Source organism: Archocentrus centrarchus, unplaced genomic scaffold, assembly GCF_007364275.1.
Source record: "Archocentrus centrarchus isolate MPI-CPG fArcCen1 unplaced genomic scaffold, fArcCen1 scaffold_42_ctg1, whole genome shotgun sequence".
In the NCBI taxonomy this organism is placed as follows: Eukaryota; Metazoa; Chordata; class Actinopteri; order Cichliformes; family Cichlidae; genus Archocentrus; species Archocentrus centrarchus.
Window position 1 is genome coordinate 2122373 of NW_022060268.1, and position 58108 is coordinate 2180480.

The 58108-nt window shown below is 46.1% G+C and overlaps 1 pseudogene; it reads left to right on the forward strand.

Annotated features, from left to right (window-relative positions):
- The first annotated feature begins 43470 nt into the window (after positions 1–43470).
- Positions 43471–55856, forward strand: LOC115777046 (uncharacterized; annotated as a pseudogene).
- The last annotated feature ends 2252 nt before the right edge of the window (positions 55857–58108 follow it).

Sequence of the window (58108 nt, forward strand, 5' to 3'; positions counted from 1 at the left end):
GCCATCACTGCCTCTGCCTGTAGCCGGGTCAGACCTGCAGCTGCAGGGTTTTGATGCTGATCTGAGAACAGTTCAATGATGCGGTCATCCCTCGTGGTGCTCGCAGCTTCACTTTCATCGGCCCTAAAGGGAAATTAGCCGTGCGGCCGAGCCAGAACAAAAACATGTAGAAAACAGAGACGCAGACGCTCAGAGGAAGACAGGAAATAACCTCTGACCCCCCTCCTCCTTTCAGGGCGGAGCCTGCTGGAGTGCGATGGCTGAGCCCAGGTCTGAGGAAGTGTAAGTGTGTTTTTAATGTGATTGATGAAAACAAAGCAGCACACATTCAACCATCTTCAAACTGTCACATCACTCATTCACATCTCTGATGTCAGGAGTCATCATCAAAGTGTCAATCAATGAACAGATGATGGATCAATAACTGCAGCTGGATTGTGTTTGTTCTCTCCATCAGATTCCTGTCAACTCACAATCGACACAAACACAGTGAACAAATGGCTACAACTGTCTGACAACAACAGGAAGGTGACACATGTGGAGGAGGATCAGTCATATCCTGATCATCCAGACAGGTTTGATGGTTTTTATCATCAGCTGCTGTGTAGAAATGGTCTGACTGGTCGCTGTTACTGGGAGGTCGAGTGGAGAGGAGACGTTTCTATATCAGTGAGTTACAGAAGAATCAGAAGGAAAGGAGACAGTAAAGACTGTGTGTTTGGATGGAATGATCAGTCCTGGAGTCTGAGCTGCTATGATGGTCGTCCTCAGTCTGTCATTCACAATAAGAGAGAAACATCCTTCTCCTCCTCCTCCTCCTCCTCCTCCTCCTCCTCCTCCTCCTCCTCCTCTGGCTCTAACAGAGTAGCAGTGTATGTGGACTGTCCTGCTGGCACTCTGTCCTTCTACAGAGTTTCCTCTGACACTCTGATCCACCTCCACACCTTCAACACCACATTCACTGAACCTCTTTATCCTGGGTTTAGGTTCTGGTCTCCTGGTTCCTCAGTGTGTGTGTGCTGAGCTGAGTGTAAAGAGCGTCCTCCTGTTAGAGAAACACTCTGACTGTTGAACAGATAGTTCAGTCTGTACATGTCTGTCTCTTTCACTCACAAACACGTTTTCACATTCATGGATTAAATCAGTTGATGTTTGAAACTGTTCTCAATGATTCCTTGTAAACTTCTTCCTCTTCAGTCCTTTAAAGATGGAAGCTGCCATTATTCCAGGATCCACATGTTGTTTTTCTGTCTTTTTCCACTCAAAGCTTCACAGTGAATATCAGGATGTTGTGTTTCTCTGAAGCTCACTTCACAACCAGCTCCTCTGCATTTTCAACAAGTCTGAGCTCATTCAAATCCATCCAAATCTTTGATTTCTCTTTCTTAATGCCATTTTTCCAACCTCTCCACATGCTCTTACTGTTGGACCCATTTTTGGAAGCTGTGATGGAAGCAGGACAGGAAGGAAGCTCTCAGCAGGAGCACCTTTTCACAATAAGAGCACATTTGCATGCTTTGTGCTTTTGAACTGATCCAATGACAGAAACATGAACTTCCATATTGATCAGATGTTGATGTGCAGCTCTGATGTCACTAACATCTCCTTGAAGTCTTCATTGATGGTGATTTGTGGCCCTCTGCTGGTGAGAAGATGAACTGCATGAAGTGTTTGAAATGAGCTTTTTCTAATTGGACTGCTGACTGCTGTTAACCACACTGAGACCAACACTGATGTCTTCAACACAAACACTGATGTGGATGAACAGTCACTAAAGACTATTAATGTCTATTTGTGTCTTTAACATGTTTGTGTTTGTCACAGAGAAACTCTGGATTGGATTTCTGGATCTTTGCTCTTTTCCCTGCAGTTCGTTCCCACAATGACTCCATGATGGAAATCTCTAATAAACTCATCAAATGAACAGCATGTCTCCCAGTGTTTGTGTGTCCTTTGTGCTCTTCTCCTTGTATCCAGTCTCTGCTGCTGTGTGCTGTGCTGCACTCACTCACAGATCAGAGTACATGTACAGTTATCCCAGCGACACCAGGAGGAGACAAATGTTTGGCTTCATTTACAAACAACAATCTCAGCTATGGATTCAAACAGCAGCAAATATGCAAATGAATCCTATTCAGGCTCCACCTTTGACCTTTTCTTTTCCTTCCAAAGGTCAGAGCACTGGGAAGCGTCATGTTGGCTTTCTTCCAAATCAGAAGCTTGAAGCTGTCAGGGGGAGTCTCAGGGTCAGGGTGCTGTCTCACTGCAGAGTCTTCAGGCTCAATCCTCCTGAGCTCACACACACAATTATTTCTAGATTAGATTTAGCTGATATTTCACAAACAAAGCTCCATTGGAGTGAACAGAGATGAGGCCACTCTGACTGTTGGAGCTCTCTGCAGGTTATTCTAGTGAACCAAAACCAAGCAAAGAACAAAGAGTCCAAAACATTTTGCTTCACTGAAATCAATCAAAATGAGCAAAGGAAAAAAGTGGAACTAACTCAAACTCTATAGTTGGTTTACAAACTAAGTTCAAGTCAAACTGTGGATAAAATGAGCTTCGTTTTCCTGTTTGTCACTTCAGCTGGATGGATGTTAGGAACACAGGATATTTGAGCTGCACAAATCATTTGGAAGAACTCAGAGACGTGAAAGCTTCCTGTTACCTGTGGCTTCTTCTGAGTCAAAGCTACATGTCCCAGATGTCTCACACACACTTTTATTAACATTCAGCTGTAGATGTACAGGAGAAATTGCTCAAAAATAAACCACTGGCATATTTAAATAATAATGCTTTTTAAATAAATTAATGCTTTTTTTCTCCATAACAAAAGACTCACGGCCATGTGAAGGAAGGGGTGTAAATATGCTGCAACGTAGACATACCATTAATATAACAATCTAAATAGAAATACAGCTTCAAGTAGCATATCACAGCATTAATCTTCACAACAACGTGAAGGCCTCCTGTAGACCCACACCCGCAGGAGGTGTCGTAAAGGTCGGGTGCAGTGTGTGTCGGGCGGTGGCCGAGGGCGGAGGCCCTGGCGGACCGATCCCCGGCTATCAAGACTGGCTATTGGGACATGTAATGTCACCTCTCTGGTGGGGAAGGAGCCTGAGCTAGTGCGTGAGGTTGAGAGATACCAGCTAGATATAGTTGGGCTCACCTCAACGCATGGCCTGGGCTCTGGAACCAGTCTCCTGGAGAAGGGCTGGACTCTGTTCCAGTCTGGAGTTGCCCTCGGTGAGAGGCGGCGAGCTGGGGTGGGTATTCTTGTATCCCCCCGGCTTGCTGCCTGTACGTCGGAGTTTACACCAGTGGGCGAGAGGGTAGTTTCCCTGCGCCTTCGGGCTGGGGAACGGGTCCTGACTGTTGTTTGCGCTTATGCGCCGAATGACAGTTCAGAGTACCCACCCTTTTTGGAGTCGCTGGGCGGGGTGCTGGAGAGTACTCCATCTGGGGACTCCATAGTCTTGCTGGAGACTTCAACGCTCACGTGGGCAATGATAGTGAGACCTGGAGGGGCGTGATTGGGAGGAACGGCCTGCCCGATCTGAACCCGAATGGTGTTTTGCTATTGGACTTCTGTGCAAACCACAGTTTGTCCATAACGAACACCATGTTCGAACATAAGGATGTCCATAAGTGCACATGGCACCAGGACACCCTAGGTCGCAGGTTGATGATCGATTTTGTAATCGTATCATCAGATCTGTGGCCGTATGTTCTGCACACTCGGGTGAAGAGAGGAGCTGAGCTGTCAACTGATCACCACCTGGTGGTGAGTTGGATCAGGTGGCGGGGGAAGATGCTGGACAGACCTGGCACACCTAAACGTATTGTGAGGGTGTGCTGGGAACGCCTGGCAGAAGCCCCAGTCCGGGAGATCTTCAACTCCCACCTCCGGCAGAACTTCGACAGCATTCCGAAGGAGGCTGAGGACATTGAGTCCGAATGGACCATGTTCCGCACCTCCACTGTTGAGGCTGCTGCTCAGAGCTGTGGCTGCAAGGTGGTTGGTGCCTGTCGTGGTGGTAACCCCCGAACCAGATGGTGGTCACCGGAGGTGAAGGGAGCCATCAAGCTGAAGAAAGAGTCCTATCGGGCTTGGTTAGCCTGTGGGACTCCGGAGGCAGCTGACAGCTGGCAGGCCAAGCGGAATGCAGCTCGGGCAGTGGCCGAAGCAAAAACTTGGGTGTGGGTAGAGTTCGGTGAGGCTATAGAAAAAGACTTTCGGACGGCATCGAAGCGATTCTGGCTAACCGTCAGGCGACTCAGGAGGGGAAAGCAGTGCTCCACTCACACGGTTTATAGTGCGGGTGGGGTGCTGCTGACTTCAACTGAGGCTATAGTCAGACGGTGGAAGGAATACTTCGAGGACCTCCTGAATCCCACTGACGCCCCTTATGTAGTGGAAGCAGAGTCTGGGGACGAGGGAGATGACTTGACCATCACTGGGGGTGAGGTCACTGAGGCAGTTAACAACTCCTTGGTGGCAAGGCCCCTGGGGTGGACGAGGTTCGCCCTGAGTTCCTGAAGGCTCTGGATGTTGTAGGGCTGTCTTGGTTGACACGCCTCTGCAACATCGCGTGGAGTTCTGGGGCAGTGCCAGTGGATTGGCAGACCGGGGTGGTGGTCCCCATCTTTAAGAAGGGAGACCGGAGGGTGTGCTCCAACTTTCGGGGGATTACACTCCTCAGCCTCCCCGGTAAGGTCTATGCCAGGGTGCTGGAAAGGAGGGTCCGTCTGTTAGTCGAACCTCGGATCCAGGAGGAACAATGCGGTTTTCATCCAGGTCGCGGAACGCTGGACCAGCTCTTTATCCTCTCAAGGATATTCGAGTGTGCGTGGGAGTTTGCCCAACCAGTCTACATGTGCTTTGTGGACTTGGAGAAGGCATTCAACCGTGTCCCTCGGGGTGTCCTTTGGGAGGTCCTGTGGGAGTATGGGGTGTCTGGCCCGTTATTGCGAGCCATTCAGTCTTTGTACAACGCAGTGAGAGCTTAGTCCGTATAGCCGGTAATAAGTCGGATTTGTTTCCTGTGGGTGTTGGACTCCGTCAGGGCTGCCCTTTGTCACCGATTCTGTTCATAATTTTTATGGACAGAATTTCTAGGCGTAGCCAGGTGGCGGAAGGCTTCTTCCTTGGTGGCCTCAGAGTCTCATCTCTGCTTTTTGCAGATGATGCGGTTCTGTTGGCTTCATCAGGGGGTGGCCTCCAGCTCGCAGCGGAACGGTTCGCAGCCGAGTGTGAAGTGGCTGGCATGAGAATCAGCACCTCTAAGTCTGAGGCCATGGTCCTCAGCCGGTAAAGGGTGGAGTGTCCCCTCCGTCTCAGGAACAAGTTCTTGCCCCAAGTGGAGGAGTTCAAGTATCTCGGGGTCTTGTTCACGAGTGATGGGAGAAGGGAGCGGGAGATCGACAGACGGATCGGGGCTGCTTCTGCAGTGATGCGGACGCTGTACCGGTCTGTCGTGGTGAAGAGAGAGCTTAGTGTAAAAGCGAGGCTCTCGATTTACCGGTCGATCTACGTTCCTACCCTCACCTATGGTCACGAGCTTTGGGTAGTGACCGAAAGAATAAGATCGCGAATACAAGAGGCAGAAATGAGTTTCCTTCGAAGGGTGGCTGGCCTCTCCCTTAGAGATAAGGTGAGGAGTGCGGCCATCCGGCAGGGGCTCAGAGTAAAGCCTCTGCTCCTCCACATCGAAAGGAGCCAGTTGAGGTGGCTCGGGCATCTGATTAGGATGCCTCCTGGCCACCTCTTGGGTGAGGTGTTCCGGGCATGTCCCACCGGAAGGAGGCCCCGTGGTAGACCCAGGACACGCTGGAGGGATTATATCTCTCGGCTGGCCTGGGAACGCCTTGGGGTCCCTCCAGATGAGCTGGAGGAGGTGGCTGGGGAGAGGGAAGCCTGGGCTTCTTTACTTAGGCTCCTGCCCCCGCGACCCGGCCCCGGATAAGCGGAAGAGGATGGATGGATGGATGGAACAACGTGAAGGTGTTGAAATAACTGCACAGCAGACAGAAATAAGACTGCATAGCAGAGAAACAACAAATCACATGCTGATGATTTACTGGAAAAGAATGTGTTCTGGTTTGATTTTTTTGTGTCTACAGGACCCAGATGAGGCCATTAACAGGCGACAGTGAAGGGCACAGAAGAAGGAACTGATAAGCTGCTACATGCTTGCATATTTCAATAACTGTGTAATTGTGTCTAAGTCTGTGTATAAAAGTTGAACTAAGATAGACAGCGGTGTCAGACTTGTGTGAAGCTGCACTGGCTGACTGCATCAGGCAGCTCGAACAATTCTGAACCAGATTAATCTGTAACACTGTTTGAAATGGCCAGAGGTGGCAAAAGTACTGACATTCTGTACTTAAGTAGAAGTACAAGTACTTATGTTAAAAAATACTTTAGTAAAAGTCAAAGTACTGGTTCAACTTCTCTACTTAAGTAAAAGTAAAAAAGTACAGGCTCTGAAATGTACTCAAAGTAAGAAAGTAAAAGTAGTTCTTTGGAGGACGTTTCTACCTGCTATTTTTGTGTAAAACTAACCGAACCTCATTATATATTATTGTAATAATATAAAATTATATTACATGAGAATACAAACGTTATTCCAATCTAAATTTTAATCCTAATGAGTGCACTCAGCTTGAAACTGTTATGTAGGACACAAACTGTGAAAGGGAATTTAAACACAGCTCTATTCTCTGTGTCCTCCATAGTAGAGGGTGACTGTGCCTCCACCTAAACACCAACATGAGGATACTCAGGGGTTACAGTGGGATTCAGAAGCTGGAGGAACCCTAAGATCAGCTGTAGTGGCTCTGCATGGGGAGAAGAATCACAGCTTTCTATTGTGAGCTGCAGTAAATGATGTTGGTGTGCAGGCTGTGATCAGCTGACCTGCTGCTGCTGCTCTGAGGTTTACTGCTCTGTGTGGATGAAGTGAACTCACAAAGATGTAACCCAGTATTTCACAGCCATCCCCTACACTGACAGCATACAGGCTGCATAAATGTTGGACTCAGTGAATGAATCTCAGCATCAGCAGCTTTGATTCAAACTCATCTCTGCTGCACTGATGTAACCTATAACTCTGACCATGAACACAAACACTGTGCTCCAGTCCAACACAGAGCTTTACTGTAAATACAGTACAACAAGCTAACCTAAACTGCAGTATTTTCATAGAATCTTTGAATTACACAAAGTCAGCATACTTCAGTTTATTTTCCAGTCCTTACCTTTAATTCTAACCTCTCTTCTTCCTCTCCTGTCCTCTTTCTCCATCTCTGAGTGAACTTCTCTCTCTTTGCTCTCCCTGAAATACAGCAGCTCTTCTTTTAGCTAGCTGTGTAACAAACTGCACACACTTTGTGTGTTTGCTGATATTTGTTGAGCATTTAGAAACGCTGCATTTACCTGCCACACGTTACTCCCTTCATGCTCGCTCCTCTTCAGTAGCGCTAGCTAAGCTGCTTATGTGCCGCAGCGCAACTTACGGACTCGGTCCGGCCCGATTATAGCGCTATAAATGATACATTAATTATATGGGTTTGCGTATTTAATCCCTTTGTATGAGATAAGCCCCGATGATGGAGGATACGCCAGTACGATTGTCTCTAATGTGTTATTATTCCTCCGTTTAGGCTCAGATCGTTTGATGTTTGACGGCGCACTTACCGGAAATGCAAACTTCTCTCTGACGTGTTAAAAAGTAACGAGTCTGTTTGAAAATGTAAGAAGTAGAAAGTACAGATACTTGTGTAAAAATGTAGGGAGTAAAAGTAAAAAGTAGTCAGAAAAATAAATACTCAAGTAAAGTACAGATACCTGAAAAATCTACTTAAGTATAGTAACGAAGTATTTGTACTTCGTTACTTCCCACCTCTGGAAATGGCTTTATTAAATTTAATAATTGGACTCCTTATTCCTATTTTGTGTCATTCCTGTTCGATAAACGAACACGCAGAAACCTAAAAGGCTCAAGCAGCAACTCTTATTTTTAAATTTCTTCACGTGCTATTAAAATGTAAACAGAAGAGATCCAGAGCAAAAATAGCAAAAGGCTGAGTGAAAAAAAGCCAGTCTGCATGAAGCAGACTTCACCACAGAGCTTCCTCCTGTGGAAGAGAACAAACATGGAAATAGAATAGAATAGAATGCCTGTTCTGTGGGACATTCACTAACTGACTGAGTTCAGCTGTAGAGGTGGCCACTGAGGGGCATCGATTAGAATGCACAGTCCAGAGCTTTGTCACTGAAGATTTATTGTGGGATTGATGGAATGATACAACAGGATAATATCGCTATGAGTGTGTGGGTATGTGTGTGGTTCTGAAAGAAACAGAAATATAAACATAACTAGCCATGGACTGATAAGTTCTCGTCACCACAATACATAAGCTCACACATGCAGCTTAGCTTGCAGCATAATTCAGCCTAGTCATGGTTAGCATGGTGTAGCTTAAATGATTTAACAGCTTTAGCCTCCATACATGTAACTAGAACAGCTGGAACAAGGCCATCTCTATACATTCCAACAAACAAAGACACAGGAATAATAATAATAGTACTGACAAATATACAAATATTCACATGACTTGTGATCACTATCTGGACAGCTAGGTCCGCCATTACACAAACTACGTTGCACTCGTGGTAAAAAATGCAGCCGCGATAAGGCGATTATTAACTAATTACCAATGCGAACACTTACTACAGCTACACAGAGTACTTGGACGAATACTCACTTGTTATTGAACGCACACAGGGATTAATGTCAAGCCAGAAACTACCTACAATCACACAGGTCCAAACAATAGCGATCACAATACTAGCACTCTCCAGCCACTCTTCTTCTCCTCCCGACAATGCTACAGCTCACACAATGCTGCGCAGCGCAGCGCTCCCTCATCAGCTGGGTTCCGGTGCAATTGAAGGCTGATCTAGGGTCAGCCCTTTGTTACAGCTGCCCCAAATTTGTACTATCAAATTTGTCACTTGACAAAGGGCTGATCGGGTCCATGTCTGGGATGTCTGGGAGGGCGATGAGGCGTGCCACAGGCCTCGTATAGGTCTTGTCCTTGACCTGGACCACAGCTGTCCTGACTCTTCCATCTCTCCCTGGGATGACCTCTGTGACCCGGCCAAGTGGCCACAGGGCCCGAGGGAGCTGGGGATCGACTACCATCACGATGGTTCCTAGTTTCAGTTGGGAGGTATCTTTGTTCCACTTGGAGCGTGGCTGAAGAGTAGAAAGGTAGTGGCGGATGAAGTGGGTCCAGAAGTAGTCTGCCAACACCTGGGTGTGTCTCCAGCGGCGGCGGCTAAGCATTTCTGTGTCAGTGTAGACTGCCTGTGGCAGTGATGGGTCCGGCCGCCCCATGAGGAGGAGATTGGGGGTCACAGGATCCACTTCAGCCACATCTGTGGAGACATAGCCGAGAGGTTTGGAGTTTAAAATCCCCTCAATCTCAATTAGCACTGTCCGGAGGACTTCCTCTGGGATAGGCTGAGGCCGGATGGTGGCGTACAAGGCAGCCTTCACCGACCTTACTTCTCTTTCCCATATGCCCCCGAAGTGTGGTGCATTTGGTGGGTTGAACTGGAACTGGATCTGGTATTTGGCCAGATGATCCTGGAGGGTGGGGTGCATTGCCTTGAAATCATCTTTCAGCTCTCGTTCCCCTCCGCGAAAATTTGTCCCCTGGTCCGACAAGAGCTCAGCCGGTTTTCCTCTTCGGGCAATGAATCTGCGAAGAGCCATAAGGAAGGAGTCGGTGTCGAGTCCAGACAGGACATCTAAGTGCACGGCTCATGTTGTTAGGCACTTAAACAGAATGCCCCATCTTTTCTCATGACGACGGCCCACCTGCACTGTCAAGGGCCCAAAACAGTCCACACCTGTGGAGAAGAAGGGGGGTTTCATTAGCCGCAGTCTCGCCGGTGGCAGGTCGGCCATTCTTGGCACAGATGGATTAGCTCTCCACCTCTGACAGTCAGGGCAGGAACGCTGATGCCGCTTGACTGCTTCGCGACCCTGCAGAATCCAATATTTGCGACGTAGCTCTGCAAACAACCGTTCTGCTCCAGGATGGTGCAGGCTCCTGTCGGTATCATGGATGAGGAGCTGGGACACTCTGTGCCGGGGGTCTAGGACCACTGGGTGGATGGCATCTAGGTCCAGCTGGTCACTGCGGCGAAGACGCCCTCCAACACGAATCAGCTGCACTGTCTCATCATACTCTGGGGCAAGACAGCGGAGCCTACTGGTGGCTGGCACTGGCTTGCCAGCCCTCAGTAGGTCCAGTTCCTCAGGGAAACTGTCCTGCTGGGCCCTTCTAAGCACCTCTCTGTCAGCTTCCCTGTAGTCTTCGGCAGACAGACATGCCTGGTCTGCAGCTGCCCCATGCAGGGCTCGAGCTACAGCCTCAGTCAATTCCCCAAAGGAGGAGCACTGATCAGTATCAGGCCCCAGTGAGGTTGTTACTGATGTAGTGAGGCAGCAGACAGTTGGCCTTCGCAGCTCCGCCACATCCTCGGCCTCTCCTACTACAGCCGCAGGCTGTGCCAGCCAAAGGTTTGTTACCTGTTGCAGGAAGGCTGGCCCATGCCTCCACCTGCTGTCACTGGCCAACTCTAGCAGCGTCTTCCCCCGAGTGATGTCGTCAGCTGGGTTGTTGGCTGAGTCCACATACCTCCAGGCCTGGGCATCAGTAAGCTCCTGGATTTCGGCAACTCGGGTGCCGATAAATACCTTGTATCGACAGGAGTCAGACTTGAGCCATGTGAGGACTGTAGTGGAGTCAGTCCATAGAATGATGTTGCGGATGGGCCCAGTCAGCTCTCTCTACAGCAGTGAGGCTAACTGAGCAGCAGTTAGTGTGGCACACAGTTCAAGTCTCGGCATTGACAGCTGTTTCTTTGGCGCAACTCTAGACCTCGCTGACAGGAAAGCCACTTCCACATAGCCATCTAGGCTCTCTGCTCGCAAATAAGCTACTGAGCCATAGGCTTTCTCTGAAGCATCTGCGAAGATGTGCAGGTCTCGATGACAGCGGGGGCTGTCCATTCCTGGGCTGACGTAACAGTGGGGCAGTGAAATCTGGGAGAGATCCTGCAATTCCTCCTCCCATGCCAACCAGGGTTGCAGCACATCATCAGGTAGGGAGGGGTCATCCCAGTCTCTGTGTTTGTCCCACAACCGCTGTACTAAGACTTTGGCCCGTGTCGTGAAAGGGACAATAAAGCCCAGAGGGTCATACAGACGGGCGAGAACTCTATAGATGTTCCGCAGAGTAGGTGTGGGGTGATCCGGTATCCGGTACTTGTACCCCATGGTGTCCGAGCTACAGAGCCAGCGAAGCCCCAGGGCCAGTTCTTGAGGGTCGGTGTCGGACTCCGTGAGCCACAGCTCATTGCTCTCCGATCTGGCTTCCTTTGGGAGGTGACTGATGACCGCAGGCATGTTGCTGGCCCACTGGCGCAGCACAAATCCACCCATCGCTAGCAATGCCTTGAGCTTGTCAACCAGGTGTTGGGCTTCTTCAACAGAGCAGAAGCTCTGCAGGCAGTTGTCTACATAGAATGACCGCTCTATGGATATGCGGACATCCTCGCCTGGCTGGCTGTGGTCGAACACGTGCTTCTGCAGTGCAAATGTGGCACAACAGGGGCTGCAGGTTGTGCCAAATGGAAGGACTTGCCATACATACATGCTGGGTGGTTCCTCTGTCTTCAGGTTTCGCCACAGGAAGCGGAGCAATGGCTTGTCCTCAGGGAGCAACCTCACCTGATGAAACATACCTTGGATATCGCTGCTGACCGCGACTGTGTGTTCCCTGAAGCGCAGGAGGACTCCTAATAAGCTTGCACTCAGCGGGGGGCCTGGCAACAGCAGCTCATTAAGATTGTCTCCCTTGTACACATAGGAGCAGTTAAACACGATCCGGTTCTTCCCGTTATGGGTTACCATGTGGTGTGGGATGAACCAGGATTCAGCTGCCCCTTCCAGCTCCTCTTCTGGCACCTTCACGGCATAACCGGCTTTCTCCAGCTTGTCTATCTCCGCACAATATGCCGCGGCTTTGTCAGGGTCTCTCCGCAGGCGTCTCTCTGTGCTGCGGAGACTGGCTAGTACTGCCTCCTTAGGTGCTTTAAGTTGTGGCATGTCCTTCACTCTGAGAAGGGGAGTGGCGTAGCGCTGGATACCGTCGGCATTGACGCGAACAGTCTTTGTCTCTAGCAAGTGGACAGCGTCCTGGTCCTGCCTGGAACGTGTGACTAGCCGCTCATTCTTGTAGGGAAGGACATCTAATTGCCACAGTCTCTCCACACTGTGAAGGAGCTCAGCCGTCGGGGAGAGAGTGGAGAGATGCAGACACTGCTGTGTGATGGACTGCTGCTTGATGTGCTTGGTTGGCCCCTGCAGGGTCCAGCCAAGCCGTGTCTTCACTGCAGCTGGAGCTCCTGGAGGACCCAGGCGCACCTGCTCCACAGGTGTGATGAGATGAGTGTAGTCAGATCCGATTAGCAGTAGAGGGCGCACCCTGTTCAATGCTTGGAGGGGAAGGCCTCGTAAGTGTTTATGCCTTCTCTGAAGGGCTTTCACAGGGTGGGTGTGCTCCGCCAGTCCCAGTTGGTCCGCTGTGAATGCTCTGTTTATCTTAAAGGACCTTTTTGGCTGATCAGTGGGTGAGAGGGAGAACGACACTGCGGCGCCGTGTATCACTTGAAGGTCCTGCCGCACGGTCCGAAGAGCCAGGTCTTCGGCTTCACCTCTCAGTTTGAGCCTTTGTGTTGCCTCCGGGAGGATTATGGTCCGCTCGGATCCATCGTCAAGGATGGCATAGGTCTCAATGGCCAGGGGACCGTTGCGTAGCAGCACCTTGCTGACCTTCAGCAGTACTTGGCTGCATCCTGATCGCCGATCAAGGTATAGGATTTCATTGGTTGTGCTAACAAGGCACGCAGTGTTCTCCGTTTGAGGCTTGGCATTCACCTCATGCAATGCTTGCAGGTGTCTCCCTTTGCATTTCTCATACAGCATCTTCAGACGGCACTGAGCAGCTTGGTGCAGGCGACCGCATCGCCAGCATCTCCTGTTCGTCTTGATCCACGCTGTTCTCTGGTCCACTGTGAGCTGTGAAAAGTTAGCACATTGGTCAAGAAAGTGCTGATTATTGTTGCAATAGGGGCAGTACGCCGTTCTATTGGCTCGCTGGGCTCCAGCAGGTAGCTTTGCTGCCGTGAGGGTACTCTCGGGCTGATCAGCAGCAAGCAGAACACTGATGCTCTTTCCCCCTTTGCTATCATGACGTCGCTCGGGCTTGGACCCCGCGCTGTTCTTGTCCTCGCGATGCAGGGACTCATACACTGTCTCCTGGATCTTCAGCTCGTAGTTGAGCCAGTCAGAGAAGTGCAGGAGGCTGGGGATGGTGATGCGCATGGGATACAAGAACCTCTTGAATTCTGCCCGCATGTCTGGAGACAGCTTGGAGAGGAGTCGGGTGACGTGGGATCCGCAGCGGAGCTCTGTCTGTCCACTGTCCCCCAGCTGATCCAGCATGCCCACTAATGCTCTGACTTTCAGTGCAAACCGCTTGAAGCCACTGACATCACCCCGTGCCACACTTGGGGCTTCCATCAGGTCTGCAATCCTTTTGAGAGCAAGTTGGTGTGGCTGCCCGTAATGCTCAATAAGGCTTGCCATTGTCTCTGTGTAAGGATAGAAGGAGCTTGTGTACGAATCTGCGATGAGAAGGGCCTCCTCATACTTCAAGTGGTCGACAAGAATCTGGTACTTGAAGCGCTCTGTGGCGTCCTCTGGCAACAGATTCTCCAAGGCAACCTTGAACCTGGCAAATTCCCTCGGGTCCCCTTTAGTAAATAGAGGGATAGTGGGTTTTGGACCACGCTAGACTAACTCACGCTGATGGATGCCGAAGTCTGACTCCCTCTCTGCTGGTATGTGAGGCTGGCAGTAGTCGGGGGTTCGTGGCTTTGGTACGGGGTGTGGCTCTGGTTGTGGCCCCTGTTGCTTTGTCTTTAAGTCCCTCAGCAGCTCTGTGAGTTCTGTAATCACATCTGGCCCCAGAGGTGGCAGTGGGTCATCTGTTACTGGAGGTGGTGGCTTTGGCCAGATGCCGTCACCTCCCGGAGGTGGCATATCTCCAGCTGTTGCTGGTGGAGGTGGAGGCAGTGGTGGGATCTGGTCCATGCCATCATGCTGCTGCAATGGGTGTAGCAGGTAAGCTGCCTGCTCTATTTGCTGAGAATGGGTAAGCGAGACCATGTGTGGTTGCGGGACCGGTGATGCTCTCTCGTCAAGTCGCCGCTGCAGTTGCAGCATCTGCCTTTGCATTCTCTGATTCTCCTCCATCAGTTGGTGAAGAGCATTAAGGACTTCTGGTGTAGCTCCTGAATCCTGCTTTGGCCGTGGTGTAATAGGCGTGCTCTGGAAAAGGGGGTCTGCCTCATCCGACACATGCCAATGGTTTGTGCCTGCTCCAAGCTGAGCATCCGAATCAGCATACTCGACTGGTAAAGAGGCGAGAGGCGTCATCCTGGCGGGTCTCTCCGGTGTTCCTTTCAGGCTACGACAGGGTGGCTGACGCGGGGACAGGTAAGCTGCATCCGGGGGGGCTGAAGGCCACTTGTTGTTCTGGGAGGGAGACTACATATTCTTCCATCCAGGCTGGTTGCCGCGTCATGTGTCGTGGGCGGGCACCCGCTGCATAATAATGTGTTTGCTGGTCTTGGGACATCTCTGGCAATCCTCAGTAACCACAATAAAGGATCTCGCTGGGGCCTCCAAATGTTCTGTGGGACATTCGCTAACTGACTGAGTTCAGCTGTAGAGGTGGCCACTGAGGGGCATCGATTAGAATGCACAGTCCAGAGCTTTGTCACTGAAGATTTATTGTGGGATTGATGGAATGATACAACAGGATAATATCGCTATGAGTGTGTGGGTATGTGTGTGGTTCTGAAAGAAACAGAAATATAAACATAACTAGCCATGGACTGATAAGTTCTCATCACCACAATACATAAGCTCACACATGCAGCTTAGCTTGCAGCATAATTCAGCCTAGTCATGGTTAGCATGGTGTAGCTTAAATGAATTAACAGCTTTAGCCTCCATACATGTAACTAGAACAGCTGGAACAAGGCCATCTCTATACATTCCAACAAACAAAGACACAGGAATAATAATAATAGTACTGACAAATATACAAATATTCACATGACTTGTGATCGCTATCTGGACAGCTAGGTCCGCCATTACACAAACTACGTTGCACTCGTAAAAAATGCAGCCGCGATAAGGCGATTATTAACTAATTACCAATGCGAACACTTACTACAGCTACACAGAGTACTTGGACGAATACTCACTTGTTATTGAACGCACACAGGGATTAATGTCAAGCCAGAAACTACCTACAATCACACAGGTCCAAACAATAGCGATCACAATACTAGCACTCTCCAGCCACTCTTCTTCTCCTCCCGACAATGCTACAGCTCACACAATGCTGCGCAGCGCAGCGCTCCCTCATCAGCTGGGTTCCGGTGCAATTGAAGGCTGATCTAGGGTCAGCCCTTTGTTACAATGCCTTTATTGTCATTATACAGGATGTACAATGAGAAACAGACTGAATGAACAAACTTCATCCTTCAGTCAGCAGGATTTCAGCCAGCTCAGTAAATCTATACGCTGACGTATCACAGCAACGACAATGTGGCGTCGTATCCACCGGCTGCATCACGAGGAAACAAACAGACTCACTTCAGCTATTAAGGTCAGCGTGACCCACGGTACAAACCAACAGCCAAGTATTCTTGGGGGTCCGGGCGATGCCAAAGCATCTGAACGGATGCAGTATGAAGGCTGTATGTACACAACACACGGCGATAGCGGAGGATTTGAGATTAACAAAAAACTCTCCAAAAGTCGCCGACATCATGGGAAAACTCGATAAATTTATAGCTAGTCGCTTTTTGGAAAAAAAAACTCGCTAGCAGGGTCTGAAAAGCTGCTAAATCTAGCGACAAAGTCGCTAAGTTGGCAACACTGCGTATTTGCAGCACAGAAAGGGGAGCGTGTTCTCCCACGTTTGTGCGCTTTGGCTTCCGTGTCCAGACGAGGACCCGCCCACATTTATACGTAAAGGAGCAGTTCACATGTAGCGCTCCCCGTAAATAGAAATATTAATAGGGGTAGGGCTTTTGGGTTCTTATGATATATTCTCTTTGTTTTAACCCTGATTAATTCAGTGTCAATTTAAGCCTTGGATTTAGGTTACACTGTACCACTAAAACCTTTCGAAACACACTTTTTAGAACTCACCTTAAGAGGGTTTCTGTCTCTCCAAGAGTTTTAATCAAAACAACCTGTAAACACACCTTCCAGATGAAATGCTTTCTACTTATTTATAAGCTATAAACAAACTCACAACACTCAAGTTTTAAGAAACAATTTGAACTGATATACTTAAAATTATTAGTTTTGATTAACAAGGGGTTAGCATTAGCCATTTGTGGCTAGAACCCTGAGAGGACGTGCTTTCTTTTTATTTTCTTTATAGGAACAGATCAGAGACACAGGGGGCTTACTACTGCTTAAAAACTGTGTTTGGCAGCCATAATAATGTCAAGAAAGCAGCTTCAGCTGGACTGCTGTAGCATTAATAATATAGCAAAGTCTAACAGGTCGTGCAACAAGAATATTTAAATATATACTTTCCACTCAGGAAAAGTGTGCACACTGACACAGTTTGTTAGACCCACTGTGTGTAAATAATGATCACTGTAAATGGACAGGCATATGATAGCTAAACTATATGGAGAACAGTACTGGGCCATGTACACAATACAGGTACATGAGCTGCTCAGCCATGGAAACCCATCTGCAGGTATCAGCACAGTTTTGGTGCTTTTGTTGATGCCAGGGGAGATTTGAAGCTCTGCAGTCACTGAGTCAGCACAGCGTTGGCAACTTTATTGCACTATGCGCCTCAGCAACTGACGCCTCACTTTGTAACTTCATATGGTCTGCCAAACAGCCATTTGAATCTTTTTCACACATATTTGTAAAGGGATACTGCGTGACTAGGTGCTTGATTTTATTCAGCTGTGGGACTGAAAACACCTCAATTCAAAGATGAAATCCTGTAGCCCAATAAAATAGATTTACAGATTCTTAACAGATTTAAGAATTAAGCCAAATTCACAGTTAGACATAAACAGCCAATTTATGGCACCCACAAACAAAAATAAATAAATAAAAACAACATAAATAAAGATAAAAGATAAGATAGATAAGATAAGATAGTGTTTATTTGTCACATGCACAGTTATACACAGTACAATGCACAGTGAAATGTATTTTGTACCTGCAACCATATATACACACACATATAAATAAGAAGAATAAAAATAAAAAAAGTAATTCACACTATACACTATACTCTATATACTATACACTATACACACTTTTATAAATTATAATATTTACATTGTGCAATAATGGTCCAGTTAGGGCTCAGAGTTGAGCAGACGGATGGCTTGTGGGTAAAAACTCTTCTTCAACCTTTCAGTCTTAGCCCTCAGGCAGCGGTAACGCCGGCCTGATGGGAGCAGGGAGAAGAGAGAGTGTCCGGGGTGGCTGGGCTGTTTTAGGATCTTCATGGCCCTCAGCCTGCACTGCTTGGTGTAAATGTCCTGCAGGTTGGGGAGGGTGGTTCTGATGGTCCGTTCAGTTGAACGAACCACCCTTTTTAGGGCCATGAAGTCCTGCTTGGTGCAGTTTCCCATCCAGGTGGTGATGCTCCCACGCATGATGCTCTCGATGGTGCAGGTGTAAAAGTTCCTGAGCACCTTGAGTGGGAGCTTGAAGTCTCTCAGCCGCCTGAGGAGGTAGAGACGCTGTCTGGCCTTCTTCACAGTGATGTTTATGTGATGAGTCCAGGACAGGTCCTGTGAGATGGTCACTCCCAGGTATTTGAAAGTGTCCACTCTTTCCACCTCAGCACCACTGATGACAAGTGGATGGTAGTCCCTCTGCTGCTTCCTGCTGAAGTCCACGATCAGTTCCTTCGTTTTGCTGACGTTGAGCAGGAGGTGGTTCTCCTGGCACCAGTTCTCCAGGCGGGAGACCTCTCTCCTGTAGGCTGTCTCCTCATTGTGAGAGATTAGTCCCACAACAGCAGTGTCGTCAGCAAACTTGATGATGACGTTGGACTCTGACGTGGCCTCGCAGTCATGGGTGTACAGTGAGTACAGCAGAGGGCTGAGCACACAGCCTTGGGGGGATCCAGTGTTGAGGGTGAGGGAGGATGAGGTGAGGTGACCCACTCGTACCACCTGTGGTCTGCTGGTCAGGAAGCTGTGAACCCACCTGCACAGGGATGGGCCCAGGCCCAGGTCCAGCAGCTTAGAGACCAGCCTGGAGGGAACTATGGTGTTGAATGCTGAGCTGTAATCTACAAACAGCACTCTCACATAGTTCCCCTTACCAGTGTCTATGTGTGAAAGGGTCTTGTGGAGGAGGAAGGATATGGCGTCATCTGTGGATCTGTCTGGCCGGTATGCAAACTGTAGTGGGTCGAGGGTGGTGGGCAGTGAGGAGGTGATGAATGTCTTGATGAGTCTCTCAAAACACTTCATCACCACAGAGGTGAGTGCTATGGGCCTGAAGTCATTGGGGCTGCTGGGGTGTGGTTTCTTTGGGACAGGGACTATGATGGACTTTTTAAAGCAGGTGGGAATCACACACAGTTTCAGTGAGAGGTTGAATATCAGTGTAAACACAGGTGCCAGCTGGTCAGCGCAGGTCTTAAGGACACGTCCACTAATACCGTCTGGTCCAGCCGCTTTCCTGGTGTTTACACGTCTAAACGCCCTCCTCACGTCGCGCTCCGTCACAGTGAGTGTCTCCGCCCCTCCGGCCGGGAGCGCAGCGGGCTGTCGGCTTCCCGACTCAAAGTGCGCAAAGAAGCTTCTATGAAGCCTTATATTCACCACAGATTAACCCATCTGATACTGAAATTGAAGAATTTCTTAATAATATAAATCTACCAAAACTAAATGACAGCCAGGCTGCAGCTCTGGATTTACCTCTTTCATTGTCTGAACTTAGTGAAGCCCTACAGCATCTCCCAAATAATAAAGCCCCAGGCCCAGATGGTTTTCCAGCCGAGTTTTATAAAGAATTTTGGTCTGAGCTAGCTCCCATTTTTTTCAGAATGGTAACTCAGATTCAGAATGACCACATCTTATCCCCAACCTTAAACTCTGCTAACATTAGCCTGCTTCTTAAACCAGGCAAAGACCCCACACTCCCATCCAGCTACAGGCCAATCTCTCTCATTAATGTAGATCTTAAAATAATTTGCAAAGCCCTTGCCAAAAGATTAGAAAATATTACTCCATTTATTGTACATCCAGATCAAACAGGCTTTATCAAGGGTCGGCACTCAGCCAATAATACACGTCGACTGATAAATATAATAGACTATTGTTCTATTAACAAATTAGAGACGACAATCGTGTCTTTAGATGCAGAGAAGGCATTTGATCGGGTAAATTGGAAATTCTTACTAGCAGTTCTGCAAAAATTTGGATTCGGTTCATCCTTTATAAACTGGATCAGAACGCTACACAGCTCTCCGAATGCGCGTGTTAGGACAAATGATCTCATTTCACAAAGTTTCAGTCTGCAGAGGGGCACTAGGCAGGGCTGCCCACTCTCTCCCTCTCTTTTTGTAATTTTCATTGAGCCGCTAGCAGCAGCAATCCGTCAAAATGCAAATATTAAAGGGATTCAAACTGAAAATATAGACCATAAACTTAGCCTTTATGCTGATGATGTATTACTTTTCCTTGGGAATTCACAAGGCTCTCTTTTGAAGACTATCACACTGATAGATAAGTTCTCATCTATATCTGATTACTCTATCAATTGGAGTAAATCAACAGTTTTGCCTCTGAATTGTAATTTCCAGAGAACCTCTAGGACCCCACTAAAGTCAGGAAATATTAGATATTTAGGCATAAATTTTTCCGCCAGGCTCTCAGACTTGGTACGATTAAATCATATCCCCTTATTAAAAACAATAGAGGATGATCTCACACGTTGGAACAGTTTACCTATATCACTCATGGGGAGAGTTGCTGCCATTAAAATGATGGTTTTACCAAAAATTAATTATCTATTTTCATTGATCCCTAATAAACCTTCTATTCCTTGGTTCAAGTCACTAGATTCAAACATCTCAAAATTTTTATGGAAAAACAAACCGTCAAGAATAAGCTTAAAAACTTTACAAAAGCCAAAACACAGTGGAGGTCTAGAATTACCAAACTTTTATTACTATTTCTTAAGCAGTAGATTGCAGTATATTTCAAAGTGGATCAAATCCAATTCATTAGACAACCCATGGCTGGATCTAGAACAGGCGTTTTGTGGAAAAATAAAAATCTCAGATTTACCTTTCATTAGTTCCAGTATTAAACATCATAACTGCTATAAAGTCCTTAGTATAAATACCTCTCTGACAGCCTGGTGGGAATTTTTAAAAATAACTAAGTCTTCACTCATCCCCTGTAAACTAACACCCATTTGGAACAATCCAGATATTTGTCAGAAAAAGAAAATGCTGAATTTTCCGTTATGGCGTGATAAGGGTATAAATAACTTAGAACATATTATCCAAGATGGAAATTTTATCACGTTCCAAGAACTTATATCAAAATATAGAATTGGCAACGGTAGATTTCTGGAATATCAACAAGTTAAGTCCGTCCTACAGGGAAGATTTAACCTTAATCAATTGAATCTAGAAATGCCTACTTGGGTAACAGAATTTCTTAACCTCTGTACCCCAAAATTGTTATCAAAATTATATAAATTATTAATAAAAACTGATGATTCAGTTTCCCTCCCAATTACAAAATGGGAGCGTGATCTTTCTGTCAACCTGGATCAAAATTTATGGACAGAAATATGTTTAAATATCTTCAAAATGACTAAAAGACCCCAAATACAACTTGTACAATATAAGATTCTCCATAGAACATACTACACTGGACAAAGGATGTTCCAAATGGGCCTTACACACTCAAACATATGCACCCACTGTACAAGCAATTCAGAGGATAATCATCTACACGCTCTGTGGTCTTGTGTACCAGTTCAGAGATTTTGGCAGAGGATTTGTGAAGATCTATCCACATGGTTTAGCTGTCATATCCCAACTTCCCCCAGACTATGCATCTTAGGTGATGTCAGTGAATTAATTATGGAGTTAAATATATCACACATAGTTCTTACTGCCTTGTGCATCGCTAAGAAGATGATCCTCATGAACTGGAAGACAAAAAATAAACTATGTATTACTCAGTACAGAAATTTATTAGTAGATCATGTTAGTTTAGAGAGAATGTCTGCTTCTTCTAAAAACAAATTGGAGGAATTTGACTCTCTTTGGTTCCCACTGATCAGCTCCATTACTTAGTGGGGGTGGTGGGCTGCGGGCTCTGCTCCTGATGTGCTTTGTGGGGGGGTGGGGGAGGACTCCGGGGGCCTGGGTAGCTGGTAGCCTCCTGAGGCTGGGGTCCTGGGGCGACCTTCTGGTGATGTCTGTGTGCCTGTCCTGGTTGATGGTGGTGGGGGCTTGGATGGTGCTGCCTTCGGTCCTGGGGTGTGGGCGGGGTGCTTGGGGGGGTGGTGCCGGCCCTCGGTCGGTTGGCTGGTCTTCCCTGTGTGGCTTGGGGGCTGGGGTCTGGGGCCCCGGCACTGGGGCCGCGCCGGCTCCCGGTGGGCCCCCCCTGGCGCGGGGGGGGCCTCTGCTGTCCCGGCCGCGCCGCCGGGTGGGGTGGGTTGGCCTGACGTCGGGATGTCCGGTCTGCGCTTTTGGGGCCCTGGGATGCCTGCATTGCAGGGGGGTGGGGTGGGGGATGGGGCCGCGGTGGGGTGGTTGGGGGGGACTAGGCACTGCATTTCCATGCCCAGGCCAGTATGTCCTGTCGCCTGTTTGTGTCTATTGTTGAGTGAATGGGCATCTAGGAGGAGCGGGCCGCCCTCTGCGGTGGGGGCGAGGGCGCCAACCTCGGGTGCTGCAGTGCTCCGGGATGCTGTCACCGCGGCCCCGGGCTCACCTCCCCCTGCCCTGTGCTGGGGTGTGGGAGGTCGGGGTGCCTATTGAGCCAGCGGCCAGCTGGCTCTCTTCTTCCAGGATTTTTCCTGGTCATATGCCCCCCCCCCCCCTCCCCCTCCCCATACACAAACACACACACACACACACACAGAATACACATCACTCACAGATGTAGGATGGAGAGGCCACGTGGAGAGCTGCACCACCACTTGCCTCTCCGTTTTAATTGCACTTTAGTCATTATAACTCACAACACATACACACTTACACCCTGATACACATAGGACCTTTGGGGCAGGCATGTTACTCAGAGGTTGATGAGATGGGCCGCTGAGGTGGCCCCACTCGGATCCTCGTCACTGTCTGTCTCCAAATTTTATTTGCACTTTAGACATGGAGGGTTTTGGGGGGGCAGTGTGGGCAAGCGCTGACGACCAACAGTTGGCGCTTGTGGCATAACTGTCCCCTCAATTTTAACTGCACCCTATACACCTCATTCACTCACAAACATTAACACATAGACCTACAAGTTGGGGAGGAGGAGGGGTGGATGGGTCATCTTACACCCCGATTTCTTGCGTCTCGCCCGGGGTAGGGGTCGGGTGGTTCCTTGGGGACCGGGCTGGTGGCGTCCTGGGGTCGCTGTTGGCCCTGGGGTGGTTTCCACTTGCCCCGCCTTCAGAGGGTGGGTAGCTATGGATGAATGTGTGTCTTGGTGTATTTGTCACCGTCTCCGTGAGTATGGGTGGGTGAGTGAATGTGTATGTATGGCATATCTGTGTGTGGGTAAGTATGTATGGGCATGTATGAGTATCTGTGTATAAATGTGTACACGGGTGTCTGGGTGTGTTTGTATGTATGGCTGGACCTGGGTCTGGGCCTTGTGCCTTGCCTCCTGGCCACTCCTTGCTGGTTGCCTCCTCCCCCCTACCCCCCTGGGATGGGGGTGCCTCGGGGTTCCTGGGTGGGGCTGGGTGTTCTGGCGTGGGTACTGGCCTGCCCCCCTTGGGGGTGCGGTGCGGGGCTGCGTTGGCTTCTTCGGCGTGGGGGGGGCTCTGTGGAGGGTCGGGCGGTCCTTGGGTGCCGTGGGCCCGGGAGCCCTGCCGCCGGCCAGTGCAGGGGGCTGGCCGCTGGGGGGGGGCTGGCTTCTCATCGCCTTGGGTTCCCTGGAGCCCTCGCTCCTCGACTGGGGGGGCTCCGTCTGAGACCACCCTCTCCCGTCTGCTGGGGTAGGTGTGCGGTTGTCTTTGGACTGAGTGGCCGGGGGTCTTCCTGGCTCTTGGTGGGCTGCTGGTGGCCTGGGGTTCCGGGGGCTTTCCGTACCTGCCTCTGGCTTCTGATGGGTGGAGCTGCAGCGTTTTGCCCTCATTGGTAAGTACGTTCCATGACACAGACACAAACATGACACAGACACAAACGCCCACTCAATCACAACTCAACAAAATTGTTGGTGTGCGTAACATGCTTTGTTAGTTTTGTTTTTCACACACAAATTTATTTTTGCAAGTATTGATAGTATTTTTTTATATGTTAAAGTGATGAAATATCTGATTAATAGACTTGTGCTCTTTCCCCCTTTTTTTTTTTTTTTTTTTTTTTTGCTCCCTTTCTCTCTCCCTTTTTCTTCTCTTTATTTTCCTCTTCTTCAGCCTGTCAGCTCTGGCTGTTACATAGTATGTGGAAAAATAACTCAGATAAATAAAATAAAGGGTTAAAACAACAACAAGAAGAGCCTATTGAGAACCTATAGAGCTCATCTTGAAATAGCAAATATGTTTGGCACAACAACGCATTCAGATCACAGTTCTGCTTGCAAGATCTACCAGACATGACAGGCTTGAAAAAAAAAAAAAAAAAAAAAAAAAAAAAAAAAAAAGTGCGCAAAGAAGATGTTGAGTTCATCAGCCAGAGAAGCGTCGGCACTCACCGGGTGTGTGTGTGGTGCTTTGTAGTCCGTGATGGTGCGTAGTCCCTGCCACAGTCCCCTGGGGTCAGACTGTTGTAGTTGCTGTTCCAGTCTGCGGCCGTAGCGATGTTTAGCCTCTTTCACCGCTCTGCGGACGTTGTATGATGCAACCTTGTAGTCCTCCATGTTCCCAGAGGCGAGGCCGGAGTTGTAGGCAACGGTGCGGGACCTCAGGGCGTCGCGGACAGATTTATCCACCCACGGCTTCTGGTTGGGAAAAGCCCTGATGGTCCTCCTAAGTGAAGTGTCTTCAACAACTTTCCCAATAAATCCCACAACAGTTTCCGTAAACTCCTCGATGTCTCCGCCCGCGCTGCTGCGAAACATGTCCCAGTCGGTTGAATCCAACGCACCCTGCAGAGCGGCCTCTGTTTGATCAGACCACCGTGTCACTTCTCTCACAGCAGGGGGTTCCTGCCTGAGCCGTTGTTTGTATTTCGGCATGAGAAGGACAGAGGTGTGGTCAGACTTCCCAAAAGGCGGAAGAGGCTTTGCTTTGTAGCCATCTTTGAATGGAGAATAGCAGTGGTCTAGGGTCCTCTCTCCTCTGGTGGGGGCAGTCGATGTGTTGAATCAATTCCGGTATCAGCTTTTTCAAGTTTGCACTGTTAAAGTCCCCGGCTACGATGAGAGCCGCATCACGCTGGTTAGCCTGATAGGTGGAAATAGCCTCATGTAGCTCGGATAGTGCAGTGTTTGTGTCCGCCTGAGGTGGAATATAGACGGCACTGAAGATGACCGAAGTGAACTCGCGGGGCAGGTAGTGGGGACGGCATTTCAGGGTTAGGAGCTCCAGGTTAGGTGAACATGATTGTATCAGAGGGACAACATTCCTACTGTCACACCAGTTGTTATTAATCATTAGGCACACACCTCCTCCTCTTGATTTTCCAGACTCACTCGTTCTGTCCGTGCGATGAACACTGAAGAACTCCGACGGCTGTACGGCGTGGTCCGGTATGAGGGGAGTCAGCCATGTCTCCGTGAGACAGATGATGTTGCAGTCCCTTATGTCCCTCTGAAACTGTATCCTGGCCCTGAGTTCGTCCAGCTTGTTATCCAGTGACTGGACATTAGCCAACAGGATGCTCGGCAGTGGCGTTTGGTGCGCTCTGCGCCTCAGCCTCTCTCTTATGCCGGCTCTTTTCCCTCGGGGCCTTGTCCGTGACCTGGTCTGTCCTTTGTTTGAGCTGGCCCACTGGAAACGCAGTATCTCCTGAGGCCAAGTCGGGTCGGGAGAAAAAGGTGTCAGAATACAGCCAGAGTGCTGTATTCTGATATTAAAAAGAGTCTGTCTGTCATACGTGATATGACACAGAGCAGCCGGAATTATAAAGTCCAAAATTAGAGCTAAACCTAATATATACAAACAAAGCGTAGGAGCAGGTACGACGGCTGCTGAGCTCACCGGCGCCATCTTGAAAACAATGGAAAGCAACACGTTTGTGGTTAAAACTAGAGATGGGCAAAAGTTACAATCCTAATGTGAGTGACCTAAAATGACATATTTTGATAGCTGTAGTTATTTTGATAAATAAATGACTTCTTTTCTTTCTTTGTTTTGGTCTTTGCCATCAGCGAGCACTGTGTCATATGACAAACAAAGAGTTTTCATTCTTTGTGCGCCTGTGTGCTCTCAGAGGATGAACACATTCAGCTGAGGAATATCTGGATTTGCACTCTTTGTGAGTTCAGTCAGTTTTTGGATCATTACCAAAGGAACAAAGCTGAATCGCTTTGACTTAACTGTGTTGCAGTGCTTACAGCAGATTCAAACATCATTCAAAAATAGTTTGCCTGAGTCTGAGGAGCCTGTCAGACATAATGAAAACATTACAAAAATCACTGCAGACTTTTCTTTTTCTTTTCTGCAACGCAGACCAGCTTTGGATCCACTAAAAATTGACATGACGCTCACCTCTGTAGAAAGGTTAAAGGTTACTGTCCACACAAGTGCTCTTGGTTATCATTTTGTAGTATAATCAGCTAACATGCATGTTCTTTGTTAGCATCTTATTAGAGTAGGCGTTCATTGCATTCCTTATTTTTTCTACGCATTTATTACGTCCAGTGCTGCAGTGGATTTGATCTGAAAATCAGCGGAGATAAAGTGAGAGATATGAAGACTAAAGGAGTTTTATATGTTTTGATGAAATCTGCACTCATTCCTACACAACTGTCACTGCTGTCAGAAAAGTGCAAATGTTGGTGTTTGATCTTGGATTTTCATCTTCCTCATGGCTCCATGACTGCTCTCAGCATTCACCAAAGTAGGTAAAGTGAGACAAAGTAACTGCAAACTGAGACAATCATTGACAGGTTTCTAAAAGAACAGTTTGTTCCACCGTGGTTGATGAGAACAAAAACATGATGAAGGTTGTAGAACCCATATGCTGCATGTTTGTTTGCTTCTAAGAGAGTTTGTTTGTGAAGCTAACACTGTGAATGAAGCACACGTTGTTCATGATGTTTAACACACACACAGAGACCGAAGCTAAAACCTAAAATGCAGCAAAGTATTGAGTCAGAGGTTAGGATTTATTTGGACCTTGGGCAATCTCACCTTCAACTTCTCCTTCCTCCAATGTCTTTCTGCACGCTCATATAATCACATATTCAATATACTGCCAAAAGTATTCACTCACCCATCCAAATCATTGAATTCAGGTGTTCCAATCATGTCCATGGCCATAAGTGGATAAAATCAAGCACCTATGCATGCAAACATTTGAGAAAGAACAGGTTGCTCCTCGGAGCTCAGTGAATTCTAGCGTGGTACCACCTGTCGTCTTCATTGGACCCGCTGCAGTTCGCCTACCGGCCTGGCATCGGGGTGGATGACGCCATCATCTACCTCCTGCACCGAGCTCTGACCCACCTGGAGAAGCCTGGAAGCACTGTGAGGATCATGTTCTTTGATTTCTCCAGTGCTTTTAACACCATCCAGCCAGGACTTCTGAGAGACAAGCTGGAACTGTCAGGAGTGGACCACCACATCTCCGAGTGGATACTGGACTACCTCACTGACCGCCCACAGTACGTGAGGACACAGGGCTGTGTCTCTGACAGGCTGGTCTGCAGTACGGGGGCCCCACAGGGAACTGTGCTGGCACCGTTCCTCTTCACCCTCTACACTGCAGACTTCTCCATCAACTCCCCACGCTGCCATCTGCAGAAGTTCTCTGACGACTCTGCCATAGTTGGCCTCATCACAGGTGAGGATGACTCAGAGTACAGACAGTGGACTCAGGACTTTGTGGACTGGTGCCAGCGGAACCACCTCCTGATCAACGCCGCTAAAACCAAGGAGCTGGTGGTGGATTTCCGCAGGCGCAGACCCACCACACGGACACCGGTGAACATCCAGGGAGTGGACATTGAGATAGTGGACTCTTATAAGTACCTGGGTGTTCACCTAAACAATAAACTGGACTGGACTCATAACACTGATGCGCTCTACAGGAAGGGTCAGAGCAGACTCTACCTGCTGAGAAGGCTGAGGTCTTTTGGAGTGCAGGGGACACTCCTGAAGACCTTCTATGACTCTGTGGTGGCATCAGCCATCTTCTATGCAGCAGTATGTTGGAGCAGCAGCTTGTCTACAGCTGAGAGGAAGAGGATAGACAAGCTCATCAGGAAAGCCAGCTCTGTCCTAGGATGTCCTCTCGACTCAGTGCAGGTGGTGGGAGACAGAAGGACTCTGACCAAAATAACATCACTGATGGACAAGGTCTCCCATCCCATGCATGAAACTGTTGCTGAGCTGGAGAGCTCCTTCAGTGACAGACTGCTGCATCCTAAATGCACAAAGGAGCGTTACCGCAGATCCTTCCTCCCAGCAGCTGTAAGACTTTATAACCATCACTGCTCCCAACAAAAACCACAATAGCCTACACAATGTAGGATAATATATAATATACTGTAAATAGTCCGGCCTGTTAAGGTTCAACACACAGGCACATCATGTACATTGTATATAGTGTTATTATTATTATTAGTAGTATTAAGGTTAATCTTGTTTGTTGATTTTATATATATTCTTTTCTTAATAGTGGGAATTATTATATTTTTATTTATATTTATAATAACTGCGGCTGCTGTTACACCCAAATTTCCCCTCTGTGGGACAATAAAGGCTGTTTCTTCTTCTTCTTCTTCTTCTTCTTCTTCTTCTTCTTCTTCTTCTTCTTCTTCTTCTTCTTCTTCTTCTGTGCAACAAGTCCAATCATGAAATTTCCTGTTAGGGGTATTATAACAAAATGGAAGTGATTGGAAATGACACCAAGCCAGCCACAAAATGGGAGGCCACGTAAAATGACAGAGTGGGGTCAGCGGATGCTGAGGCACATAGTGTGCAGGGGTCACCAACTTTCTGTCAATCACTACAGACTTGTGTGGCCTTCAGATTAGCTTAAGAACAGTGTGTAGAGCTTCATGGCTTTGCATGGCTGAGCAGCTGCATCCAAGCCTTACATTACCAAGCACAATGCAAAGTTCTGTATATGGTGATGTGAAGCAGGAGAGATGTTCTCTGGAGTGACAAATCTCTGCCAATCAGATGGATAAGTCTGGGTTTGGCCAGGAGAACAGTACCTGCATTGTGCCAAGTGTAACGTTTGGTGGGGGGGGGGTATACTGTAGTGTGGGGGTGTTTTTCAGGAGTTGGGCTCGGCCCCTTAGTTCCAGTCAAAGGAACTCTGAATGCTTCAACATACCAAGGCATTTTGGACCATTTCCTGCTCCTAACTCTGTGGGGACAGTTTGGGGATGGCCCCAACATGACTGCACACCAGAGCACAAAGCAGCTCCATAAAGACATGGATGAGCCAGTTTGGTGTGGAAGAACTTGATTGGCCTGCACAGAGTCCTGACCTCAACCCATTAGAAGACTTAGTAAATGGTAATGGACTAGTTCTTATATAGTGCTTTTCTACTCAGTATGAGCACTCAAAGAGCTTACACAACACATTTACCACACACACACACACGATTAATTAAGCACTTTAATTACCTAACACTCACACATTCATACTCCAACAGTTGCATCGGAGAGCAACTTGGGGTTAAGCACGTAGCCTGGAGTAGCCAGGAATCGAACCGCTGACCTTCCGATCAGTAGGTGACCTGCTCTACCTACTGAGCTACAGCCACCCCGATCAACTTTACTTTTCCATAAGTTGATCAGTTAAACTGAAATTATAAAGGTTTGTACAAAGTTGTGTATTGTTGTAGCATTTACTCTGTCTCTTTGGTACTGCTGACATTACATATGTTTCTGTTTTAACATCATTATTTCATGTCAGTCACAAGCACAACCAGTGTTGAGATCTTTCTGACACTGATCAGTTAAAATGGGTTCAAATCTACAGTAACAACAGAAGGTTCAACACTCTGTTTTTACTCATGAAGTAAAGGCAGGGTGTAAATGATGTGTAGAAAGTCATCTAAAAGCTGATCTACACACAGTCATTATCCTTTTCTGGGATTCTGGGGACATTTTGTTCAAACATTTTAAGCAGCACCATAAAATCTTGGCATAGTTGTTAGTATATCTCAACTTATACCAGCTGCTAGTCAACTGGCAGAATGTAACCTTTAACCTTCAAAATAAAGAGTAACCCCAGCTCTGCCAATATTTTATAGTGTCCAGGCACAGTGCCTTAATAAAGTGGAAATGAAAAAAACAAATATAGTTCAGGGAGCTGAGAGGCACATAATATATTTAAAAATCAACTTTAATGTTAAGTCAGTATTGTCTCTCTTTTCTTTCCTTTTTTACCTGAATGGCTACAAAGTAAATCCTAATACATTAGAAAACAGAAATATTAACTCTGAAATGTTACAGTATGCTAAATAGATGGTGAACAATTGTTCACCTTTTATGATAATTTTAGATCATTCATGCGCACTCATTTCATAATTAGCAGAGCTTGAGTCTTATCTTTCACTATAATTATTCATCTTTATGTGAAGTGTCCAGCAGCTCGACTCTTCTACAGATCGAGTGTGGAACACATTTCCATTCACTGTCTGTTGCATTAGCCTGAAGGATCGTGATAAAAAGACCTCCAGGGGAGCCAGTTTAGCGCACTGGCTTGTGTGTCTGCCACAAGGCTATTGCAGAGGCCTGGATTCAAATGTACCCCAGAGCCATTAGTACATGTCTTCCCTTGTTCTCTCTCCTCAGCTTTGCTATCTTCTCTCCACTGTGCTAACAGAATAAAGGCTAAAATAGGCCAAAAACAAAAAAGATAGTGGGAATGATCTGAAGGACTTGGCTTCATGTTAGGGGATGAAATTTAAAACAGATTTGTTGGTGCAGACACGAAGCATCATAAAGGGGTTGTACTATGAAATGTAATGTAATGGGTTAGCAAGCTATGCTGCTAAGTCTGAGTGCTCAGTGTCATTATGGTAACTTGTGCTGCCTCACAGCAAGGAGGTCCCCGGTTCAAATCCAAGCGAAGTCTGCATGTTCTCACTGTGTTTGCCTGAGTTTTCTCCGTGGACTCCGGTTTCCTCCCACAGCCCACAGACAGGTACTTAGTGGGGTTGGCTTGATTTTCCCTGTTGGCCCTGTTGGAGTTATGGTATAAATTCCATTCTGTTTATTATAACTTATCATATCTTCTGTTTGTATATTTTCTATAAGTTGTTTTATGTGCATATGATACTGTTGTTTTTATGTTTGAAATGGAAACACGTGGTGACATTTCTTACAAAGGAAGTTGTAGTTACCTGCAGGCTGCTCTCAGCCTGCAGGTAACACATATAGGATACGTGTCTCGTATACGCCATGTTACATGTGCACATGTCACAGTATGCTTACGACCATATATGGTAAGGAAAAAGCCAAGAATGTTGTTTATTACATGCTGTAAACTGCGTTTGGTGTAACCCACGTGATCTTATTGTGAAAGTCCGAATAAAAGTGCTGCGCAGGAAGCGGTCCTTCAGGACAGATAACTTCCGCTCAGCCGCGAGCTGAGTTCAAGGAACGGATCTCTCCTCCTTGCGCAAGTTCAAAAGAGTTGTGTGTTTGTTCTCTGAGTTATTAAAATGATCTGAACCTATCATTTTTTGGTCCTTCGAGAGCCGGAGCGGGACAGTTTGCTGACTGACGCTGGAGGAGAGGAACACCGCAGACTGTCGGCAGCCAGGATCATTAGCTGACCTGAAGAAAGCCCTGAAGTGTGAATTTGTGACCAGGCCGGTGATTAGGTTCGCTCCTCCAGCGCCGTTCATCACTCTCCCGGAGTCCGAGGGGACATAACACCAACTGTAACACAGGTATGTGAAAGCCGCGCGTTATAAATTAGGTAGATTCGCCGAAAGGAGTCCGTTTTACCAGCAGTTACCGCTGTGGTCTTAGGTTCGGGGACGCACAGGCCTGCTCGGGCTGGAAAACGTAAAAACTCCAGCGGTTACCGCTGTCTCTGGACAGAGTTGTGATTGTTCTGTGGGACACTCAGACTCTTTAGGGCCGCCCGTAAATACCTTTGCTATGTGGAAGTAGCTAATCCACATAGGGGTGTTGGCAATGATAAAGCACAATCTTAGTTTTTAGACCGTAGACAAATGTAGAAATGTTAGAAGCAGTTAAAGGTGTATCATCTCACAAAATCAACGTAGGTTGTAAAAAGTGTCCAGATGACCATTCCCTTATCTGTAACCTACACACACCCTTCCTCCCCCAGGATCTCATGTGTTAATGGGGTCACATTAGTTAGTTTTATTGTCCTTTTGGTTAGTCTCTTTTAGGCAGGAACATGTAACTGGGGGAGGATCTCCTCTTCTTTATGGTAGGTTAAGGAGGGGGAGAACAGGGGGGTGTAAAAAGGTATAAGGACATTGTGTTTCTGTGTAGAATGCAGAATTCATTCATACCCCTCTGGGGTACGGGTGACTTCTCCATATGAGTAATAAACCAAGTAAAGGAATCTTCTCTCTCTCATTTGATAAATTTCCATAACAATTTTGGTGATTGTTGGTAAGATCCAGTGAGTATTTCCACAAAGATTGACGAGTCTCTGGCCCAGCTGAAGAAAAAAAGCTTCAGTCCTCCTGCATTTGCATATTACGGAGGAACTCGAATTTTCACTCTTTGCTGGACAGCTGCCTGGATTCAAGGACCCTGCCTTAGAGGCACGGCCGTAACACATCGAGTGAGAAGGATTCCAAATAATTTAAAAATAAGAAAAAAAATAAATAAATAATTTAAAAAGTAAATTTAAAAATTGCATCTGTCACTGTCGGGGTTGAATAGACATTGGGAGTCTGCCTATAGGGTAACACCCATCGCTGAGTGGGTGACACACAGACTGGGTCACATGTAAAAGAGGTCAAAGACAAATTGTGTTTAACCTAAGGTGATTAGGCTCCTCGAACGTGTCCTTTTTCTCTGTTTTCTTACACGTAGAAAGAAGAAAACCTGTGAGAGACGTCTCACTAGGAAAAATGGGATCTTAGAGCAGTGATGTTAATCCTTCCCCTGACAGTGCCACATGCAAATGATATAAAGAAGAGATATGGATCCAAATAATTTGAATGAGTAAATTATTGGGTTAGAGTGTGCATAGGAAAAAAGTGAAAATCTGTAAAATGGCTGAATATGAAAGATAAATGAAATGTTTGAGTGTTTGGGAAAATGGAAATGGGAACGTAGGAATAGAAAATTAATAGTTAAAAAACTCGGCGGAGAGCGAGATCTTAGCGGAGTTTTGAGCAGCAGAACAGCTGATGCCCTAATTAATGGAGTGGCGGTTTTGGGGCCACCTCCATTTGTTGTTACTTGTGATACCTCATCTCTCTGTGCCCTTTTTGCAGGCAAATTTATAAGCGCTGAAAATCTCTGACCCAGATCTGGACTCCTGCCCTCCGATCAGACATCGTCTGGACCAGAATGATTGTCGGTAAAAACGAGACCCACCACCTCCACATCTTCATTGAGTCGCTGCTGCACCACAACCTGCAGACAAGCAGTACAGCTCCACCTCAGAAGAGCCCTCAATACTGCTCTCTCCTGTATGGAGACAGAACAGATCAGCTGCTCAGAGCAGAGACCTGAAGTGTGACAGCCGTCACACTGAACTGAGCAGCATGTGCAGGAGATGGTTAATGAGAAGAAGAACCACCAGAAGAAAAAAGGACAAATAAGATGCTGACAGAGAACAGCAACATTGACTCTGTACTGAATCGTTGTCACTAGGTAAAGTGTTGCCCGTGGAAGAAGATGGGATGATTTTTCCAGGTGTATCGAGATGACAGATGTTACAACTGCAGCCTGATGGGTCATTGGTGAACTGAATGTCCACAACTGGTGAATGGAACGTGGACTAACCAGACTGTGTCACACTGATCGGAGAGGAGGACTTCAGACAAGTCAGATGAAGGCGAGTTGCCGGATTAGCAGAAAAGGGAAGTGAGATATCACACACACACACACACACACACACACACACACACACACACACACACACACACACACACACACACACTCATTACTGGCGTCTAACACACAGCCTAGCACACGTGCAGCAACCTGCTCAGCAGGTTTCCTGTAACATATTATTTTAATGCATCCATGTACAGTTGCATTGGAATTGCATAGGAAAATGCTTATGCTAAATTTAATTGTAAATGGGAAAATTTTTCTTTTTTGGTTGATTCGGGAGCAACAAATTCTACTGTCCGTGAATATGCATTATTTGTTTCATTTAAGTTAAGTGGGCGCCACATCTATTCAATATCCGCATTTGGGAATACAGTTAAATAAGTTTTGCAGTTCCAAGCTCAGGTAAAACAGTCAGGACAACTGTACACTCATTCTTTTAGTGTCTAAAATGTTTTAGCTTCCAGGAGTAAAATTTAGTCCAACTTTGTCTGATTATATCTACCAGTGGAAACTGAGCCAGAGCTCATTTTTCTGTCCAAGCAGCGGAACTTATAGCTCTCATAGAAGCCTGCTTATTTTATAAGGATAAGACTGTGACAATTTATACAGATAGCCAATATGCATTTTCAACAGTACATCTTTTTGCAGCCCAGTGAGCAAGAAGGGGAATGCAGATGCCTACAGGTCAGCCAGTGAAACATGCTACATTATTAAAACAGTTACTCTTGGCCATTATGAAACCCAAAAACATAGCTATTTGTAAATGTGCAGCCCACACTGTGGGTAAAGATCCTGTTACCTTAGGAAATGCCTTTGCAGATAAGATAGCTAAGGAAGCGGCACAGGGCCTTTATGGCCACAGCGACACTGAAGGATAATATTTATCATATTAATGATAAACCGGTACTCCCTAAAGCCCTTTTTAAAACTGCAGCATTATTGAGTCATGGGCCTTACCATGCCTCAACAGGAGGGATGGTACAGACAATAAGTAAATACTTTTATGCAAAAGGCTTTAATAACTATTCAAAAAATTTTTGTAGAGCATGTTTAACTTGCTGTAAAAATAATCCACAGGGTAATCTGAGACCAAGAAGGGGTAGATTTCAAACACCATGTTATCCTTTTCAGTTCCTCCACATGGATTTTACAGAACTGAATCAATGTAGGACGATAAAAACAGGTTGAGGAAGAGACCTTGGGTGGACTGTATAGACCTAGTGAAAATGTACATGCGCATAACACCATCAGAAATAGGACTTACTCCGTATGAAATATTATACGGCAGACCATTCAGGCTGCCTGTATATACGGAGGAAGAGAAGGCAGAAGAGAGCTGTGATTTGAGTGACTGGATGAGGAAATTTTTACAAAGCAAACAAGTAATTGATGCTAGTAAACTGCCAGAAGCATCTTCTCTCTCTCCACAGGTGCCACTGATACAGCCAGGAGACTGGGTGCTGGTCAAGGTCATCAAACGGAAGTGCTGGTCAAACCCGAGGTGGGACGGTCCATATCAAGTTCTACTGACCACACCAACAGCAGTGAAAATCGCTGAAAGATCTACATGGATTCATCTGAGTCACTGCAAGAAGGTGGAGCCACTTACTTCGGAGTAAAGGTGGAAGTCTGGTTACAAAGGGGGAAATTCCTTATAGTGGTTTTTTCGTCTCAACCCAGTGAAGACAACAACTGATCCCTACTCCTTTAGAATGGCGCCCTTCTGCAGCTTCATAATTATTCTCAGCGTGAGCACACTGCTAGTTTTAGGAGGAACATCTTCATTAAATTACACCCAGTACCCACATGAATATGCAACCAATGAGTGGTGGCAGTTAATGAATGTCACAGCTCATGTTAGTAATTGGACAAATTGTTATGTGTGTGCACATATGCCAGTGGCAGGACACAATACTGGACTGAGGCCTTACAATGTTAGCTGGGAGCACTCATGGTGCCTCTATGGGTTGGCTACACATCCAGGGAGAAGAGCTAAATGGAGTGAAGCAAATTTTACCTCAATTCTTAATGTAAAGCGGATAAGTTCTCCCATTAATAGAAACTGTTCTATGTTAACAGATTTGCTCACTTGGCCCCAGTTAGCTAACCCCCTTCCTGAGGTGCTGATGTTGACTCATTTGCCAGAGAAAGCTTTTCCAGCATGTGTTATAGCAAATGGAACCATCAAGGTGGGGAAATTACCAGCCACTCTCTGTAATGCTACCTATTCCTACTGTCCACCAACAGATGAGAGACAATGCCTGACCTGCCTCAAAAATATTGCTTGTTATAATAATATAACTGTACGGCGAAGGAATGTCAGTCTGACCTGGCCTACAGAATACAGATGGACACTGGGGAGCTGAGTCAGTGCTCACGAGTAGCACCAGGACCCAAGGGAACAAGAGTGTTAGTGGATTGGTATTTCATCTGTGGTCACAAAGCGTACGTGTCCCTTCCCCCAGATTGGGGAGGCCTGTGTAGTGTTGCATATGTGTCAGATCATGTCTTTTTCATGCAGTACCAGGCCAGTCATCCACATCACAAGACGAAGCGACAGGTTGGAGAGTGGCTCACGAGCCATTCAGAAGTCCCAGAGGAGCTCCGGATCTGGGCAGTCGGAGCGAAGATTGCCCAGTCTATCTTTCCAGGAATTGGACTGGGATTTGTGCGTGACCAAGTGGAAATAAATCGCTATGCACTATTACGTCTGGTAAATACAACCATAGCTCTAGGACAAGGAACTTTAAAAGAGTTAAGTTCACTCAGAGCAATGGTGATGCAAAACAGGATAGTATTAGATCTTTGGACAGCTTCCCAGGGTGGAGTGTGTAAGATCATTGGTAAGACATGTTGTACTTACATCCCAGATGAAGATAATGCTGGTGGAGCCATAAGGGAGGCACTCGACAGACTGACTGAATTACAGAAATATGTACAACAGCACACTCAGGAAAGCCAGAGTGATTGGTTTTCCTGGCTAAATGCAGGAACTTGGTGGCAGGTATTGTTGAAATGCCTGACTCCTGTTTTGTGTGTGTTAGTGTTGATTTGTGTGTTTACAATGTGCATTCTGCCCTGCATCAGATCCATGATAACACAGGTTTTCACAGGTTATGTTGTGTCATATTTGCAGCTTCAGATGGTCGACCAAGATGCTGAAATGCCTGAGGATATTTTGTAAATATGTACAGTAAATGTTTGGCAATAAATGAAACCCACACTGAAAATGTGCAAGCAAGTGGTGTGGAAAAGAAAGATGCCAGAGAAGTTATGATAAACAGGGGGGAAATGTTGGAGTTATGGTATAAATTCCATTCTGTTTATTATAAATTATCATATCTTCTGTTTGTATATTTTCTATAAGTTGTTTTATGTACATATGATACTGTTGTTTTTATGTTTAAAATGGGAACACGTGGTGACATTTCTTACAAAGGAAGTTGTAGTTACCTGCAGGCTGTTTTCAGCCTGCAGAGAACACATATAGGATACGTGTCTCATATACGCCATGTTACATGCACATTCTACAGGATACTTACTACCATATATGGTAAGGAAAAAGCCAAGAATGTTGTTTATTACATGCTGTAAACTGCGTTTGGTGTAACCCACGTGATCTTATTGTGAAAATCCGAATAAAAGCGCTGCGCAGGAAGCAGATCCCCAGGACAGATAACTTCCGCTCAGCCGCGAGCTGAGTTCAAGGAACGGATCTCTCCTCCTTGCGCAAGTTCAAAAGAGTTGTGTGTTTGTTCTCTGAGTTATTAAAATGATCTGAACCTATCAGCCCTGTGACAGGATGGCGACCCGTACAGGGTGTACCCTGCCTCTCGAGCAGGGGCGCAGCTATATGACTTTCTGAGGTGTATGCGGACACATTTTTGCCCCCCAACACACACACAGGCTTTTTTATTTCTTTTATTTTATTTTTATTGTTATGATCTGTTATATTGTAACTACAGCACACGGTTGCAGAACAGTGACCTGTTATTTTACTACTAGTAACTTTAGCTGACCTGAGTATTTAAAAGCAGCGGTGGCGCCGGCAAGGGGGGGGGGGGGGGGGGGGGGGGGGGGGGGCTAGGGGCTGCTATAGCCCCCCTGGAAAAGTCACAGCACCCCCAAGAAAATAGCTTGTTAGCTTGTGTGTGTGTGTGTGTGTTGAGAAGTGAAATAACAAATGATCCTTCATAGCACCCTCAGTAAAATGCTTAGCCCCCCCTTAGCTCCTGCAGAAAGTTATTTGTGGAGCCGCCACTGTTTCAAAGCCTCCTCTTGATACACTGACATAACACAGCGACTGTGTTTGAAGCACTTTGAAAAGCTTTTTTCATCCCAACAACGTTTTGATCCCTCTCCTTCTTCAGTTTCTGATTTGTGCCCTTTCTTTTTGCCTCTCCTTCTCTGCCATCATCTCTACAGAGGATTCTAATAAAATAGTCGTGATCGAGCGCGTTCTCGAAAGCGCGTGCTGGAGCGCCTTTTGTCTGTGTGTGGGGGGGGACATGAGGAGGGGAGGTGAAGGAGCACAGGGTTAGGGTTAGTTACTTCGGTAGCACATATACTAAAATTGGAGTGAAGGAGCACAGCGGCGCCTGATCCGTGCCTCTGTTATTGATCATATATGCGCAGCGGTTAATACAGAAAATGCCGACTACACAAATCATTTGCCCTCATCGCCCCCTTGTGGCGCTCCTATGCATTGTATATAGTGCATGCGCACTTTTTGTGCCACTGTTTCCTAGGTGATACCATGATCAAACTTATTATTCTCTCTGTCTGAATCGTGATTAGGGTTGCCACCTTTCACAAATGAAAATAAGCAATTAGCCATAAAATGAAATACTTTTTTAGCAATGAAGACTTTATTGTGAAAGATTGCTGCATATAAAGTGCTGTTAAATGAGGCTGCATTACATGCAAATATATAACAACGTGCAATGAAACATTCTGGGGCCGTGGTGCAGTGTCGGTGTAGCAGCGGACATTTTTAAAAGGCGCGGGTGTGTGGCGTCTGTCGCTAGGAAACGGTGACAGCAGCGCCCACAGACATTTGTCTGTGGCTGCGCCAGCTGGCAACACCGGTCCGTAGTAGGCTGGGGGTCCTAAGAGCATCCACCCTTAGTATTTCCTGTATTTTATTCTGTGCTTAATTGTTACATTTAGTGTTGATTTGTGTGTGACAGACATGAGTTTTGGACATTTTTGAAAATACGGAACAAACGTATCGGTTCAATACAACATTTAATAAAGGACGATTCCGTATTTTACGGGACGGGGGCAACCCGGACCTTGATTTTATTTCTTTCCAATAAACACTCTTCTTCTACTTTGGTTAGTTTAAGAACCAATTATTGAGTGTTAGAAGAAGAAGAAACAGCCTTTATTGTCCCACAGAGGGGAAATTTGGGTGTAACAGCAGCCGCAGTTATTAAAAATATAAATAAAAATATAATAATTCACACTATTAAGAAAAGAATATATATATATATAAAATCAACAAACAAGATTAACCTTAAATGGTTATGGTTTGATTTTGTTTTTTACTATAATTCTGGTAGAGTGGTTTTCATAGTGGCAATTCAGCATATACTACAAAATAAAGGCGCTTCCTTACAGTAGGTCTGTGGGCGTTTTATTTTGAAAGGAATAAAGAATCACATCAAAGAGATTCTTTATTCCTTACAGTAGGTCTGTGGGCGTTTTATTTTGAAAGGAATAAAGAATCACATCAAAGAGATTCTTTATTCCTCACAGTAGGTCTGTGGGCGTTTTATTCTGAAAGGAATTCCAGAATTCATTCCAGAGTGCATCTAAGGCATAAAGCCTTTGATCTTAGAACGTATAAACAGGCTCAACATTCAGACAGTTAGTGAAACACAAACCAAGAAGGCTGTCAGACCCAAAGCAATCGGACACTTAAAACACAGAAGCAAACCTGAGAAGGCAAAACTCTGAAGCACCTGCAAAGATGTCATACCCACAAAGACCAAAGAAAGGCAACATGCAGACGCGTGTGAACTATAATGCGAGGGAGCAGAGCGCAGCTCCGAAGCAGCAGCAGCAGCTGGAATCCCAGGAAATGGAAGAAGTTTGGGAAAGTGATGAAACTCAACCAACCTATTGCCTTAAAGGTTTGGAATTTTGTACAGACGATTCAGCGTTAGGACAGGCATACAACAAGCTGAACAATACTCACCGTCAATACCAAAAAGCGACAAAGGCACAAATCACCAGTCTGACACAGAAACTGAAGGAAACTGAGCGTAAACTGAGCGTAAACTAAGTGAACTTCAGAAGTGTTTCCTTAGCCCCGATAATTCACAGGACACAATCGTTCTGATGAACCAGCTGCTCGAATCTCAGAATAAAGTAAAGGAGCTCGAAGGCGACATAACAGATCATAAGAATACCATTAAGAGACTGACAGAAGACCATTTTAGGCTTAGAAATCAATGTACCGACCACAGACTGGTTTCAGAGCTCACCATTAGAGAGCTGAAGAAACAGCTGGCAGAGGCTCGTTCACCACGAAACCTGCAGGCACAGAGTAGCCAACCTGCTGCAGTACTGAGTGCAGAGCCTTCCCGCCGAGCCACAAAGGCTTCACAGGCTGACTTCAGATCTGCTAAAGAGGCTGACCTTGAGCTCAAGTGTGGCAAACAACAGGCGCAGATCCATCAGCTCCAGCAGCAGCTCCAGCTGCAGCTCAAGAAATTTGACGACAACAAAGTGGTTTCAGAGCGCACCATTAATGAGCTGAAGAAACAGCTGGCAGAGGCTCGTTCACCACGAAACCTGAAGGAACAAAGTACTGCTGCAGTACAAACTGCTGCAGAACTGAGTGCAGAGCCTTCCCGCCGAGCCACGAAGGCTTCACAGGCTGACTTCAGATCTGCCAAAGAGGCTGACCTTGAGCTCAAGTGTGGCAACCAGCAAGCGCAGATCCATCAGCTCCAGCAGCAGCTCCAGCTGCAGCTCCAGGAATCTCAGAGACAACTGGAGGAGCAGGCAATCCAACACAGACAGGAGAGAGAGAAATTCCAGTCTGAAATGAATGAGGTCAAATCCCTGCTCAATAACTACAAGAACCTTCATGCTTTCTACCTTAAAGTCATGGAGGAGGAGAAGGAAGAAAAGAGCAGCATGGGAACTCCACTGGAAAAAGCAGAGGCAGAGAAGGAATTCCTGCCGCAGACTGTGGAGCCTCTGCAGAAAAAGCAAGACATGGAAAAAGGAAAGGAAGGAACAGTGGACTTGGTGCCACAGACTTCCTCATCTCTGCAGGAGCCTGCTGAAGAGAAGCAAGACACAGAGCAAGAAAAGGCAGGAAAAGGAGACTCACTGCTGGAAGCTGTGAGATCCTTGCAGGAGTCTTTGAAAACCAAACAAGGAAACGAGAAGATCCTCACCACCAAGCTGGAGAAGCTTGAGGAACAACCCAAACAGAAGAAGAAGAAGAAGCGCAATTGGCTGCTTAGGCTATTCAGCAGAATCAAGTCCTAAAAATCTGATTTTTTTGGTCCTAAAAATCACATTTATACACAACATAATATGTCAGTGAACTTGTCAGAGGTACGGTAACAAATCATTCCTTGTTTTCCATCACGCCCCCCCCCCCCAACCGGCCGCGGCAGATGGCTGCCCCTCCCTGAGCCTGGTTCTGCCGAAGGTTTCTTCCTGTTAAAGGGAGTTTTTCCTCCCCACTGTTGCCAAGGGCTCGCTCAGAGGAGGGGATCTTCTGATTGTTGGGGGGCTCTTTAAACCAACCACTGATCAGTTCACTGGCATTACATTTCAGACTCAGCAAATATGTAAACGGATGATTCCTGACATCATGACATGACTGTCATGATGTCAGGAATCATCCATTTAAAACATCTTTGCTGAGTCACGTTTGGTTGTTTATCAATATGACTTTTAGGACCCTGAGACCAAATTTAATAAAAAAAAACAAAAAAAATCAAAGTATCTGTGTGAATGTTTTCATATATACTGTATATACTGTTTTATGGTAAAATACTGGCAGCTGTGGTTGGCAGAACTTCACTAGTAAAAATATGGTACAATACATGAGAAATGACAGTTGGCTGGCTCACATTTTACAACCAACAACTGCTTGTGGTTAATTAAGAAGAAAATAACAGGTAAAGCCCAGTGCACACAAAGACACATGGTTAAACTTTCAAAAACCTTTTGGTGAAAAAGATTTAACTGATCCAATCACTCGTCCAGTATGAAGGTACGGCAGTGTTGAGATCTTCTGTAAAACAGTGTGTGTCTGCATACATATCAATAAAATCCATGGTGCATTGCCTGGCTGATGAAGAGTGTGAGAGTCCAGGTATGACTGCAGAGCGTACTCAGGATGGGATGGAGTCACACATGGACATGATGCTCATGAAGCTGGAACTTAAAGCGAGTGTGGGCACCGGTTCAGCTTGCAGACCCACATTAACCCCGCGCGAGCCGCCCGTGAGCCCCCGCGAACCCCCAGCAAGCCACCTACAAGCTCCGCAAACCCCCAGCCAGCCGCCTGCGAGCCCCACAAACCCCCAGCAAGCCCTTTCTTTTGCCGAATGTAAAACCCAAGTTACAGCTGTTATTGCACTCCTTTCCAGTAGGTGGCGCTACAACTGGCATTCAATAATGTCGTGCATGTGTTCAGGAGTGGATCCTTATCACTCTTGTGAAGTTTGGTGCCGATTGGACAATGAGTGTTTGAATTAGAGCAACTTCCTGTTTCCACTAGGTGGCGCTGTCACTGTCATTCAGTGTCATATGGATGTGTGCAGGGGTGGATCCTTATCACTCTTGTGAAGTTTGGTGCAGTTTGGACAATGAGTGTTTGAATTAGAGCAACTTCCTGTTTCCACTAGGGGCGCTATATCTGCATTCAATAATGTCATGTGGATGTGTTCAGGTGTGGGTCCTTATCACACTTGTGAAGTTTGAGGGTAATCGGACAAAGTATATGAGAATGAGAGGCAATCGAAATGTCACGGCGAAGGATCGAAGCACGCCATGGCGCCAGGGCCACGCCCCCTGCAGTGTAACATCATCATGGGCTTCACTGGAAATGTTTGTGGTCAATGTACAGCTCAAAAGACGTGAATAAAGTGTGTCATGCAGAAATGTTCGTTTTTCCATTGAAAATGAATGGGGAATTGGGGGCGTGGTTACGGGGGCGGGGTGCAAAATGAGGCATGGGTGTAATTGACTTTTTTGATCAGGGTGATATAGAGAATGTGTAAACCAAATTTCATAATTCCAGGAGTAACTAAATTATTTGACCTCCATGTAAATTTTAGTTTGAGTATGTAGGGGGCGCTATTGCAGGAATTGCCATTGTTTCTCCATTTATGGATTCATGGTGGGTCTATACATAAGTTATTAAAGTTTGGGACAAATCGGGCAAAGCAGGCATGAGTGATGACAGAAAAGGTGAAGGTAAAAAAGGCCAAAACGAAGGCCAAGTTCAGCGCCCCCTTGTGAGAAGACCGTTTGATATTCTACAAAACCATGAATAACTTTTGATGGCCTACTTGTGTAGATTATGCTGAGCAATTTTGGTGTCTGTAGGTATAACGCCCTAGGAGGAGATGTTTCAAATACAAGGTGTGCATAATGGATGATTTCGCAGAGGGCAAAGTTCAGGCCAAGATGGCTGACTTCCTGTTTGTTGTGTGGGGGTGCTCCAAGAGGATTTTTTGCTTGGCTGGACATGATCTCTGTGTGACGTGAATTTCGGGGTTGTAGGACAAAGCTGACCGTGGCCTCTCCCATAGAAGGCCGAAAAATGAAATTTCCGGGGGGCGCCGTGGAGTCCCCTTTGAGAGTTTGGTCTTGGCGATAGTAAAAAACAGGATCTGATAATCAAATACACTTGATCAACTGCTCACCAGAAGTCGTGAGCAGCCCGATGAAAGTCGATGTTTTGGCTGCTCTGCAGTCCATCACGCTACAGACAGAAAGATCATGTCTCCTCCTCATCCTGGCCACACAGAGCAATCCACATGGCCAGGATGAGGAGGAGACAGAGGCAGAAGCAGCAGGGGAGCTATCTGATCAGGCAGAGAGCGCAGGAAAGGGGACCGCAGCGACTCCCAGACGAGGCGAGGCACAGAGGAAGAGTAGTGACGAGATGATGGAGGAGGATTTGAAGAGGAAGGAAGTCAGGGAGGTAGAGAGAGAGAAGGAGGGAGCCCGGAGGGATGACACAACACACTTCCTGCTCAGATTAGCTCCAGCCACGAGGAGTTTGCTCCACCAAAGCAGTCATGGATAAGAATTCAAATCCAGGAGCTCGTCCATGAGGCAGAGTTTGGGCCATCACACAATGATCCATTTCTTTAGCTTATTCATTTCCTTATGCATGAGTTTGCTTTTTGGAGGCTTGGTTTAATGAAGAGTCTCAGTCATCCAGGCAGCCAGATGCAGGAGCGCAGCTATATACTTTCTGAGGTGCATGTAGACACATTTTTAGGACCCCCCCCCCCCCCCCCCCACACACACACACACACACACACACACACACACACACACCCATCCAAATCCACACACACACACACACACACACACACAGACACACAGACACACACACAGGCTTTTGTATTTGTTTTATTTTTATTGATATGATCTGTTATATTGTAACTACAGCACACGGTTGCAGAACAGTGACCTGTTATTTTACTACTAGTAACTTTAGCTGACCTGAGTATTTAAAAGCAGCGGTGGTGCTTTTACGTATATACATATGTATGTATATATGTATATATATATATATATATCTGTGTGTGTGTGTGTGTGTGTGTGTAATAGATACATAGATATCACACTAAATAGTTGGACCTTGGCCTCATGACATTTTGACCTCTTTAACTTTTCTTTGAATACCCCTGATGTAGAGGATGATTTGTGATGGTACAGTTCAGTGTGACCATTAGATTTCAGTACAGCTCGTCGGGGCAGACTGCCCTCTAAAACTTCAGGTGGCACTTCAAAACTGAAAGGAAAGAAAGACCAAGAAGAATCCTCAGATTTACTGTAAATTCAGTAACACATGTTCTAATTTGGTGGGTTGGATCCTGCAGAGGACTCAGAGTTCAGCCTTTCACTCAGTTTAAACTTGTACACATTAAATATGAACATTTCTTTGACTTCAGTGTTTCTGATTAAATCTAGTTTGTATTTGAGTGACTGACTGTAAACCTGCTCTCTGCTTCCTGCAGACAAATGTGTACTCAAACCCACAGCATGCAGTTCATTTGTGTTTCTGTTTGTGTGTCCTCACAGTTTCCCAGCATGCCCCGGCTGTGCTGGTGGAGGTGAATGAGGGGGCGGAGTCTGTCCCGCTGCCCCGTCAGTACTCAGGGTTTCCACCCGAGGAGCCCGCAGTGACGTGGACTCGCAGTGATCTGGATCCCAAATCTGTCCAGGAGGAGATGATGTTAGAGGACAAAACCAGCGTTACAGCGGACGCACATCAGTGAGGTCTGATGCTCTGGAGACTTCAGCCTCACTCTGAGGAACCCACAACTGACTGACAGCGGCAGCTACACCTGCTCCATCAGTGATGGAAGACGAGAACGGAGACTGGGAGACAGACAGCTGCAGGTCAAAGGTCAGCAATAAACTGTCAAACTTAAGGAAACATTTCCTAAATTGTTTTGACACAATATTTTTCTAGTGTGAAGAATTGAAGTTTTCAGGTTTTATTATCAAAGATTATCACAAACAGCTGATCACAGACACAAACTATGCAAATAAACACTGACACATTTATGAGCTAACAAGCTTTCCTGCTGCTGGACAAGCTAACCAGCTAACTAGCTGGCTGTCCACAGACAGATGAAGATAACACTGCTATGTTATCCCTGTCTGCTCCAAATATAACACACTCGTTTCTGTGAAAACATTTACAGCTGCTGGTTCACTTTTGATTTTTGGTCAGCATTAACATGAAATTGTCAGGGTATTTTTATAGAGCTGTGTTTTTATACCAACCACAGATTTAAATGATCTGACCACAAAACATTCATTATATCTCAGTAGTTTGTAACATAGCAATGTTTCATAAATTCCAGTTTAGTTACCATTCAGACAAAAAGATCCAGAGAATATTATCATATCTGGGCCGCGGGGGTAGCAGCCTAAGCAGAGAAGCCCAGGCCTCACTCTCCCAGGCCTCACTCTCTCAGGCCACACTCTCTCAGGCCTCACTCTCCCAGGCCTCACTCTCCCAGGCCTCACTCTCCCAGGCCTCACTCTCCCAGGCCTCACTCTCTCAGGCCTCACTCTCTCAGGCCTCACTCTCTCAGGCCACACTCTCTCAGGCCTCACTCTCTCAGGCCTCACTCTCTCAGGCCTCACTCTCCCAGGCCTCACTCTCTCTCAGGCCTCACTCTCCCAGGCCTCACTCTCTCAGGCCTCACTCTCTCTCAGGCCTCACTCTCCCAGGCCTCACTCTCACAGGCCTCACTCTCACAGGCCTCACTCTCTCGCAGGCCTCACTCTCCCAGGCCTCACTCTCCCAGGCCTCACTCTGCCAGGCCTCACTCTGCCAGACCTCACTCTCTCTCAGGCCTCACTCTCTCTCAGGCCTCACTCTCCCAGGCCTCACTCTCTCAGGCCACACTCTCTCAGGCCTCACTCTCTCTCAGGCCTCACTCTCCCAGGCCTCACTCTCCCAGGCCTCACTCTGCCAGGCCTCACTCTCCCAGGCCACCTCCTTCAGCCGATCTGGGGGATTCCAAGATGTTCCCAGGCCGGCCAAGAAAGCTTCACACTCGACTGCAAACCGTTCCACTGCGAGCTGGAGGCAACCACCTGATAAGGCCAACAAAAAGCAGAGATGAGATTCTGGGGCTGCCAAGGCGGAAGCATTCCACCACTTGGCTATGCCTAAAAAATTCTGTCCATAAAAAATGTATTTTAATTTATTATAATTTAAATGATTAAACAGGATCGGTGACAAAGGGCAGCTCTGGTGAAGTCCAACACCACTGCAATTGTAAAGGGAAGGAGTGGTCCACAACAATGGCTCAGACACCTCATACTCTCGTACCACAACCCAGAGAATAACCTGATGGACGCAGTCGAATGCCTTCTCCAAGTCCACAAAACACATGTAGACTGGTTGGGCAAACTACGACTCAAATATCCTCGAGAGGATAAAGAGCTGGTCCTGTTTTCCACGACAAAACAAAAACCTCTTGAATCTGAGGCGTGACTGACGGACAAATGGCATATGGCAGGTGAAGGTGGAGGAAGGCTCAGCATCTGTTATCCTGCCCTGCAAAACAAACCCTGATCTGCCTGAAGACACCACAGCGGAGTGGACTCGCTCTGACCCAGAACTCATGCTGGTCCCTGTGTATTCAAACAGAAGTGACCACCTTAAGAAACAGGACGACCTGCAGCCGCACAAAGACAAATCAAGACCTGCTGAGAACTGGAGACCTCAGTCTGACCCTGAAACAGCCCACACAGAGAGACACATCTGCACCATCTACAGGGGCAAAGACATCCTGAGACAGAAAATAGTGCTACAGGTCAAAGACAAGGGTAATACATTTGAGGTCAGAGGTCAGTGCTGTAGATTTAGTTCAGAGGTCATGTTGTTGGTTTTTGTGCATCTCCACAGAACCATTTCCATCCTGGAACATAGCTCTCCTGGTTCTTCTGGTTCTTCTTGTGGTTTCTGGAGGTCACTTAATTCATTTTTGTCAGTATTTCATGACAGGTGAGTGTGTCCTACTACACTACCCATAATGCCGATGGTTAGGAGGTGTTCTCTGGGGCCAGCTCAGTAAATCCATAGACATATGCGCTGACATATCCTAGCATATCAATGCAGCGTCTACAAGCACATGAAAGAGACCCACTTCCACTATTAAGGCCACGTGACTTACGGTACAAACCAACTTCTGCTGCGTATGGTGGTGCCCTCTTACCTGCAGGCACGGACTCTTGGGGGTCCGGGCAATGCCAAAAGCACGCCTCGGGTCTGGAGGTGTTTGAGGGGGTGGAGTCTGTCCCACTTCCATGCCAGGATTCTTCTGCACCTCGGAGCCCCACGCTGGTGTGGAGCCGCTACGACCTCGATCCTCCGATCATACATCAGCGTGGCCGAGCAGGTGATGAACTGAGCGATCAGCACAGACGTTACAGAAGCCGAACATCCGTGAAGACCGACGCTCTGCAGACCGGAGACTTCAGCCTGACTCTGAGGAAACCCCGCCTCTCTGACAGCGCCACCTACACCTGCACCGTCAGAGAGTTTGGAGAAGAGCCGAGCCTGACAGATGTTCAGCTGCAGGTCAAAGGTCCAACACTTAATTATATTCATTTTTTTTTACCACAATTAGTTTGTCCTTCCATTTGACAGGTGAGACTCTCACTACAGGTGAGAAAGCCAGCAGCACATTAGTGAATCTAAAACATTTCCTTCGTCTCTGCAGTGAATCATTTGGCTTTCAGTGAAAGAGAGATGGCAGCATGGTTTAGCAGTGATCTCTACTGCTGCCTCACAGCAGGAAGCACCTGCATTTGAATCCACCTCGGCCTTTCAATTCAATCTGATTTATGCAGGAGACGGGACAAAAGACACGCTGTGGACCAGAGCCAGAGATTAATAATGATTAAATATAGAGTCAGGTATAAAAAAGGTGAACAAAAAGAAAACACTGGTCCACTGAGGTCTTTAAGCTCTGCTCTCTCTTTCTAGTAGTGTTGTAGTCAAGACCACCTAACCCGAGACCGAGACAAGACCAAGACCAGAGGGTATCGAGACCGAGACAAGACCAAGTCTTTTAGGGTCCGAGACCAGTCGAGACCAAGACCGAGGGGGGGCGAGACCGAGACAAGACCAAGACCAGTGCCTGACACTACATGACACAATAAAATGTGAAACATGATCAAAATCACTTCTCAAATTGATCTGAAAGATCCGCATTCCCATAAAATCATCCTGATATTAAACACTCACAGCTCAAATAAATATAACCATCTTTATTTAATACTCCTGGGTGACTTCCATCATTTATCACAGAATGTAAAACAATTATTCATAGTTCATCACAATAGTCTTAACTTTTCTCTGCCTTTCATAAACAATACATAAAGTTGTGTTGTTTTTAAACCAACAACCTTTGTAAAAATGGGTGCTTTTTCAAAACCACATAGCTAAATGTGTAAAACTGAAAAAATGGCAAACACTCATCAACAGTAAGAACTAAAGCCTTTAATCTTATACAGATTAAAGCTGCAGGATGTAACTTTTATAAAATATCTGGTTTTTACATATTTGTTAAAACTGTCACCATGTCAGACAGTATGAGACCGATAATCTGCGAAAAAAAATGGAGCTCCTCCACCTCCTCCCTGAACCGCTCCCAGTCAAAAACAACCAGTCAGAGCCAGGAGGAGGGTCTTAGCACTGTCAATCACTCCTGGTGTATGCTGCTCAATGTAGTTGTGTGCAACACTTCATAATTTGGTATCGATCCTATGTAAAGTAAACACAGGGCCATTATCACCGATACTGATACCAATACTTTTTAATAATTATGAAGAATTTCCATGAAGTTTAACTGGTTTGAGATTTTTTTCCTTTGGATCATTAATTAGTTAAAACCCAGGATAGAATTGGGCAAAGTTTATATGTAAGTAGAAAATACTTTATCAAAATAAAAGTTATTGTTCTGAAACAATAGAACAAAACAATTTTCCCCATACATTGATGTCTGGAATTTTTTTTCATAAATTAAGTGTACAAAATCATCACTCAAGAACAAATGCAAACTTTTTTCCAGGTAGATTTTTCAGAAAGTATAATAAAAAAATTTAATAAAAAATGTTCCTTCATTCACTAATTTTCTACAAATTTAAATTTAAATTTGATTTAAATGTTTCATAGCAAAATCCTTTTTTTTCCCAAATAAAATATGTTATGCATCACATGACAGTATAACAAAACACTGTGGGGAGGGGAGGAGCAAAGTGCTCTGTGCTGTGACAGGAGCGACACTTAGACAGTCAGCTCGCATCTTTGATGAAACCTCAGCACTGCATACAGGAGAGAAACTGAAGCCAAAGTATCGATCTCATTAGACTGATATTGATCAATACCAATACAACGTTGGCATCCATATTATCGATATTAGGATCAATCTGCCCACCACTAGCTCAATGTACTGATGGCGGAGAAACAACTTACTTACTTCTCTGCTGTTACCATTGGTGGTGGCCATGGTAACTTCCGGGTTCTAGCAAGAAATATTTCTCACCCCAGCACTAATGCTAATGCTAATTAGTAAGCTAATACTAACCACTAAATGCCGCTCCCACTTGTTAATTGAGTGATGGGGCCTAAGACATAACCAGAAAGGAGTAATCAGTTTTTTTGGACGTGTAGTTACATTTCTCGAGGTGCATGTCAGGTTTGCTTCAGAGAGGATTTTCAGTTATACACAAAGGATCAATGCAGAACTCTAAATCAGGCCTTATCAGATCGATAGAATGATCATTTTTGCATATAATCCAGAAAAGTTACATTTATACATCAAGCATTTAATGTGTCCCAGAGTGCCGTTTCCTTCCACTGTGTTTGCAGAAATCACATAAAAAAATACACAACAAAAACATAATCCAGATTCCTCAGCTGCTAATAGCATTTCCTACATTTGAATATCAGCCACCATATTGTGAGCATAAACTATCACGTTTTTAATGCAACAATAGGAAGTGACATCATCTTGCTGGGAACTGTAGTATTTTATTCTTGAAGGCCTCTCATAGCTCTACTGGTGCTGAAAACTAATGTTTGACTATGGCTTTCTGAATACAAGTAGGGCTGCAACTATCAATTATTTTAGTAATCAAGTATTTAATTGATTACTCCGTCAATTAATCAAGTAATTGGATAAGAAATAATTTTTCATTTTAACAATTCATCAGCATATTTTAACTTCCGTACTGCAGATGTTTCTCTGTGTGAAACAAACAGGGTGGATGGAGCAGCTACAAAGTTCTCTGTTCTTCATGTTGCTGATCAGGTGGTTGATAAAAACATTTTGACGGATCCCCTCTGTACTGAAGGGGGTGGAGGGGGCACCGAACGATTGCTAGTGCTAATGGCAGCCCCCCTTTCCCCAGTACACTGTGGTTATAGATCAGTTCTGGTGGCTACAGCTGACGTAAAGAAAAAAATAACAGCTGACATCCTCTGCACAACACGTGCGCACATTCAAACATGCGCACTCACAGCACAGAGAAGTGGGGGCGTGAAAAAACATCTCAGCGATCCACTCGCGTTAAAGGGTCGTTTTTGGTTTTTTTTGGAAATGCTCCGCTTACACGGAGACACCTGAGCTGCAGAGCTGAAACCAAACATCAAAGCAACAAATTTGTGTCGAGGATTTTTAATAATCGAATTGCGTTATTCCAAGAATCGTTGCAGCCCTAAAACTTGCATTAAATTTTTAGTTTGTGTATCAAAATACATGAAGGTTGGTATTTACCTTTCATGCTGGGATTTTTTTGTTGAATCGGAAGCCTGAAATTTTCCTTTGATCTTCATTTTCCCTCTTACTTCTCTTCGTGTTCATGCGGTTATTTCGATTTATGCAGCACACGCGTGACCATAGTGAGATCAAACGTACACACTGTGAATGAAACTGTCCGTGCTCTGTGGTAGATTGCAAACTGCGGTGAAATGATACAGGCGTAAGCAGCGATAATAGCAGCGACCTAGCCGGGGCGGAGTCTGTGAGGTGCGCTCCTTTGAGAGGCAGAGGAGCGCAATATTTGTGGGATTTGAATCAGTACGTTTGTATCCAATAAAAGCAAAGATGTTAACAAATAAATTGGACAGTATTCTGGCAATTTAGTGATATTTCCACAGCTGTGGTCTTGACTGGTCTTGAAATAAAATCCCGAGTCCGCAAGGTCCGAGTCCATGACAAGACCGAGACCAAATGCGGTCGAGTCCATGACAAGACCGAGACCATCAAAAAGCGGTCTCGAGACCGGTCTCGAGACCAAGACCGATCTCGAGTACTACAACACTACTTTCTAGTCCCTGTCAGTACTCTAGCTGCAGCATTTTGGATCAGCTGAAGGCTTTTCAGGGAGCTTTTAGGACAGCCTGATAATAATGAATTACAATAGTCCAGCCTAGAAGTAATAAATGCAGGAATGAGCTTTTCAGCATCACTCTGAGAAAGGATGTTTCTAATTTTAGAAATATTGCACAAATGTAAAACATCAGTCCTACTTATTTGTTTAATATGTGCATTGAAGGACATATCCTGGTCCAAAATGACTCCAGTGGGTGTCAGCAAAAGCCTCCACTGTGGGCTTTTGCTGACATCTTCCTTGAAGATTCCTATTGGTGGAGCAGCACTGATGGAAAAGTGCACTCTGACACCAGCTGGTTCTTTGCCATTGGTGGGACACCGTACGTGGTGGTTCCTGTTTGTGGGACACACTTGAAACAGATCCAGTTTTCATGTAATCTGTTTAACTTCCACCTGAAGGCCTCTGTGCTGAAACTGGTGTCACGATGAGGGGCTGTGTGCGGAGGGAAAGGACCCAAGTGCAGGACTGACGCAGATGTAAACTAAAAACAACTTTATTTCAAAAATACAAAAAATACAAAACTCTAAATCTCCACCAGGGCAGGAACAAACTAGAAGCCTGGGAGAAACCAAAAACCAAGACACACAGCTAGGAGGGGAATACTAGGGGGAAACAATGACGACGACGCAACGATGAACAAAGGAAGACTCAGGGCTTAAATACACACAAGGGAATTAGGGCAAGTGGAAACAACAGGGGATGACAGGTGAACCAAATGAGACTAATGACAAAGGGGAAGCAAAACTAAACACAAAGCACAAGGAACACAAGACTGTCAAAATAAAACAGGAACTGACCTAACCAAAAACATGCTGACTTAACAGACTGACAAAAGGAGTGAACATGACCAACTAAACCAGACCTGGGACAAAGGAGAGACACTAAGAAACACAGAACTAAACCAAAGGGAACCTAAATACAAGAGGGTCATGACTTACACACACACGGGAGTACAGGGAAAACCAGAACATGAAAAACCAAAACAGAAAACAAAGAAACTAAGATTCAAATACTAAACTATAACCAAAACTAGAAATCGAACAGAACTTCACAATTAGAAACCAAAACACTGGGCCACCGGCCCAGGACCATGACAACTGGTTTGAGTCTTTTAGGTTAAAGGTGTGATGAAAATAAAGGCATTTAGATTTTTGGAATAAAGAGAGTGCCTTTGAGCTCCTTGGTGATTTAGACACCTCACTGTGCATACTAGTAGCTGTGATTACAGAGAGTGAACAGCATACAGGTGCAGAGTCTCTGGAGGCCGGCTGCAGGCTGCTCATAGGATCAGACTTTGGGAATAGTGCTGATGGTTTCTGTGGGGCCACTTTGCTCTAGTTTGGGTGGGTAAGACAGCTTGTTTGGGTGAGCTGACCTGACCAGAACGGGCCTGATCAACCAGAGCAAAGAGTGACTGTTTTAGAAGGTGATATCTGTGTTTGCACTGGAACAAAACGTCCTGCTAATTTTCTGGAGCGTCAACAACACCCTAAACCTAAAGAAATACTGAAAAGAGCTGTAAATAACAAGCTCCATATTTATACAGTAGATTGTATTGTTACAGTGGCTCTAACCCTCGTGTTGTTGCTTTCTAACAGAGCCGTACACTTTTCCAGGTGAGGCCTGTGTCTTCTGGCTCTCCTGGCTGTTGCACTTGGTGTCATTGTGACTCTTGTATTATATTGAAGGAGATTACTCATCAAAGGTATGTTGTGTCTGTATTACTTAAGAATAACACTTAAGAAAAACTCAACACTACAACATAGAGTGCAGGTGGAGGTGGAGGTCAGGTGTAGAGGTCAGGTTGAGGACCCCAAAATCAGGACTGGAGGGGGAGTGTGTGAACTCCAACACCAGACTCTACAAGGCCAGAAAACACACTTGATAACAAGACCCAGACAGAGAGGCACACAGCAGGAGGAAAACCAATGACATCACCACAAGGAAACACTGAGACAGTACAGACAGAGCAGGTGATGGAAACAGCTGGGAGGGAAACACAGGAAGCAGAACTAAACCCAAAACTTACCAAAATAAAACAGGAAGTAACCAAACGAACCAGGACACAAGGACAGGGAATGAACAATGAACACACACACACACACACACCCACACACACACAGGGATGAATCCAGATAAGCAAAACTCTAACAAACTCAGAACACAGTAGAAATGCAATGAGAAGAGAAACAACACAAAGGCCCAGCACCAGGACTCTGAGTCATTTGGGGATTGAAGGAGATGGAGCATCTTTCAGATATACATCTACTGCAGTTCATTTATTCCTCAGTGCTGTGCAGTCCAATAAGGTAAATCTGAACGTTATTAAGAAACACTTAAAAGCAGGTTTTCAGGAAGAACTGCTAAATGTTCAGTGTCTATGTGTCAGGACAAGATCCAGAGTCCCAGTGAGTCGACTCATTAGATTTGGAGAGAAGCCAGTTGAGTCTAATAATAGATTAAAGTGCTTCATAATGAGCTTCACTACATTATTTCCTCCTAGCTAAGCTACGCAGTTAGGGACAGGTAGGCAGGAGGTAACAAGCAGAACCAGTTTGTGAGTTTTCAGTTAGGTGAAGTCAGGGTTTCTAACCATCATCCTCCTAAAATAAAAGTCCTTTTTTTTTTAGAAAACACGAAACTTAACCAAATATTGATTTGGGCAAACCTTAGATTTTCATTGAAAAATGAGTCAGGCCATTATTCTAAGAGGGTGATGAAAAGGTTCATTGATGAGCCAGAGATGAAGATGCTGCTTCTGACAGTTACTATCAAACCAGTCAAACATGTTTTAGCACTAATGTGCTCAGAGCTTCTGCTGTCTGTACAGCTCATGCTGTGCTCTGTGGTCCTCTCAGTTAGCAGGATGGAGGTGGAGTCAGGGGTGGAGACAGTTTACCTACCTTGCAAAATCACAGGTCACCTGCCTAAAGATGCTAAAGTGGAGTTCCAGAAAAGTCCACGTGTATCAGAACGGCTCGGACCGACCCGAAGAACAACCCAGGTATTACAGAGGCCGAACCGAGAGGAGCCAAGACCTCAGTTTGACCCTGAAATACCCCACACATGGAGGGACCTCCATCTGCACCGTCTACATTCTGAACAGGGTGGAGCTGAAGGTCAGAGGTCAGTGCTACAAGGAAGAGCATGCTTTAAACTGGTTACAGCTTCCTCTGAGTGGGAATCATCCATTTGCATCACATGATATAACACAAAGAGCAGGAAATGAGCTGTTATCCTCTTCACTGCATCATGCTAGGGGCTCTGTGATAAATGGTAAATGCACTAGTTCGTATGTAGTGCTTTTCTACTCTGTCTTCTACTCTGTCTGAGCACTCAAAGCTGCATGAACAGGAAGTCGTGGATCTGAAAGCTTTCTCTTTGTTAGATGGACCAGCAGGGAGCTGAGTGAAGCTGACACCCCACCCACGTGAAAAATTCCAGCAAATAGACTGAGCAGTTAGTGCTTCGTTTGTGCTGGTTTGTGCCGTTAAAACTAGCGTTTGTGCTGCTTTCGTTTCGGCCACAGGAAGATTGGGAGACCACGACACACTTTTTTAAAAAAGTACTCTTTCAGCATTTTAACAAGAAAAATTCATCAGGAAGTTTTTGTTTGCTATTATTTGTCAAAATATCCATAATCTGTTTTGAATTTGTTTTAATGCCAAGGAAATATACTGCTTAAGATTTTAAGTATTACTTTGTACACAGGATACAGCATGAAGCTGTAGAGCTGGACAGGACCACAGAAGGTCGTCTGTGAGGAGGAGATGTCCTCCAATCTCATTGTACAGTCTGTATAATAATGAAGGCATTCTGTTCTATTCAAAGGGGATGTGCACTGATAGAGCCCTGCCAAAAGGACCTCCAGCAGGCCACTAGTGTCAATGTCTCTGACCAAACAATGGCCAGAGGGCCCAACATCCTCTAGAGGGCGCTGTGCTCACTGCCTTATAATACCAGATTTGGCAGCTCCACCACTTGTGCTGTGAGCAGGTTCACTCTGGACACAGGCTAATCAACAGCACCCTGACTGCATCAGGACTCAGGGTGAAGTCCTCGGGCCCACTGTCAGAGCCTGTGCTGCTGCAGGGGGTCCTGGTTCCTCCTGGTGCACGACAACGTGGTGAGAGCATGCAGGCACTTCCTGGAGGATCAAGGAATTGATACCACTGACTGCCCCCACACGTGCCTGACTGTAATCCAGTAGAACACCTCTGAAGCATTATGTTTCAGTCCATCTGATGCTGCCAGGTTGGAGCTCAGACTGTTCAGGACGCCCTGGTCCAGACCTGGGAGGAGATCCCGCAGGACTCATTAGGAGCCCCGATGTTGTCAGGAATTCATAAAAGCAGGTGCAAAGCACATACCATTTTGAGTTTGGGTTCTAGCCTGCTTCATCACTTTCACGTTGATCTTCAGGGTGTCTTTGAATCCAGCCTCTGTAGGTTGATCATGTTCATTTCCATCAAACAACATCACACAGTCTATATACAGAGATCCAGCAGTTTATTTCCCACTGAAATCTGAAGTGTTTTCAAAGTTTTCTCATTTCTTGAGTAGTATATATTGAATCATTGGGAATTCTAATGCCAGTGCTTGTTTTGTTCATTGGGGTGACTTTCAATAATTGATAAAAAAATGCTTTAATGCAACATTGTTTCCAATTTTCCAAGTGTAACCGGTGGCTTCTTCTACCGTTCTCTGCGTTGTGTGGGTCAATGATCAGATCAGGCCACCGATGTGATTTGGAGGCGATCTCCGTTTATTTCGCTCCCGCCGAACGCCACAGGAAGAAGGGCGAGAGTGAGCGCCAAACTGCTCCTTATAAAGGAGTTGTCCCACAAAACTAAACGTAGGGGAACAGAAAACAATCACAACAGAAAGCACACACACCGGAGCTACACAAACACGTCAGGTAAATTAAACCAAATCATTTCCTGAAATTCTACATAAATAAATATGAACATAACAGGCAGAGACAACTGTAAACTATAAACACTATTAACAAAGAACTGGCATTGTTACACAGGCAATATGTTTTTTCACTAAAGGTTTCCCTTTTTAATTAAACTTAATTACATTTATTTATATAACAATGAAAAGTCCCCTCAGGGTGCTTTGTATTGTAAGATAAAGACCCTACAATAATACAGAGGAAACCCAACAGTCCAAACGACCCCCTATGAGCAGCACTTGGTGACAGTGGAAAGGAAAAACTCCCTTTAACAGGAAGAAACCTCCATCAGAACCAGGCTCAGGGAGGGGGGGTCATCTGCTGAGGGGGGAGAGACAGAGATTAATAATCACTAATGATTAAATACAGAGTGAAGTATAAACAGAGTAAATAAGGTGAAGGAAAGGAAACAGTGCATCATGGGAACCCCCCAGCAGCCTGGGCCTACAGCAGCATAACTAAGGGAGGGTAACTCACAGACACTCACAGACTCCGTACAACAATCAGTGGTTTCTTTATTCGGAGCAGGAAGTGAGGCATCAGTCCTGGTTATCAGTCTGTGTGGGACTTCCACAGTCCTGCAGTTTCACTCTGCAGCCTTTCACTGTTTGCTGCTGTTCTTTGCGTTTCAGCTGAGCGCCCTCTGGTGGACAGACACGCTCACATCCAGATTTGAATAACTTTATTAGTATTCTACAGCAGTGCCACTGACATAAAGAGGGTTCAACAGTGACAGAAGAAGATGGAGGAAGCCCCGTGATCCACCGGGTCGGCCTGTCGTGGTGGTGACAGTCACACGGTCATATTCAGTGGAGTCATATTTAAAGGATTCAGAGGTTTCATAACCCAGAAACATGACGATGTAACAAAAGAGAAACTCCTCAGTAATCAAAGATTATAAATGTTCTGTCTTTATTTCAAAGAGTCTCTTTTTATTATTAAAAAATGAAAATATTTGACTTTTTCTGCTGAAAATGAAACCAAATAAAAAATGTATGAGCATCAACTCAGAGCTGAAGGTCAGATGTTAATGTGAGCAGTCACACAGAGACCACGGGGATCCAGAGAAACGATCTGACGCACAGGATCTCCTGCTGATATTTCTCTGGAAATGCCGCTCTGACCTCTGACCTCAGAGCAAACATCAGCTCCTGCTTCAGACTGACCTGGATTACATCTCTGCTGACGAGAGCACGTGTGCACGATCCCAGCAGTCACTGATGGTGTTGCACCATGAAGTCAGTCACAGATGGAGAACCTCCACCTGCTGCATCCATCAGATTTACCCCCCCCAACCCCCGTGTCTCAATCCACTTCAGATACAGGAAACCAAGCTGAAGCATCACTGTTTGGGCACATGACAGGACTTCCTCTGAGAGACCTGCAAATATGAGTTGCTCTGAAAATGATAACTTCACATCCACCCTGAACACCGGGTCCAGACCGCCTCCTGGTACGGGGT